The sequence below is a fragment of the Spinacia oleracea genome, chromosome 3, assembly GCF_020520425.1.
Source record: "Spinacia oleracea cultivar Varoflay chromosome 3, BTI_SOV_V1, whole genome shotgun sequence".
In the NCBI taxonomy this organism is placed as follows: domain Eukaryota; kingdom Viridiplantae; phylum Streptophyta; class Magnoliopsida; order Caryophyllales; family Amaranthaceae; genus Spinacia; species Spinacia oleracea.
The window spans coordinates 72551172-72621464 of record NC_079489.1 but is presented as its reverse complement, the minus strand read 5'-3'; the positions used below and the strand labels follow the sequence as shown (position 1 = coordinate 72621464).

General features: G+C 34.5%; 9 protein-coding genes across 11 annotated transcripts; 3 read left to right on the top strand and 6 right to left on the bottom strand.

Annotated features, from left to right (window-relative positions):
• The first annotated feature begins 8028 nt into the window (after window positions 1-8028).
• Window positions 8029-8891, top strand: LOC130469772 (protein FAR1-RELATED SEQUENCE 1-like). Its single transcript, XM_056839238.1, has 3 exons — window positions 8029-8065; window positions 8152-8413; window positions 8501-8891. The coding sequence occupies exons 2-3, from the start codon at window positions 8178-8180 to the stop codon at window positions 8889-8891; spliced, it is 627 nt and encodes a 208-aa protein (XP_056695216.1). The 5' UTR covers window positions 8029-8065; window positions 8152-8177.
• Window positions 8892-9981: 1090 nt separating this feature from the next.
• LOC130469110 (uncharacterized) lies at window positions 9982-10794 on the bottom strand. Its single transcript, XM_056838086.1, has 2 exons — window positions 10603-10794; window positions 9982-10480 (listed from the first exon to the last, which is right to left on the bottom strand). Exons 1-2 carry the CDS (start codon window positions 10783-10785, stop codon window positions 10121-10123), a joined length of 543 nt encoding a protein of 180 aa, XP_056694064.1. The 5' UTR covers window positions 10786-10794; the 3' UTR covers window positions 9982-10120.
• A 10345-nt stretch (window positions 10795-21139) lies between these two features.
• Window positions 21140-22002, top strand: LOC130469771 (protein FAR1-RELATED SEQUENCE 1-like). The gene is made up of 3 exons (XM_056839237.1): window positions 21140-21176; window positions 21263-21524; window positions 21612-22002. Exons 2-3 carry the CDS (start codon window positions 21289-21291, stop codon window positions 22000-22002), a joined length of 627 nt encoding a protein of 208 aa, XP_056695215.1. The 5' UTR covers window positions 21140-21176; window positions 21263-21288.
• Window positions 22003-23092: 1090 nt separating this feature from the next.
• LOC130469109 (uncharacterized) lies at window positions 23093-25007 on the bottom strand. Its single transcript, XM_056838085.1, has 5 exons — window positions 24836-25007; window positions 24625-24747; window positions 24388-24531; window positions 23714-23926; window positions 23093-23591 (listed from the first exon to the last, which is right to left on the bottom strand). The coding sequence occupies exons 1-5, from the start codon at window positions 24962-24964 to the stop codon at window positions 23232-23234; spliced, it is 969 nt and encodes a 322-aa protein (XP_056694063.1). The 5' UTR covers window positions 24965-25007; the 3' UTR covers window positions 23093-23231.
• A 440-nt stretch (window positions 25008-25447) lies between these two features.
• On the bottom strand, window positions 25448-30040 carry LOC130470395 (uncharacterized). Its single transcript, XM_056840479.1, has 5 exons — window positions 29772-30040; window positions 29495-29587; window positions 28458-28683; window positions 26601-27633; window positions 25448-26065 (listed from the first exon to the last, which is right to left on the bottom strand). Exons 1-4 carry the CDS (start codon window positions 29899-29901, stop codon window positions 26748-26750), a joined length of 1335 nt encoding a protein of 444 aa, XP_056696457.1. The 5' UTR covers window positions 29902-30040; the 3' UTR covers window positions 25448-26065; window positions 26601-26747.
• Window positions 30041-30216: 176 nt separating this feature from the next.
• On the top strand, window positions 30217-34423 carry LOC130470396 (uncharacterized). Of its 3 annotated transcripts, none has more exons than XR_008930616.1 (7): window positions 30217-30447; window positions 31013-31193; window positions 31362-31395; window positions 31497-31585; window positions 33439-33516; window positions 33712-33762; window positions 33847-34422. XR_008930616.1 is itself a non-coding variant. In XM_056840480.1 (4 exons), exons 1-4 carry the CDS (start codon window positions 33190-33192, stop codon window positions 34018-34020), a joined length of 318 nt encoding a protein of 105 aa, XP_056696458.1. In that variant the 5' UTR covers window positions 33086-33189; the 3' UTR covers window positions 34021-34423. The 3 variants fall into 3 exon arrangements, 1 of the variants encoding a protein (XP_056696458.1); XR_008930615.1 differs by having other exon boundaries at window positions 30221-30447; window positions 33606-33762; XM_056840480.1 differs by lacking the exons at window positions 30217-30447; window positions 31013-31193; window positions 31362-31395; window positions 31497-31585 and adding an exon at window positions 33086-33204 and having other exon boundaries at window positions 33847-34423.
• Window positions 34424-36133: 1710 nt separating this feature from the next.
• LOC130470394 (uncharacterized) lies at window positions 36134-39009 on the bottom strand. Its single transcript, XM_056840478.1, has 2 exons — window positions 38334-39009; window positions 36134-37873 (listed from the first exon to the last, which is right to left on the bottom strand). Exons 1-2 carry the CDS (start codon window positions 38382-38384, stop codon window positions 37430-37432), a joined length of 495 nt encoding a protein of 164 aa, XP_056696456.1. The 5' UTR covers window positions 38385-39009; the 3' UTR covers window positions 36134-37429.
• A 104-nt stretch (window positions 39010-39113) lies between these two features.
• Window positions 39114-49592, bottom strand: LOC110775155 (uncharacterized protein At2g33490). The gene is made up of 11 exons (XM_021979758.2): window positions 49224-49592; window positions 48763-48835; window positions 47165-47239; window positions 46231-46292; window positions 46079-46147; window positions 43092-43120; window positions 42787-42994; window positions 42463-42696; window positions 41568-41621; window positions 40438-41459; window positions 39114-39402 (listed from the first exon to the last, which is right to left on the bottom strand). The coding sequence occupies exons 1-10, from the start codon at window positions 49338-49340 to the stop codon at window positions 40440-40442; spliced, it is 1941 nt and encodes a 646-aa protein (XP_021835450.1). The 5' UTR covers window positions 49341-49592; the 3' UTR covers window positions 39114-39402; window positions 40438-40439.
• Window positions 49593-59939: 10347 nt separating this feature from the next.
• LOC110775160 (glycerophosphodiester phosphodiesterase GDPD1, chloroplastic) lies at window positions 59940-62667 on the bottom strand. The gene is made up of 6 exons (XM_056840477.1): window positions 62389-62667; window positions 62054-62238; window positions 61446-61505; window positions 61063-61344; window positions 60671-60963; window positions 59940-60550 (listed from the first exon to the last, which is right to left on the bottom strand). Exons 1-6 carry the CDS (start codon window positions 62627-62629, stop codon window positions 60328-60330), a joined length of 1284 nt encoding a protein of 427 aa, XP_056696455.1. The 5' UTR covers window positions 62630-62667; the 3' UTR covers window positions 59940-60327.
• Between the last annotated feature and the right edge of the window lie 7626 nt (window positions 62668-70293).

The window sequence follows — 70293 nt, the reverse complement described above, 5'->3', positions numbered from 1 at the left end:
TCCCTATATAGCGACAAACACGATTTCAGCCGCAATGCGTTAGTCACAAAACAAGGACTAGCTAATTTTCTGTCACTTATTAGTTACAGTTAATGTTCTGTCACAAATTTCAGTCGCAATTTTATTACCAACTAAATTTCAGTCACTAATTAAACACTGATTAAATTATGGTCCCTATTCCACTACGAATATAATATTGACTATAAATTTTCGAGTAAAATAAGACATGAGTGTTCTTGTACTTACGTATAAAACCAATACAAACACGAATTTAACCAAACGATATATTCACGTACGACACGACAAGTTAAATATATGTAATCTTGTACTTCCTTTGTTCTTGAAAGTTTTCCATTTCTTTGGGCACGTACACTTATCAATGCACATTTTGTAGCGTTAATATCTCTAATTTCATGTTAGGAAAAAATATAAATTTTTGATATTTTTAAAATACTGGCCGAGACGAAATAAACAATACGTACCCACATGATTACATTTTTTCTTACATATCCTATATAATAATAAAAAAAGTCATTGGCTTATGTGAGGCCTCCAAATCACCAATGAAGCAATTCTATACACTCCCGCCAAAAGTACTTAAATCTCTCCTAAACAACCATCACAAAATTCAAAAATTGAATAGACAAACTCCCATTTAATAACTTCCCAAATAAAACTTACGTAAAAACAAAAGCCACCTAAATTTATGCTACACTTTCTCTCTCTCTCTCTCTCCTCAATTTGTAAAAGATTTATTTTCCCCTTTGTACCACGGTTCACGGCAACACAAGAAGAATGCACATTCAAAATTTCCAAAAGGGGCAAGCTGCACTTTCTATTGTTTTGATTTCAGAATGTTTAAAACCATATATGTTCTCTATCAATCGAATTGCTTTTTTTATTTAAGATGAAATTTTGTTGTTTGGGGAGTACTCGTCTATGCCCATGTCGTTGATTGCTACTATATGGGATTGATCGGATTGGGCCACCGATGGAGGCCTGTATAAGATCAACCACGAATATGACCCGTTTGTGGCCGAATTTTCCGGCGTTGTGACCCATGGGTGTGCATTCGACCCAATACAAATTCCAACAGGATGCGGTGAAACAGGTTGCGGTGAAATAAAACTTGAAGGATTACGAGACTATGAGGATCGAGTTTAGGAGGCAATAACTGACATACTCCTATTGCAGTGATAAGAAGAGGTATACCACACCTTTGCCTGAGTGTTTGGTTGGTCCAACAGGTGGACTTGTGTATTATTAGGCCAAATAAGTTTCTATATGGTTTTTAATATTTTCAACTAAGTTATTCATTTGGAGGATTATAATTCATTCTCCATTCATTTGATTCATATTCATGTTATTGAAAAATGGTTGTAAAAGAGGGACGGATCCAGGAATCCAGTAAAGGGGTCCATTTTTTATTTTATTTTTTGTACCTACTATCTCACTTTCATCTTACTTTAATAAATTCAACTCGCTCTCCGAGCTATAACTACGTGTCGGTCAAACTGTATCTTTTAATTAAATACGGAGGGAGTAATTTTCAAACATCTATATATACTCTCTCTCTCTCTCTCTCTCTCTCTCTCTCTATATATATATATATATATATATATATATATATATATATATTAAATTCTTTAAAGTAGTTTTTCTATAAGATCCCTTGTGCATAAGATTACTAATTATATTATCATTAAGAAACATGACTATATATTGATAAAATGTAACCTCCATTCCATAATATAATGTTTCTCATGTTTAATTATTATTAGTTAATATATGGTCAAATTAACTTTTTAATGTTTAATTATTAGTATAAATAATAGAAAATTAATTCGTGGGATCTCATTGGAATTATTTCAATGTAAATTTTCTAAATTTTCAATATTTTTTTATAATTTTTAGTAGTGTCAAATTAAAACTATCAATATTCAAAGTAGTGCATTGGAGACCACATATTATAAAAAAGTGTGGAACCTTATGGAATGTAGAGATTATTTGATTAGAAAGTATAACTAGTTGTTTGATTATGATTATTGAACATAACTATTTAATCTGTATGTGTAATTAATTTGAAAATATTACTTGGTAAGAAGTTGATTTATATATAAAACCATCGGAATATATAGGTTAATTTCTTTTTAAATTCTTTAATATGTAAGTATTCACAAGTAATTCCTCCATTCGATAAACTCTTTGTTTAATATCTAAGACCAAGATAATATTTTTATACTTAAGGAAGATATCTTAAACTAATACTTCATCTGTTCATAAATACTCGCAACGTTTGATATTTTTACACTATTCGTATATTTCACTTTGACTAATATTGATAATTTATATGTCAAATGAAACATAGAATATTAGTATATTACTATAAAGTACTCCCTTCGTCCCGGAATACTTGACCTGTTTTCCTTATCGGGTCGTCCCTTAATACTTGACCTGTTTCTAAAAATGGAAATATTCTAACAATATTATATTATTTCCCACTCCACCTCTATTAACCCACCTACCCCCTACTCCATACAAAAAACAATTAAAAATTCAACCCCTACTCTCCCCCAACCCCATCCCTTTACACATTTCCCACTAACTACATTAAAATAATACCCCACTATCAACTACTACCTATTAAATTAAATAAGTCAATTCAAGTCCCTTAAACTCTGTGCCGGTCAAACCGAGTCGAGTATTCCGGGACGGAGGGAGTATAAAGGAACAATAACAAATAACTACTTCAAAATTCACAAGTCAAACCCCTTTAAAAATTGCATACTCCAACATATTCTAACCAAAATGGGTAAGCATGTGATTTCATTAAAAAAAGAAAAAAAAAGAAAAAAGGAAAACAACTCAAAGTTCATGGAACTCGTCGGAAATAAACAAAAACGCTAACCCACCACTTCCTGCTCAAAGTTCATCATCTACCTTTCTTTGGCACTACTGCTCAAGCAAACAAGTACCCGTATTCTTCTCCAATTCCGCTTGCATGGACCCAGTCTACCATAAGCTTCACATGGACCAGGGTAATTAAGTAAATTTGCAGCGCTGATTAGGATGAAATCACGTGATCCAAAATAACAGAATCCGCGAAACCCTAAAATTGAAATCTCTCTCATCCAGCAGCAGTTTCTCTCTCCTCCAACACCTTCTCTCTTCGAACTTCAAGCCTTCAACAATGGACGACGAATTAATCGATTTGAATATCGATTTAAATCGCGCAATAGAAGAGAAATTGTATAATTATGACGGTAATATTCGAATCCTAATAACTACGAAGAATTATAGTAACTTTCATTCTCATTGAGTAATTATTATTATTTTAGAAAATTTAGAGAATCATACAGAAGTATACGACGTTGAAGATGAAGTTGAAAGCACATCTCAGCAAGTTATGGTTGCAAATCATTGTATTGAAGAAGGTATGATATAGTATCTCTTAATTAATATATAGTAACTGTTATGTTGATATAGTTGACATATTATAATTGCAATAGTGTAACTAACATATAAAGAGGAATTATATTTAACTTAGAGTAACTATAACATTCAAAAAGAAACTATGTTTAATGTAGAGTAACTATCTCATATAGACAGAACTTATAGTAACTGTAGAGTAACTATAAAATATAGAGACTAACTATATACAATGAAGAGTAACTATCACATATTAAGAGGAACTATATACTGTAGAGTAACTATCACTTATAAACAGGAGTTATATTAACTGTGGGTAACTACAATATATAAACAGTAACTATATAAAATGAAGAGTAACTATCACATATAATGATAACTATATTTTTAGTAAAGTAACTATAATTTATAAAAGGTAACTATATTAATTATAGAGTAACTTCACATAAGGAAATAATCTATATAAGAAATAAAATACATTTAACTTATAGTAACTATAACATATAAAGAGTAACTATATTAACTGTAGAGTAACTATAACAATCAATAGATCTTAAGTTACTAATGTTAAATATAGAGTAACTATAACATATAAAGAGTAACTATATTAACTGTAGAGTAACTATAACAATCAATAGATCCTAAGTAATTATGTTAAATATAGAGTAACTATAACATATAAAGAGTAACTATACATATTAAGAGTAACTATATTAACTGTAGAGTAACTATAACAATCAATAGATCCTGAGGAACTTTATTAATTGTAGAGTAAATATAACATATAAAGCAGAACTTTATTTAAAATCAATAGGTCCTGAGTAACAATATTAAATGTAAAGTAACTATAACATATAAAGAGTAAGTTTATTAAAGGTAGAGTAACTATAACATATAAAGAGTAACTTTAGTGACAATCAATAGATCCTGAGGAACTTTATTAATTGTAGAGCAACTGTAACATAGAAAGAGTAACTATATTAACTGTAGAGTAACTATAAAATATAAAAAGTAACTATCACATAAAGGAAACAACTATTTTTGAAAGAAACTATAACATATAAAGAATAACTGTATAAAATGAGGAGTAACTATTATATACGAACAAAAACTATATTTATAGTACAATAACTATAACTTATAAAGAATTACTAAGTTAATATTTGTATTTGTACAGGTTCAATAATACATTCAACTGATACAAACCGCAGCATCTTTGAAAATTCAAATAATGAGCAGGAACAAAACATTGATAAAGAATTAGATGGCAGTTTAATTGGAGAAGCAAGGAAAACAACCGATGAGATTTATGATCTATATTGCAAACATGCTGCTATTATTGGTTTTAGTGTACGAAAAGGGAAGAATAGATATAAAGAAGGAACCACAATTGTTAATGGAAAATACTTCTACTGCTCTGCTGCTGGAATAAGAGACCCTCCTAAACACAAACAACTCAAAAATGAAGATGATCAATCAGATGCAAAGAAGAAAGAAAGGAGAAAGAGGGTTATGATAACAAGAACAAAATGTGAAGCTCAAATATTTGCAAAGAAGAATGAAAATGGAGATTTTGAAATAGAAAAGCATATAGTGGTACATAATCACCCATTGACAAGAGAAATAAGTAATTATCTCCACCGATCAGAACGACAAATGACAGAACCTAAAAAGAAGCTATTGAGGCAATGTCAGAATGTGGTCTAAGACCAATGGAGTCTTATAGATATATGTCAACAGAAACTGGTGGAGACGACTGTGTAGGTCATACGATGATTGATCATCTAAACTACTGCTACAAGTTAAAAATGAAGCAAATTGATGGCAAGGATTCACAAACACTAGTGAACAAACTGTATGACATACAATCAATAGATCCCGAGTTCTTTTTCAGAGTAAGACTCAATGCTGAAGGAAAAGTTGAGTGTCTATTTTGGAGGGATTCTATGATGAGAGAAGATTACAAAATATATGGAGATGTTCTAGTTTTTGATACTACATTCAGAACCAATAAGTACAATCTCATATGTGCTCCATTTGTTGGTATCAATAACCATTGGAAAAACACAATGTTTGCTTGTGCTTTCATTGGGGATGAAACCACAGAATCTTTCGTTTGGGTGTTTGAAACTTTTCTGAAGGCTATGGGAGGAAAGCACCCTATATCAATTTTCACTGATCAAGATGCAGCTATTGCTGCTGGAATAGAATAGGTACCTCTTCATATATTATAGTTACTATTTTGACAATATAGTAACTCTTTATAAAATATAGTTACTATTTTAACAATATAGTATCTCTTTATAAAATATAGTTACTATTTTGACAATATAGTAACTCTTAATTCAATATAGTTACTATTCTAAAAATATAGTAACACTTTATAAAGTATAGTTACTATTTTGACAATATAGTAACTATTTATTAAATATAGTTACTATTTTGAAAATATAGAAACTCTTATTAAAATATAGTTAATATTTTGACAATATAGTAATTCTTTATAAAGTATAGTAACTCTTTATAAAATATAGTTACTATTTTGTGGAACTATATATATTCATTATTGTTTTTCAGGTTTTTCCTTCTTCAAGACACAGGTTATGCTTGTGGCACTTGAGTAAAAATGCAAACAGTAGGTTTGGTTTATTGAAGTCTGATAAAAACTTCAAAAACGCATTCTACAAGTGTTTAAGTGGGTGTATAACACCAAATGATTTTGAAGAAACTTGGAAATCTATGATCAACACTTTTAAGCTGGAAAAAGATGACTGGTTCAACAGATTGTATGGTCTTAAAGAAAAATGGTGTACAGCTTTAAGTAAAGATTTTTTTTCTGCCGGTATACTTTCTTCACAAAGAAGTGAAAGTACAAACCATGCTGTTGGTTTTAAAGCAAATAAAAGTACAACATTAACAGAGTTCTATAGTATTTTTCAAGCTACAATAAATCGATGGAGAAAAACCGAAGAAAAAGACGACTTTGACTGTACAAGGGGAATACCAACTTCAGAGCTAAGTATGAGTGCTATATTAAAACAGGCAGCAAATGTATACACGATAACACTTTTTCGTGATTTTGAAGAAGAGTTCAAGCTTTCTGTGGCAAGTAGTACAATGTTCAAGGGAAGTGTAGGAAGTGTTAGGTTATGATACATATGACAATTCATAAATCATGCGGAAAAACCATAAACCCAGGAAAACATATTATTTACACATAATCATTTAGCATAGATTAGATGCATACTCTTTGTTGCGTGCCTTCCCTAGCTGCGCCCGAACCGAACAAGAACAAGTCTTTAGGACTCCAAGTGTCGTCCCTCCGTAGATAGTCCACAGCACGTCCGGATCCGCCTTAAGATTGACCAACTAGAATCGCCCTTAAGGTACTATTATTTTCGGCACTTTATAGGCAAATGTGTGACTGAATTTTTCTCTCAAAAACTCACTTTGAATACTTTGAAACTTGTGTTATAAATTGTGAGCCCTAGCCTCATATTTATAGCGGTATGGAAAGGGAATCGAAATCCTATTCAGATACAAATTAATTAAACCTAGAATCCTATAAGAACTCTAATTTAATTAATTTATCAAATAGAATTAGGAATTTAATCATTAACCGAACTCTGCATGTTTTAGGAAACGTGCACGAACACAAACACTTGCACACACACGCACGGCAGCCACGATGGGCCCCCATGCGTGCGCGCGAGCAGCAGCCCACTCAGCGCCCGCGCGCGCTGCGCGCTGCGCGTGCTGTGCGCGCTATGCGCGCTGTGCGCTGCGCGTGCTGTGCGCGCTGTGCGCGCTGCGCGCTGCGCGCAGCCTGCTGGGCCTGGCCTTGCGCTGGGCCTGGCGTGGCTGTTTGTGCGGCGCGCTTGGCTTGCTGGGCGATGGCCTGGCTTCGTGCTGGGCCTCGTCCGGCAGGCCTCGTCCGATGCTTATTCGTACGATGCGCTTCCGATTAAATTTTCCGATTCCGGAATTCATTTCCGATACGAACAATATTTAATATTTCCGATTCCGGAATTAATTTCCGTTTCGAACAAATATTTAATATTTCCGTTTCCGGAATTATTTTCCGATTCCGGTAATATTTCCGATTCTGACAATATTTCCGTTTCCGGCAATATTTCCGATTCTGGCAATATTTCCATTTCCGATAATATTTTCCGACACGTACCATGTTTCCGTTTCCGGCAACATCTACGACTTGGATAATATTTATATTTCCGATACGATCCATATTTCCGTTTCCGGCAATATCATCGTTTCCGGAGTATTCATTCCTTGCCTGTGACGATCTTAGCTCCCACTGAAACCAAGATCCGTCGGTTCCGAATATTCATAGATGGAGTATTTAATGCTATTAAATACTTGATCCGTTTACGTACTATTTGTGTGACCCTACGGGTTCAGTCAAGAGTAAGCTGTGGATTAATATCATTAATTCCACTTGAACTAAAGCGGCCTCTAGCTAGGCATTCAGCTCACTTGATCTCACTGAATTATTAACTTGTTAATTAATACTGAACCGCATTTATTAGACTTAACATAGAATGCATACTTGGACCAAGGGCATTATTTCCTTCAGGAAGAACAGTGTTTTTTGAAGTGTGGATAGAAGGAATAACAGGTAAAAAAAAACTATAAATCTTTATTTAATATTTAGAGTAGATGTTCTTTTGAATAATATTACATTATATGTAAATAATCTAACAGGATCAAGGCAAGAAGTTCAATACAAAATGGAAGATTCAACCGTCACTTGCACATGCAAAAACTTTGAAGAATCTGGATGGTTGTGCTTCCATTGTTTAAGAATATTGCATTTACATTCAATCAATACAATTCCAGATCGTTACATAACAACAAGATGGACTAGATATGCAAAGAAACAGATATGGGAAAGGGTTGATACAATAAAAAGGGAGAAAGGTGAAATCAACAATTTTACTGGTTGGAGATTACATATGATCAGAAGGTAATTTTTTCAATATACATTAGTTCATTTTCATATATTTACAATTACAGTTGATATTTTACTTAACACTTAAACTCTATACCACAGATACTATAACTTAATTTTGAAAGGGCATAAGATAGCAAAGGCCAGAAAATTTATCGAGGAGAAGTTTAAAATGGATAATAAAGCAGTTGATGAAATCATAAAAAAGGAAGAAGAAAGGAAGGCAAAAGAAGAAGCTGCAAAGATAGCAGAACAAGAAAAGGCAAAAGCTGAAGCACAACGAGAAACACAAGACGGGGAATCAACTAATTCTGAAATAACAATTGTGCTTGATCCTGATCGTGCTAATACTAAAGGAAAGAGTAAGAAGAGAATAAAGGGTCAATATGACAATTACAAGCAGCCATCAAAGAAAGGAAAAAAGAAACACAAAGAATTTGGATCCAAGACACCCAATATTCAATTATTTACACCTAAAGAACAATTATTTTAGTGATGTTCTTGTTTTATTATCATATACAGTTACTTCAACATTTTTAAACAAATTTATTGAGTGTTTATACTATAGTTCTCCTTTACAATACATAGTTACTATACATTCAGTATAGTAACTCTTTATAAACACACAATTTTTATTTATAGTAACTCGTTATAAAATAGTTACTATTTTGACAATATAGTATCTCTTAATACAATATAGTTACTCTTCTGATAATATAGTAACTCTTTATAAAATATACTTACTTTTTTTACAATATAGTAACTTTTTATAAACTATAGTTACTATTTAAAAAATATAGTAACTCTTAGAACAATATAGTTACTATTCTAAAAAAATATAGTAACGTTTTTTATGCAATCAAAATGACTTATAGTAACTATATGTTACTCAAAAATAAAAGGAAAATTTTGTAATATTAATCCAACCTTTGGCTGGTTTTCTTTTATTAATCCCACCTACGACATATTTTTTAATAATCCCACCTTTACTACCCAACGACTTTTATTGGGCTTAAGTGACCGATAACCGGTGAAAAAAATCATCGAGATGGTGATGATTTGATGATGATGACTGAATATATCGAGGGAGAGTACTTCCACGTAGGGACATATTATCGCCTACAATAGGTTTATGACGTTTTAGGCCCAATAAAAGTCGTTGGGTGGTATAGGTGGGATTATTAAAAAATATGTCGTAGGTGGGATTTATAAAAGAAAATCGGTCAAAGGTTGGATTAATATTACCAAATTTTCCAAAATAAAATACCATAAAAAAGAGAGTAATTGTATCTTATTAAAGATAACTATATCTGTAAGATAGTAACTATTTGAATTTATACACAAAATTATTCACTTTTTATATATACCAATTCTTCACATTTAGTGGTCACCCTTCTTTACATATAGTAACTCTATATACAATATAGTTACTATTTTGATAATATAGTAACTTTCGTTATGCAATCATATGACTTACAAATTTATAAGAGTAACTATATTTGAAGAAAGGTAACTATTTCATTCAAATAGAAACTATATTTAAAATAAGTAAATTGAACAATATGACACAAATACTGCAAAAGTTATAATTACTCTCATATATCAAACAATTAAAAATCATTGAGAGTAACTATATCAAACTTAGAATTAATTTTACATTCTAAGTAGTAATTCGACTACATACAAACACAAAAAATTAAATTGTTTTTTCAGCAATAATTATTAACCACGTGAAGCACCTCGTCCACGTGCCTTCCCGCGTCTGCCTCCTCGGGTGCGTCTCCCGCCTTTGCCACGTCCTTTCCCTTCAACATTGACATCTGTCTCAGCTTCATCTTTTGTTTCAACATGTTTGGATTTCCTTGCTGAACTATTTCTTGCAACAATTTCAATTTTTGAAGCATCATTGATGTATTTCTGCGTCAACTCTTCCCTTTGTTTAATTAGGGCATCCAAAACATCTTGTTTCCTGTATTTCCTGAATGCAACCATTCGTTTCAGATATTCATCTCTGTAACAATTCAAATCTGACAACACAATGGTGCCACAAATACAAGCCCTGAGAAACTTCCTGAAATCTTCCTGCAAATATTTGAACAGTAACTATTAGAATAAAAACAGTAACTATGATAACAAAACAATAACTATAAAGAATGAAAAGAAAAATATGAATAACATTAATTATTTTTAACACAAAAACTTACATCTGCCAAGGGATCAAAGTCAAAAATCCCAACACCATCTTGTACCGTTTCAACACCATGAAAAACCATCATTAACATCATCAAATAGACACAACAGTCTTTGTCATAAGCACCTCGCTTCCAATTACCACCGACCGGGATAAATTTGAAGCTTTTAATATCTTCATGATGAATGTTATCCATATTTTTCAGTAGTTTTTCCAATGAAGAACACTGTACAAAACATATAGTAGGTATTATCAACATATAGTAACCTTTGAAATCATATAGTAACTATTACCAACATATAGTAAGAATTAAAATCATATAGTAACTATTAAAATCATATAGTAACTATTACCAGTTGGTTAAAAATCATATAGTAACTATTAAAATCATATAGTAACCATTAAAATCATATAGTAACTATTAAAATCATATAGTAACTATTAGAATCATATAGGAACCATTAAAATCATATAGTAACCATTACCAACATATAGTAACCTTTGGAATCATATAGTAACTATTTTATAACGATAGTAACTATTTTAAAAACATAGTTACTGTTTTAAACAAATAGTAACCTTGTCAAAAATATAGTTCCTCTAAAAAAGAAAGACTAATATAAAGGTAACTATAACATTTATAGAGTAACTACAACAACAAAAAAGGTAACTATAAAAAAAACTTACCAAGACAGCCTGCTGGGCCTGGCCTTGCGCTGGGCCTGGCGTGGCTGTTTGTGCGGCGCGCTTGGCTTGCTGGGCGATGGCCTGGCTTCGTGCTGGGCCTCGTCCGGCAGGCCTCGTCCGATGCTTATTCGTACGATGCGCTTCCGATTAAATTTTCCGATTCCGGAATTCATTTCCGATACGAACAATATTTAATATTTCCGATTCCGGAATTAATTTCCGTTTCGAACAAATATTTAATATTTCCGTTTCCGGAATTATTTTCCGATTCCGGTAATATTTCCGATTCTGACAATATTTCCGTTTCCGGCAATATTTCCGATTCTGGCAATATTTCCATTTCCGATAATATTTTCCGACACGTACCATGTTTCCGTTTCCGGCAACATCTACGACTTGGATAATATTTATATTTCCGATACGATCCATATTTCCGTTTCCGGCAATATCATCGTTTCCGGAGTATTCATTCCTTGCCTGTGACGATCTTAGCTCCCACTGAAACCAAGATCCGTCGGTTCCGAATATTCATAGATGGAGTATTTAATGCTATTAAATACTTGATCCGTTTACGTACTATTTGTGTGACCCTACGGGTTCAGTCAAGAGTAAGCTGTGGATTAATATCATTAATTCCACTTGAACTAAAGCGGCCTCTAGCTAGGCATTCAGCTCACTTGATCTCACTGAATTATTAACTTGTTAATTAATACTGAACCGCATTTATTAGACTTAACATAGAATGCATACTTGGACCAAGGGCATTATTTCCTTCAGTCTCCCACTTGTCCTTAGGGACAAGTGTGCATTTCCTAATTCCTTTGTCGCTCGATGCTTGCTCTTGAACATAAGGTAAGAGTTGTCATCCTTATTATGTCCAGAGGTGTTCCTCGGTTTCAGAGTTCAACTGATCAAATAAACAGATAATCATAGCCTATGATTCATCCGAGCACGGCCATGCATTTCACAGTTTCTAGCTCTCCGAGTGGCCTTGTACAACTTTTAAGCATCTCATCCCGATTTATGGGAGGACAATCCCAATCTTGCGATCTTGAGATTAGACTTCGTTTGATAGGTGATTACCTGAGCGTTGCCTTTATAGCCTCCTTTTACGGTGCGACGGTTGGTCAACGTCAAAGCAACCAGTTCTCAAACAAGTAATCTTCAAATCACTCAGGTATTGAGGATTTAGTGTCTAATAATTTAATGAAATTTACTTATGACAGACTTTCATCTCTTAGAGTAAAGTTTCATAGGTCTCGTCCGATACTAGTCTTCCCAAAGTAAGTATCTATGCAAATGATTATGACATTGCCATGTCCACATAGTTCAAGAAACAGAACTACTAGTCATCTTGCATTCTAATCGTCTAACGTTTTCTATGCGTCCAATTTTATAGAAAACTCCGATTAGGGACCATTTTCAACCTTTGACATTCAAGTTCACTTGATAGACATTTCTTAGTCACAGGACTGGTCCTGACAGTCTATCTTGAATATATCGTCAAATTGAAGGGACTCATCATTTAATAAACCACAAATTAAATGGAAAAATGAATTCTTTTCATTTATTGTGAATGATTAACCAATAATGTTTTACAAAGATTTAAACTCTAAAACTTTAAAACATTAAACAGAGACATCAAAGCCATTCTCCAATATGCTTGATTCCCATAGCTGCAGTGTGCGAGTTGTGCTTCGCCTGCGGCAGAGGTTTAGTTAATGGATCTGATATGTTGTCATCAGTTCCAATTTTGCTTATCTCGACTTCTTTTCTTTCAACGAACTCTCGTAGAAGGTGAAATCTACGAAGTACATGCTTGACTCTCTGGTGGTGTCTAGGCTCTTTTGCCTGTGCAATAGCTCCGTTATTATCACAATACAGGGCTATTGGTCCTTTAATGGAGGGGACTACACCAAGTTCTCCTATGAACTTCCTTAGCCATATAGCTTCCTTTGCTGCTTCATGTGCAGCAATGTACTCCGCTTCAGTTGTAGAATCCGCAATGGTGCTTTGCTTAGCACTTTTCCAGCTTACTGCTCCTCCGTTGAGGCAGAAGACAAACCCAGACTGTGATCTGAAATCATCTTTGTCGGTTTGGAAACTTGCGTCCGTATAGCCTTTAACAATTAATTCATCATCTCCACCATAGACCAGGAAGTCATCTTTGCGCCTTTTCAGGTACTTCAGAATATTCTTGGCAGCAGTCCAATGCGCCTCTCCTGGGTCTGACTGGTATCTGCTCGTAGCACTGAGTGCGTACGCAACATCCGGGCGTGTACATATCATAGCATACATTATTGAACCAATCAATGATGCATATGGAATCCCATTCATTCGTCTACGCTCATCAAGTGTTTTTGGGCACTGAGTCTTGCTTAGAGTCATTCCATGAGACATGGGTAGGTAGCCTCGCTTGGAGTCCGCCATCTTGAACCTATCAAGCACCTTATTGATATAAGTGCTTTGACTAAGTCCAATCATCTTTTTAGATCTATCTCTGTAAATCTTGATGCCCAATATGTACTGTGCTTCTCCTAGATCCTTCATCGAAAAACATTTCCCAAGCCAAATCTTGACAGAGTTCAACATAGGAATGTCATTTCCGATAAGCAATATGTCGTCGACATATAATACTAGGAAAGCAATTTTGCTCCCACTGACCTTCTTGTATACACAAGATTCGTCCGCGTTCTTGATGAAACCAAAGTCACTGACTGCTTCATCAAAACGTATATTCCAGCTCCTGGATGCCTGCTTCAATCCGTAGATTGACTTCTTTAGCTTGCATACCTTTTTAGCATTCTTTGGATCCTCAAAACCTTCAGGCTGTGTCATAAACACAGTTTCTGTTAAAACGCCGTTTAAGAAAGCAGTTTTGACATCCATCTGCCATATTTCGTAATCGTAATATGCAGCGATTGCTAACATTATTCGAATAGACTTTAGCATTGCAACTGGTGAAAAGGTTTCATCGTAATCCACACCGTGGACTTGCCTGTAACCTTTTGCAACCAATCTAGCTTTGAAAACTTCAAGTTTCCCATCCTTGTCCTTTTTCAGTTTGAAAACCCATTTGCTTCCAATGGCTTGGTAGCCATCTGGAAAATCGACCAAATTCCATACTTGGTTTTCAGACATGGAGTCTAATTCAGATTGCATGGCTTCTTGCCATTGCTTGGAGCTAGGGCTCGTCATAGCTTGCTTGTAAGTCGCAGGTTCATCACTTTCAAGTAATACAACGTCATAGCTCTCGTTCGTCAAAATACCTAAGTACCTTTCCGGTTGAGATCTATATCTTTGCGATCTACGCGGGGTAACATTTCTAGATTGACCATGATTCTCACCAGATTCTTCTAAAGATCTCTGAGTTTCATCCTGAATGTCATCTTGAGCATTCTCTAGAGTTTGTTGTTCGACTCGAATTTCTTCGAGGTCTACTTTTCTCCCACTTGTCATTTTGGAAATGTGATCCTTCTCCAAAAAGACACCATCTCGAGCAACAAACACTTTGTTCTCAGATGTATTGTAGAAGTAATACCCCTTTGTTTCCTTTGGATAGCCCACAAGGATACATTTGTCAGATTTTGGATGAAGTTTGTCTGAAATTAATCGTTTGACGTATACTTCACATTCCCAAATCTTAAGAAAAGACACATTTGGAGGCTTTCCAAACCATAATTCGTATGGAGTCTTTTCGACAGCTTTAGACGGAGCTCTATTTATAGTGAGTGCAGCTGTATTTAGTGCATGTCCCCAAAATTCTAATGGAAGTTCGGCCTGACCCATCATTGACCTGACCATGTCTAGCAAGGTTCTGTTCCTCCGTTCTGACACACCGTTCCATTGTGGTGTTCCAGGAGGAGTCAATTCTGATAGAATTCCACATTCTTTCAGATGGTCATCAAATTCATAGCTCAGATATTCACCGCCTCTATCAGACCGCAGTGCCTTAATCTTCTTGCCTAATTGATTCTCTACTTCACTCTGAAATTCCTTGAATTTGTCAAAGGATTCAGACTTATGCTTCATTAGGTAGACATAACCATACCTACTGAAGTCATCAGTGAAAGTGATAAAGTAGCTGAAACCACCTCTAGCATTTGTACTCATTGGTCCACATACATCTGTATGGATTAAACCCAATAGTTCATTTGCTCTTTCTCCAACTTTAGAGAAAGGTTGCTTTGTCATTTTGCCAAGTAAACATGATTCGCATTTACCATAATCCTCTAAGTCAAATGGTTCTAGAATTCCTTCTCTTTGAAGTCTTTCTAAGCGTTTCAAGTTTATATGGCCTAATCGACAATGCCACAGATAGGTGAGATCTGAATCATCCTTTTTGGTCTTTTTGGTATTTATGTTATATACTTGTTTGTCGTGATCTAATAAATAAAGTCCATTGACTAATCTAGCAGATCCATAAAACATCTCTTTAAAATAAAACGAACAACTATTGTCTTTTATTAAAAAGGAAAATCCCTTAGCATCTAAGCAAGAAACTGAAATGATGTTTTTAGTGAGACTTGGAACATGGAAACATTCTTCCAGTTTCAAAACTAGCCCGGAGGGCAACGACAAATAGTAAGTTCCTACAGCTAATGCAGCAATCCGTGCTCCATTTCCCACTCGTAGGTCGACTTCACCCTTGCTTAACTTTCTACTTCTTCTTAGTCCCTGTGGATTGGAACATAAGTGTGAGCCACAACCTGTATCTAATACCCAAGAAGTTGAATTAGCAAGTATACAGTCTATAACGAAAATACCTGAAGATGGAACGACTGTTCCGTTCTTCTGATCTTCCTTTAGCTTCAAGCAATCTCTCTTCCAATGCCCCTTCTTCTTGCAGTAGAAGCATTCGGATTCAGAAGTGGGTTGACTGACCTTTCTCTTTGCAGATTTGGCGCCAGTTTGCTTAGTTGGGCTGGCTTTGTTGCCACCTTTCTTAGCATTCCTCTTCTTTCCAGATTTCTTGAACTTGCCCCCACGCACCATAAGGACATCCTGCTTATCACTTTTGAGCGTCTTTTCAGCGGTCTTCAGCATACCGTGAAGCTCAGTGAGCGTTTTGTCCAGACTATTCATACTGTAGTTCAGTTTGAACTGATCATACCCGCTATGAAGAGAATGGAGGATGGTGTCTATAGCCATTTCCTGAGAAAATTGCTGATCCAGCCGACTCATATTCTCAATGAGTCCAATCATTTTGAGAACATGTGGACTTACGGGCTCGCCTTTCTTAAGCTTGGTCTCAAGAATTTGCCTATGAGTCTCGAATCTTTCGACTCGAGCCAGATCTTGGAACATGTTCTTCAACTCACTGATGATTGTGAAAGCATCTGAGTTGATGAACGTTTTCTGCAGATCCGCACTCATGGTGGCGAGCATTAGACATTTCACATCCTTGTTGGCATCAATCCAACGATTGAGGGCTGCCTAAATGACCCCGTCGCCTGCAGCTTCGGGCATCGCCTCATCTAGGACATACTCCTTTTCTTCCTGCATAAGAACTATTTGCAAGTTCCTTTGCCAGTCAAGGAAGTTTTTCCCGTTCAACTTCTCCTTTTCGAGAATTGATCGAATGTTGAATGAATTGTTGTTTGCCATATTAAAAACCACAATTGAAAAGAATAAACAAATAAATAACCATTCACAGTTTCTCTTAATAAACTTAAATTCTAGCATACATGCATAATTCAATGTTTATTAAGCATTTTATTCAAATTATGTGTTCCGGCAGGTGTGAATAAAATGATTCCAAGATCCTAAAATCATTGAAGAACTAAGCACAGTTTGTCGACTTAATCCTAGAACATCTTAGGTAAGCAAAAGCCTTTTGCTAATAGTCTAGAAACTATTCTTGGTTGATAGGTACGTCTAAGAACTTATTAGGTAAACCTATCGAATTTGCCACGACATAAAAGGACTCCTTACTTATATCGTTGAGTTTCACCAAAACTAACATGTACTCACAATTATTTGTGTACCTTGCCCCTTTAGGACCAATAAGTAACACCTCGCTGAGCGAAAACTATTACTAGATTGATGTAAAGGATATCCAAGCAAGTGTTTATTTTGGCATGGCACCTTTTAACTCAATTTTTAAGTTTGGAACTTAAGGCTCTTACTATGTTGGTTAGATTTTAAGTGAACTAAAATCCTTAATCATGCAACATAATCAAGCTTTTGATCTCATGTATTTTAAGACATATTTAAAACAATAAATAACTTAAAACATGCATAAGATATTTGTGATCTAGTATGGCCCGACTTCATCTTGAAGCTTTGACTTCAAAGTCCGTCTTGAAAATCTCCGTGGGAGGCACCATTTTCTTCAAATAGGATAAGCTATAACTAATTACAACTATTTGATGGTTCGCAGACCATATTTGAATTGAAAAATAACTTTGGTACTTTAGACCAATTACATTCAAATTAATGGTACGCAGACCATATTTTCTATCCTATTTGGGCCATACTAGTCACTACATAACCTGCAAAACAGTACATATACAATATATACCATTCACCCATTCATTATCATGAATGGGCCACATAGCTGGTTAGTAAAACACATTATGCATCACGTAAACATTTGCATCAATTAATCAAGGGCACCAATAATCTACCAATTATTCAGTCCTTATTAATTCTAATCAAGTTGTTTTAACCTTAAGGATTTGTAGACCTAATCAAGAGTTTATGACTAAAAAGCGCTCCCACTTAAACCAATAAATTCATATGCTTTACCAATTTTAAACATAAAAATGTATTTCTAGTCTAACCGGAAACATACAAATTTAATTAAAATTTAAAGCTCATATAAATTTATAATTGAATCCAAAAAGTTTAATTTAATTTCAGTCGCATTTAAATTAATTCATGATTTTAATTTTAGTAAAATAATTAGAATAAATAACATTTATTATAATTATAATATTCAAAATTAAAATCCAAGAAAATAATTTAAATTATTAATTTTAAAATTAATTAAAATTACGTGAACTGAAATTTTCAAATTAAACATTCAAAACGATCTAATCGTAACGCAAACACCCTACGCGTAGCACGCCCATGGGCCGCACGCACACAGCCATTGCCGGCCATGTGCGCGCAGCCCATGCGCTCGTCGCATAGCTGCTGCATCCCTATCGCAAGCCTCCGCACGCATTGGTGCTCGCTGCGCGCGCCAGCGCTCATCGCACGCGGGCTATCGCTCGCAGTGCGCGCGCGACATCGCTCGCTGGGCGCGCGACATCGCTCGCTGGGCGCGCGAGCCATCGCTCGCTGGGCGCGCGACATCGCTCGCTGGGCGGGCGACATCGCTCGCTGTGCGCGCGAGCAATGCTAGGCGCAGCGCTCGTGGCACGCGAGCTTGCGCTCGCTGCGCGCGAGGCTGCGCGCTCTTGTGCGAGGCAGCGCGCGTTGTGGCGCAGCTCGCTTGCTGCCCACACGCGACTGCCTTGGCTCGCCCTACGCCCATGCCCATTCGTCCATTGGTCGTGGCACACGACACAAGGCAGGGCTGCTGCCTTGTGCTCGTGCACTACGCCCTTGCTCATTGCATTCGTGCCGCATGGGCGACGAGCTCCCTTGCTCGTCGTCGCATGCCCGCATTATACAACACCCCTTAAGGGTAACACGAAGCGTCCATTGCTTCGTGCGTGCAAGTTATATGAACGAATCGCATAAAATTTTTAAAATTTATATTTAAAATTAATGACAAATTAATAAATAATATTAATTTCATAATTTTAGGGCGAAAAATCGAAAATTTATTATCCAATTGATTTCCGATTGTTATGGATTCAAGTCTAGGTCATAAAAATTTAAAATTTATCGTAAATTTACAATTTTTATGGTGGTTTTTAATCATAGGTTTCTAATTAAATTACAATTAATTATGAAAATCAAATTAATTCTAAATTATTCTAATTTTCAACAAATTAATCATAATTACAAATTAGATTGCATAATTAACAAGACTAGGCATTCAAACTTGTTAAACATATGCAGTAGGTCAATCAAAAATTCAAGATTTATCAACAAGAATCACAAATATTTAATTTAACATCTTAAATTTACGAAATTTTGCATTCGAAAAACTAAAACCTTCGAAAAGTCATAGTTAGGCTTCGAATTTGAGAATTCTGGGTTCGGCAGAAAAATACTAATTTTGTCAAAATTTTAGAATGCCTTTTACATGCGGAATTGACACAAAAATCACTCAATTCGGATGAGTAACGAAGAAACTGCCGAAAAACTGCGTACGTATAATTAAATAAACGCAATTTGCAATTAATTAACAATTACGAAAATTAATCACCCCTTTTAATTCTTGCAAATTTGTAATATTTAACCATGTTCATGCAATTTAGATTATGAAAATAATAAGGGGCTCGTGATACCACTGTTAGGTTATGATACATATGACAATTCATAAATCATGCGGAAAAACCATAAACCCAGGAAAACATATTATTTACACATAATCATTTAGCATAGATTAGATGCATACTCTTTGTTGCGTGCCTTCCCTAGCTGCGCCCGAACCGAACAAGAACAAGTCTTTAGGACTCCAAGTGTCGTCCCTCCGTAGATAGTCCACAGCACGTCCGGATCCGCCTTAAGATTGACCAACTAGAATCGCCCTTAAGGTACTATTATTTTCGGCACTTTATAGGCAAATGTGTGACTGAATTTTTCTCTCAAAAACTCACTTTGAATACTTTGAAACTTGTGTTATAAATTGTGAGCCCTAGCCTCATATTTATAGCGGTATGGAAAGGGAATCGAAATCCTATTCAGATACAAATTAATTAAACCTAGAATCCTATAAGAACTCTAATTTAATTAATTTATCAAATAGAATTAGGAATTTAATCATTAACCGAACTCTGCATGTTTTAGGAAACGTGCACGAACACAAACACTTGCACACACACGCACGGCAGCCACGATGGGCCCCCATGCGTGCGCGCGAGCAGCAGCCCACTCAGCGCCCGAGCGCGCTGCGCGCTGCGCGTGCTGTGCGCGCTGTGCGCGCTGTGCGCTGCGCGTGCTGTGCGCGCTGTGCGCGCTGCGCGCAGCCTGCTGGGCCTGGCCTTGCGCTGGGCCTGGCGTGGCTGTTTGTGCGGCGCGCTTGGCTTGCTGGGCGATGGCCTGGCTTCGTGCTGGGCCTCGTCCGGCAGGCCTCGTCCGATGCTTATTCGTACGATGCGCTTCCGATTAAATTTTCCGATTCCGGAATTCATTTCCGATACGAACAATATTTAATATTTCCGATTCCGGAATTAATTTCCGTTTCGAACAAATATTTAATATTTCCGTTTCCGGAATTATTTTCCGATTCCGGTAATATTTCCGATTCTGACAATATTTCCGTTTCCGGCAATATTTCCGATTCTGGCAATATTTCCATTTCCGATAATATTTTCCGACACGTACCATGTTTCCGTTTCCGGCAACATCTACGACTTGGATAATATTTATATTTCCGATACGATCCATATTTCCGTTTCCGGCAATATCATCGTTTCCGGAGTATTCATTCCTTGCCTGTGACGATCTTAGCTCCCACTGAAACCAAGATCCGTCGGTTCCGAATATTCATAGATGGAGTATTTAATGCTATTAAATACTTGATCCGTTTACGTACTATTTGTGTGACCCTACGGGTTCAGTCAAGAGTAAGCTGTGGATTAATATCATTAATTCCACTTGAACTAAAGCGGCCTCTAGCTAGGCATTCAGCTCACTTGATCTCACTGAATTATTAACTTGTTAATTAATACTGAACCGCATTTATTAGACTTAACATAGAATGCATACTTGGACCAAGGGCATTATTTCCTTCAGGAAGAACAGTGTTTTTTGAAGTGTGGATAGAAGGAATAACAGGTAAAAAAAAACTATAAATCTTTATTTAATATTTAGAGTAGATGTTCTTTTGAATAATATTACATTATATGTAAATAATCTAACAGGATCAAGGCAAGAAGTTCAATACAAAATGGAAGATTCAACCGTCACTTGCACATGCAAAAACTTTGAAGAATCTGGATGGTTGTGCTTCCATTGTTTAAGAATATTGCATTTACATTCAATCAATACAATTCCAGATCGTTACATAACAACAAGATGGACTAGATATGCAAAGAAACAGATATGGGAAAGGGTTGATACAATAAAAAGGGAGAAAGGTGAAATCAACAATTTTACTGGTTGGAGATTACATATGATCAGAAGGTAATTTTTTCAATATACATTAGTTCATTTTCATATATTTACAATTACAGTTGATATTTTACTTAACACTTAAACTCTATACCACAGATACTATAACTTAATTTTGAAAGGGCATAAGATAGCAAAGGCCAGAAAATTTATCGAGGAGAAGTTTAAAATGGATAATAAAGCAGTTGATGAAATCATAAAAAAGGAAGAAGAAAGGAAGGCAAAAGAAGAAGCTGCAAAGATAGCAGAACAAGAAAAGGCAAAAGCTGAAGCACAACGAGAAACACAAGACGGGGAATCAACTAATTCTGAAATAACAATTGTGCTTGATCCTGATCGTGCTAATACTAAAGGAAAGAGTAAGAAGAGAATAAAGGGTCAATATGACAATTACAAGCAGCCATCAAAGAAAGGAAAAAAGAAACACAAAGAATTTGGATCCAAGACACCCAATATTCAATTATTTACACCTAAAGAACAATTATTTTAGTGATGTTCTTGTTTTATTATCATATACAGTTACTTCAACATTTTTAAACAAATTTATTGAGTGTTTATACTATAGTTCTCCTTTACAATACATAGTTACTATACATTCAGTATAGTAACTCTTTATAAACACACAATTTTTATTTATAGTAACTCGTTATAAAATAGTTACTATTTTGACAATATAGTATCTCTTAATACAATATAGTTACTCTTCTGATAATATAGTAACTCTTTATAAAATATACTTACTTTTTTTACAATATAGTAACTTTTTATAAACTATAGTTACTATTTAAAAAATATAGTAACTCTTAGAACAATATAGTTACTATTCTAAAAAAATATAGTAACGTTTTTTATGCAATCAAAATGACTTATAGTAACTATATGTTACTCAAAAATAAAAGGAAAATTTTGTAATATTAATCCAACCTTTGGCTGGTTTTCTTTTATTAATCCCACCTACGACATATTTTTTAATAATCCCACCTTTACTACCCAACGACTTTTATTGGGCTTAAGTGACCGATAACCGGTGAAAAAAATCATCGAGATGGTGATGATTTGATGATGATGACTGAATATATCGAGGGAGAGTACTTCCACGTAGGGACATATTATCGCCTACAATAGGTTTATGACGTTTTAGGCCCAATAAAAGTCGTTGGGTGGTATAGGTGGGATTATTAAAAAATATGTCGTAGGTGGGATTTATAAAAGAAAATCGGTCAAAGGTTGGATTAATATTACCAAATTTTCCAAAATAAAATACCATAAAAAAGAGAGTAATTGTATCTTATTAAAGATAACTATATCTGTAAGATAGTAACTATTTGAATTTATACACAAAATTATTCACTTTTTATATATACCAATTCTTCACATTTAGTGGTCACCCTTCTTTACATATAGTAACTCTATATACAATATAGTTACTATTTTGATAATATAGTAACTTTCGTTATGCAATCATATGACTTACAAATTTATAAGAGTAACTATATTTGAAGAAAGGTAACTATTTCATTCAAATAGAAACTATATTTAAAATAAGTAAATTGAACAATATGACACAAATACTGCAAAAGTTATAATTACTCTCATATATCAAACAATTAAAAATCATTGAGAGTAACTATATCAAACTTAGAATTAATTTTACATTCTAAGTAGTAATTCGACTACATACAAACACAAAAAATTAAATTGTTTTTTCAGCAATAATTATTAACCACGTGAAGCACCTCGTCCACGTGCCTTCCCGCGTCTGCCTCCTCGGGTGCGTCTCCCGCCTTTGCCACGTCCTTTCCCTTCAACATTGACATCTGTCTCAGCTTCATCTTTTGTTTCAACATGTTTGGATTTCCTTGCTGAACTATTTCTTGCAACAATTTCAATTTTTGAAGCATCATTGATGTATTTCTGCGTCAACTCTTCCCTTTGTTTAATTAGGGCATCCAAAACATCTTGTTTCCTGTATTTCCTGAATGCAACCATTCGTTTCAGATATTCATCTCTGTAACAATTCAAATCTGACAACACAATGGTGCCACAAATACAAGCCCTGAGAAACTTCCTGAAATCTTCCTGCAAATATTTGAACAGTAACTATTAGAATAAAAACAGTAACTATGATAACAAAACAATAACTATAAAGAATGAAAAGAAAAATATGAATAACATTAATTATTTTTAACACAAAAACTTACATCTGCCAAGGGATCAAAGTCAAAAATCCCAACACCATCTTGTACCGTTTCAACACCATGAAAAACCATCATTAACATCATCAAATAGACACAACAGTCTTTGTCATAAGCACCTCGCTTCCAATTACCACCGACCGGGATAAATTTGAAGCTTTTAATATCTTCATGATGAATGTTATCCATATTTTTCAGTAGTTTTTCCAATGAAGAACACTGTACAAAACATATAGTAGGTATTATCAACATATAGTAACCTTTGAAATCATATAGTAACTATTACCAACATATAGTAAGAATTAAAATCATATAGTAACTATTAAAATCATATAGTAACTATTACCAGTTGGTTAAAAATCATATAGTAACTATTAAAATCATATAGTAACCATTAAAATCATATAGTAACTATTAAAATCATATAGTAACTATTAGAATCATATAGGAACCATTAAAATCATATAGTAACCATTACCAACATATAGTAACCTTTGGAATCATATAGTAACTATTTTATAACGATAGTAACTATTTTAAAAACATAGTTACTGTTTTAAACAAATAGTAACCTTGTCAAAAATATAGTTCCTCTAAAAAAGAAAGACTAATATAAAGGTAACTATAACATTTATAGAGTAACTACAACAACAAAAAAGGTAACTATAAAAAAAACTTACCAAGACAGAATAAGATTTCTTCCTTTGTTCCATCTCTTTTGGTTCCAGAAGCATATTATCAAAGAAATAGACACTTTTGTCTTTCATACTAATGACAAACAGGTAATAAGGCTTCGGGTCTTCAATCAGAACAGGAGCAAAAATCTATATAAAAAAGAAAAACAACAGATTACAACTACAAGAAAGGAGACAAAAAAAAAAGATAATATGGTTATATAAAGAAAATATAAATCATACCATATTACAATCTTTCAACGATTGAACTCCATTTACATCTTTCACACCATAATTAAGACAAACACACAATTCAGACAAGATTTTTTCATTGCCTGGTTTCTCAATCAAATCAGCAACATATTTCTGCAAATCAATATTAAAAGAAAAATTAAACAAAGGCCAAAAAAATTTAAAATAATTAACATTTTATATTATTAAAAATATAACTTACACAATATGTGCCACCTAAAAACAGCTTCTGAGGAGAACCAGCAGGATTCCTTTCATTTTCATTCAATAAAAAAGCCCAAGCTTCAATATGAATCAAAAGAATATCAAATGTGGAAGGAAGGGTCCACATGTCATCTCTTCCTACCGCAATAAAATGATTGTATTCTATAACTTTATCACTGAAAAACATAAAAAAGAAACAATAAATATGTCAGAAGAATTATAAAGGTTACTATAATAAATAAAAGGTAACAATAGAATATAAAAGGTAAATATAGTAAACAAAAGGATACTATAGTATACAAATAGTAACTATATTATATGAAATGTTACTATAAAGTTAGGGCAACAACTTCACTTTTAAGAAAGGTAACTATATTATATGAAAGGTAACTATATTATATGAAGGGTTACTATAAATAATAAAAAGTAACTATATTATATGAAAGGTAACTACATTATATGAAAGGTAACTATATTATATGAAAGGTAACTATAATATATGAAAGGTAACTATAATATATGAATGGTAACTATATTATTTGAAAGGTAACTATAAATTATTAAATGAGAAAACTTCTACTTACTCAGTCAAAATACCCTCTCCATCAGTCAGAGCAGCAAAGTCCACGGCTTCTTGAACAAATGCTGGAAGATGCCTCATTAAATCTTCAAATGCTATCATAAACGGAGACATAAACATCACATTTTCCTCTATGCCATAGACACTGACATTCACTCTTGATACAGCATGGTTGTTGATGATGCATTTTTGAAATCCAACCCACACGCGCTCATATTCTTCTATTTCTTCATCATCATCCTCCGTAATTTCTTTATCTTTGCTTTTCAAAGAATCAAGAACTGCATTTATTTGAGTGTCAGGATCAACTTCTCGAATAATTGCTTCGGTAGATGTTGTTGCATCAACAACAACAGCTGTAACAACTGCAGGCTCAGTTGGAACAACGGCAGAAGGTTGAGGGGCAGCAGTAACAACTGGATTGTTACTTGAACCAAAAATGTCATCCCAACCATTTGGTAGATTCTTCACCAACTGATGAATCTCCACCAACTCATCAACCATCTTTTGATAAGTGGAATTTTCCAAAATATCATCGCCATGGTTCTGCGAAGGCATTGAAGCCTTTAATTTGAACAGCTCTTCAGCATGGATGGCTGAAACTACATCCAAATCTCTCTTCATCAACAACCACTGACCATGAAAATCCTAATAACAAAATACATAAATTTAAATATGGAACATAATATGAAAATTTAACTAAAAATACAAAAAATATTATAAGAAAAGGTATCTATAGTATATAAAGATAACTGTATAAAAGTTAACTATAGTATATGAAAAGTGACTATAGAATATAAAAGATAACTATAGAAAATAAAAGATAACTATAGTAAATAAAAGGTAACTATAGTATATAAAAGATATCTATAGTATACACAAGATAACTATAGTACATAAAACATATAGTAACTATTTATACCATATAGTAACTGTTTAAAACATATAGTTACTATTTGTTAAAACAAAGTAATGGTAACATAGTGTATGAAAGATAACTATAGTACATAAAAGATAACTATAGAATATAATAGATAACTATAGAATATAAAAGATAATTATATATACCTACATTTACTAAACCAAAGATAATGATAACAATAGTGTATAAAAGATAACTATAGCATATAAAAAATAACTATACTATATATTGACAAATATATCAATAATAAAATAAACTTACATCAGTGGCTTTAGAGAAAATTTCTTCATCTGTAGGATGAGAATTAGGGATTTCAAACTGAAGAATCCTAGGACGCCGACTTGGAATTCGACGCCCAACATAGGGCTGTTCAGCTCTTCCCCCACTGCTGCCTGCTTCATTTTCTTTCTAAATAGATTTGATTTGGGTCAAATCTATTTGACCATCAACAAAAACAAACTTTTTGGAAATTGGATACTTCCCCTTCTCCAATATACCAGAACCATATAATGCACTCATATTTGCATTTTCAGCATGAATCCGATCGGTTACCATCTTCGATGTCCAATGCTGAATAAGAGGCAATTGGTCAGGAATACCACTGGAATTCCTAAACTTAATCCTCTGAAAATACACAAGTTGCAAAAACACAACACAGCCTCCAAATGTCTTCTGATCTTTGCCTTTCAATAAAGAATTTTTGAATTTAACAGTTTCCTCACATAATACGTCAAGAACGTATTTACACCAATTGTATTTGGGAATCATTTTAGGATCCTCCAAAGCCTTAGCCAATCGTAAATCTACAGTCCTATTGGCTGTAGGACTAAAAAAAGTAGAGAAAGAAACAAAAACAAATAATTGTTTAAACAGATCACCACCGTCTGTCAACAATTTGATCCTGTCCTCAAGCAGCCTCACAGGAATTTGAGCATTGACCTCTTCAAAACCAAATTCTTTCCTCCACTTGATCTTCAAATCCAAATCAGGATTAGTAGAATTGCGTCCTCGTTTAACCCCTTCAACCTCCAGCTCAGAAAGGGGGAGCATAAACAAGTCGTACACATCATAATCAGTGATTTCAAATTGCTTGGAATCACTGATAGAGAACAAGGAACTCACTCCATCAAAACATTTGATGCACCAGTACATCATCTGAGTGTTTTTTCGACTTAATTGAAGGCTTAACAATCCTCCAAAGCCAATCTCTTCAACAGCTGCCGTTTGTTCAGGAGAGAATTCTTTAATTAATTTACACAATGATCCTCCTGAACATTGTGTATCAAAATTAAACCTGAAAATAATGAATAATGAAAGTAAGTCAGGTATTTAAAACACAAAGTAACTATTTTAAACATATAGTAACTATTAAGAACATATAGTAACTATTTAGAACATATAGCAGCTATTTAGAACATATAGTAACTATTACCAACATATTGTAACTATTTAGAACAGATAGTAACTCTTTAAAACATATAATAACTATTTAGAAGATATAGTAACTGTTTAGAACATAATGACTATTACCAACATATAGTGACCTTTGGAAACATATATAGTAACTGTTTAAAACATATAGTAACTATTTAAAACATACAGTAACTATTTAAAACATATATTAACTATTACCAACATATAGTAACCTTTGGAATCATATAGTAACTCTTTAAAACATATAGTAACTATTTAGAAGATATAGTAACTGTTTAGAACATAATGACTATTACCAACATATAGTGACCTTTGGAAACATATATAGTAACTGTTTAAAACATATAGTAACTATTTAAAACATACAGTAACTATTTAAAACATATATTAACTATTACCAACATATAGTAACCTTTGGAATCATATAGTAACTCTTTAAAACATATAGTAACTATTTATAACATATAGTAAACATATATTAACTATTACCAACATATAGTGACCTTTGGAATCATATAGTAACTCTTTAATACATATAGTAACTATTTATAACATAACTGTTAAAGACATACAGTACCCGTTTAAAACATATAGTAACTATTTAAAACATATAGTAACTATTTAAAAAATATAGTAACTATTTAGAACATATAGTAACTATATATAAATTAAATTAACACTTACACAATTGGCAGGCCATCAGCGCCAACTTCTTTCAAAACTTGTGCATGGAGTTGATGAGATTCAGGCTGTGGAACGTCAACCAAAGAAGCATTTTGTAAAGCTAGTTGTTGACTTGGTTCTTCTCCTTCAATTGGTTCTATTTCAGGTTCAGGTACAAGCTGAATATCTTTGGTTTTCGGATTGCCAGCCTTTTTGTTCTTTTTTATAGGCACAGATTCCTTAGCAACTGAAACAAAACAATTATAAGACAAAATATTACTATATAGTAACCATTACAATCATATAGTAACCAATACAATCATATAGCAACCATAATAGAATATAGAAACCATTAGAATCATATAGTAACTATTACAAACATATAGTAACCTTTGAAATCATATAGTAACTAATGTACAACATAATAGTAACCTTTCAAATAATATAGTAAATACAGTAAACATAGAGTATACATTAAATCAGATAGTAACTATTTATTAGACATAGTAACTGTTTAAATTTATAATAACATTTAAGAAAGATAGTAACTATTTATAACACATAGTTACTGTTTTAAAGCTATATTTACTTTCTAAAAAAGATATTAACTATTTAAAACACATAGTTACTGTTTTAAAGTTATATTTACTTTCTAAAAAAGATAGTAACTATTTATCACACATAGTTACTGTTTTAAAGTTTATTTACTTTCTAAAAAAAAAACCAGTAACTATTTATAACACATAGTAACTATTTATCACACATAGTAACTATTTAAAGTTTATTTACTTTCTAAAAAAGATAGTAACTATTATAAAAACATAGTTACTGTTTTAAACATATAGTAACCTTTTAAAAAATATATTACTCTGAAAAACTACTAGCACTACGAACATACCAGTCACTAATAAAAACACTTAAAAACTTCGTAAAATAAAATAAAAGGTAACTATATATTTGAAACAGTAACTGCATGAAACACTAAACCTAATTTCAACAAAAACCACAAACATTTCAATAATTCAAAATCAAAAACACATAAATAAATTCAAATATACCAGGAATTGATTCAGAAGATAGATTTGACCGTCGTCCTCGCTTTCGCGGAACTTCAACCGCCATTTCAACCGCGACATCATCGATTTTAGGAGCTTCAACAAAAAATAAGTTCAAATTACCAGGAATTAGTTCACAAACAGGATTTGTGTAAAATAAAATAAAAGGTAACTATATCTTTGAAACAGTAACTTCATGAAACACTAACCCTAATTTCAACAAAACCACAAACATTTCAATAATTATAAATAAAAAACACATAAATAAGTTCAAATATACCAGGAATTGATTCAAAAGGTAGATTTGGCCGTCGCCCTCGCTTTCGCGGAACTTCAACCGCCATTTCAACCACGACATCATCGATTTTAGGAGCTTCAACCGCTTTCTTCGCTGCCGCTTTCTTCACCATTGGAACAGATCGAAGCCTCGAAGAGTAATTTTATGAAAATTGATCGATTCTACGCTGAAATTGAATTTGAAATGGAAAGAGAAATTCAGAGAAAAGTTCAGTGAGAAGTTTAGAGAGAGAGAGAGTGGGAAGTTCAAAAACCTGGAAAATAAAAAAAAAATTAAAAAAATACGTATATATATGGAAAGTAACCGCACGTGGCAGTTACCCAACTTCAAACACGCAAAGACTATAATACCCTGGTCCATAGCATGGACCAGGTTTATTATAGTGTAAATGATTCTTCTCCACGTTCAGTTGGAGATCTCCCACATTCTTCTCCACGATTCTGAGAGGGAAATCCCCAATTTTTTCCCTTCAAAAACTCCCCCAATATTTGCACTTATCAGGTTATGGAAACTGCAATTGGGTTTAATTTTTTTCCCTCAATCAGTCTGTCTCTCTCCTTCTACGTTACTCATTTATTCCCAAAATTATTCAAAGAAAGCACGAAAATTCACTCCGAGCAGGCGGCGCCGATAGATCAACTCACGCATTGAAATTCAGGTACTATCATCTTTCTTATAAGTTTGCTGTAGTTATTTGTAAACTGGTCAATTGGATGTTAGGATTAATTTCTCTGTGATTTTGACCATGTTCTTGTTGTTCTTGTTGGTTGTTATTCGCACTGATTTAATATGGGTAAGGATATTCATTGATTTTTTGGGTTTATTCAACTGGGAGAATTAATCAAAATTCGGGAGTATAATGCTGCATAATTAAAATTGAAAATCGGCATTCAAGAGGCATTGAAAATTCGGGAGTATAAGGCTGCATAATCGGCATTCAAGATTCTTTAAATTTTTGGCTGCATAATTAAAATTGAAAATTGTATAGAGTAGGAATGCAGGGTTTTTAACTAGTATTAATTTCACTAATCTTAACTAATCGGATAGAATAGGAATATAGGATTTTCAACTAGTTTTGTTTTCAGTAGCAATCAGACCCAAATGCCAGAGTCTAATTTCCTTTAACCAGACAAACTGAACATATAGTTATGCCTTGGCTTAGTTGGTTTTGATGTTTTTCTTTTTTCTTTTGCTCTGTTTTGTTGTATGCCTTGGATTAGCAGGGGCATGGCAAAGCGATTGAGGCCCTGTGCAATTAGCAGAGGCCCTGTGAGTCAGGGTGAAGAGCTTCATGGTGAATTCAGTCAGGGTGAAGAGCTTCATGGTGAATTCAGTCAGGATCCTCGCCTAGAAGTATCCGCTGTTTTGGCAGAACCGATGCTGCAACTTGAAAGCCACAGGCTGGTAAGCACAAGGCCAGGAAACTTGATCAACCTTCATCTATTGATACTTCATCTAATGGACACAATCTTATTATCGTACAGCTTTTGATGTTAATTGATTTCATTGTAAGCATTTTATGTGGATGTTATTTGTGTCTAAATCTTTTTTTTTTCCGATGTCTTTTGCCAGATTCTTCAAAAGGTAATGGAAGGACCAAAGCAAAGTAAGTGCACCAATTTCAGCTACGTTTTTTAGTTTCATCTATTCCTATATTTAAGACAGAATATTCATCCACCCAGCTACGTCCTGATTTTCTTATTTCAGGTATTCAGGAATAAGTTGGGAGTTTTTTGCTGCCGGAAAAGTTTCTTCATCGTCTCCCACACCTGATCTTCCGGAGATTGCATTTGCTGGTAATTGATTTCTTTCCTGGTTTTCTGTGCCTTTTCATATTTCTTAACTTGGCTAGCAAGATTAGGGATTCATGTACACATGGACCACGAAAGCTTCTTGAGTTCTCAAAACATTGACTCCCAAGTTCCTCCTTCTTTAGCCATTTTGTGTATTGAGCTAATAAAAGACAAATTAATCAGCTAATTCACTTACTTTTCTTGTGCTTAATTTTTCTAAAGCCTCATTTGGGAAATGCCGTGTATTCTTTGCTAAATTTGGACATGACAGAAGAGGTCGTCCTGCAGCTATATTCTAGCTGGCTGGAAATGTTCCTTTTATTTCTTGGTGATCAGCATATATATGATATGCAAATTGAAATGATACTAATCCATAATCTTTGATCAGCCTGTCCGTTTCTGCACTAGTTTATCGTTAGTTAGCAAAAACTGCAAAATTTATGAGCCTTTTGATTGTCAGATAGATTTAGAGCATATTTCCGGTGTTTAGATTGTTGTGGCTTTATATAGAGTAAGAGCTAGTAGGTTGCTGGACAAAGGTAAAGGCTTAAGACAAAGGTAATGTTGGTTTCCATGGACCATGGTTCAGATATCATTCCAGGATTTCCAGCTTCAAGCTTAATATGGAAATACCTTAATTATACCAGTACCCTCATCTATGGTGTATCCTTGGTGGTTATTACTAGGTTACTGATGAACTGCTGTTGTCTGTACTGTTGCAGATGCTGCTACAGTTGTTGTGTCGTACGTCGTTGGTTCTTCAGATAAATCTCTACAAGTCTCAAATTCTGTTCTTCTCCATTTGTGCTCAGTTAGCTAGGAGTCAAGATGCAATAGAGATTGTAAAGCCATTCATTTTGTTGCTTTCAACTCAGATTAGCTCATTTTTATTTAGTTTACCACCCTACAATTCCTTCAAATTTCTCCTTCATTGTCTGTGAGAGTATCAATCTGACCCATCCTCACCATAGCATCAGCAAACTTCATTCCCCAGAAGTAAGGATTTCGGGCATAATGGTATACTAGGTTCGCAGTAGCAGTGTCTGACAAGAGAGTCTGATCAGATGTGAACAAGCCACGGTTGTTGAGGATGTCCCTGTAGTAGTCAGTGTCAGAAATCGTGGGACTAATAGGGTCCATTGGAACCACAATGTTAGCACCGGCATCCCCTAATGGGCACTGCTGCTGCCGTTGAGATGCATTCGCAGAGCTCATACTGGGGTCTCATGCTGTTGATGGGGTGAAATTATACAGCCTTTTGCTGAAGGACGTGCAGTGAGCGCGACCTATGGCATGAGGTCCTGCACACCGCATAATTTTAGTTTTCAGGGGCAATAATGAACATAAACTCCCTAATTCATCTGTTCTATTGCATGAAGTTATTGGTGATTCTACACAAACGGACATATATAAGCTATGTTTTTAAGGCACCAATTTATTTAGTCATTACCAGAGAGAATGACCATCTGTTCTTGTGTTAATCAACTATTTAGTCATTGCCAGAGAAAATGTTGATAGGCGCAAATGGGAACCGGCAGGTCTCTAGCACCACTCCCTGGACACTTTACTAGATAAGTAGGCTCCCACTCTTATGACAAAAAAATGTTATGAGGAATATACTTGTAAGTTCTACCATTTATTTTATTGCAAGTATCTTCCATTATCTTTCTATATGCATCTTCATATTATGGGCAGCTATTGCATAATACACTCTAAGGCTCATGGGTTAAAAGCTTACGGTCTGTAGGTGTTCTTAATTACATAACAGCAGTAGTGACACAAGTGCATAGTTCAGTCTTGGCCCTACGCATCATGATTTGAGGTTAATTCAATGGGTTTTTTTGGTGCATTTGCAGGTCTGTGCTATTCTCTTTGCAGGAGGTGATACAGTTGCTAATATGTACCCTTTAGTCTGTTCGGTGCTAATACAGTTGGTATACTTTCAGTTACCATGCAATTTTTTTAACTGGTGACTTTTCACAGTTACTCCGATGAATTTGAGAGCACACAAATTTTTTATCAGGACCAAATGCCGAGTTCAGAACATGAGGGTTAAAACAATGACAAACTCTAAAGATCCGCCCAAAGCTCTCAGTTCCAACAGTGCACAATATCTCTTTTTTTTTCAGGAAGTCCAGCTTCTCGATCTGTGGAGTTTCTCAAAATTTTCTTTGCAGATGGTAAGGCCTCTTCAAGTTGTAAAATTTTTGAACTGTTCTTATCTCTCAATCAGTATGTTATAGTTAATTTCTGTTGTACTTTAGGAAAACAGTGAAACTCTGAAGGATAAGGATGGGGATTTCAGCCTTATACACTCCATTCACACTACTACAACACTATACTGGTTGTTAGCTTTGCACTTTGCAGCTGAAAAAAGAAGGCAACTGGTGGCGGAAGAAACAACACCCAAGAGTGGGCAATTTACTTTCCTGGATTGATTCAATCTAAGCACAAGTACATTAGCATGCCCTGTTAAGGAGAGTGTGAAGCTCTATGCTAACAGCTTTTAATTTGCTCAGCTAGCCAGGAGCCGAGATGCAATTCCATAGAGATTGTAAGCCAAATTAAAGCTGCAGGGAAGTAAGGAATTCATAGTAGCTGTTGAAGACTTCGATCATATGTTTTCATAGCAATTGAAGACCTTAGTTGAAGACCTTATCTGTTCTGTTTGAGCTCAGGCACTTTTTTACCATAATTGACTATGGTTAACTTTGCTAAGAGTTGTATTACCTTTATGGCTTTCAAATTGTTGTTCACTAGGTGTTTATTTGTTTTCACTTGTACAAACTCCATTTTCTTTGAGTTTAATACAATTTCACAACAAAAAATAGAACTCATTGGGTTATATAGAGTAATATATATTGCAAATATTATTATTTTAAAAAAATTTCGTCACCAATAAATTAAGAAAGTGGCTAATTTGCAACCGACTTTTTTAGTTGCCACATAGGAAGTAACACATTTAGTACCAATTTAGCGACTAAAATCACTTAGTCACTAAACTACGACGGAATTAGCCAGTACCAATTAGTACCAATTTAGCGACTGCTTAAACGTTTGTTGTTAATTTGTCACCATATGATACAGTTACTAAATTGTCACGAGATCGTTGGTTGTTAATTTGTGACCACATGATACCGTCACTAAATTGCCACCAAAATTGTTGGTCGTTAATCTGGGACTGCGTAATACGGTCACTACATTGTCACGAAATAACCATCACAAATTAGGCACTAATAAAGTGTCGGTCGCTACATAGTAACTAGAAAATCCGGTCACAAAATAGCGATGATTACTAATCAGTCATCAAATAAACACAAATTTAGTGGTTACCATATGGTGACTGATAATATTGTTGGTCGCAAAACTGAGACAGTTAAAACTTTGCGACCAGGTCTTTAGCGACGGATCAAATCAGTCACAAATCCGTCGCTAAATACGTTTTGCGACTGAATTTTGATGTTTAGCGACTGATTTTTCCGTCACTAAATGCATCTTTTCTTGTAGTGCAAGTGGGACCTTTGGTGGGGAAAGAGTGCGGGTATCTTCACCAAAACTATTTGGGGGTTTGTTAACCGACCCAGGAGTTGCAGGTCCATCACTGCTCTTTCTGTTGCCAACAGAAGCAGGTCTGCCCCCTTCATTACGCCCACTACTGTTGTAAGTACATCTCTCTCATCCAAACGTAGCACAAGATTCTGAATCATCTCAAGAACAATGTCTAATTTTTTCTCTGTGAGGGAACTACGTAGAGCAACAGGTTCTACAACATTCATAATTTTGTCACAGCGCATAATTTCCTCGGTTTTATCGGGATCATGATAAGCAACCTTCACAAGGGTGTGCTTACGTTAGATATCTTTCCTCCGTCGATTAACAATGTAAGTTGCAGGTATTGTTTCCACATTCTCCACGTCAACTACCTTTATTATATGTACATACAATGCCATGGCACTCAAGGTGTTTGCAATCACACTTCGCGACTGAGGTATGCTTTCGGCATGACAAGGATATTTCCAATACCACATATGTATGCTTTCGGCATGACAAGGATATTTCCTTTTTCAGAAACTTTGACCAAACCCACACTTTGTCTAATACTGTGTGCTCCACCTCCAAATTAGATATAACTTTAGAACTAATGGGGGAAACATAACATAATCGCATGCACTGGAGCTGAACTTCAACAAACTTCGCATCTACGTATAATTTCTAAAATTTCCTTTCTACAGCAAACTCCCCCCACTAACAGCCTTGTGAAACGACTACAGTTCACATCCACAGCTCTTTCATCATTCGCCCTACTTTCCATTGCCTTGCAATATCTAGGAGCAAACTAATACAACCTCGTGCTCTTCTTCATGTAGCCGTCGAAATAACTATTTATGTTTTCCACCCCCTGGGTCGTCTGCATACCTGCCCAAGATATATGTTTCACATAATCCGTTATCCACATTTCTTTATGGTTTACAAACTTTCCATGAGTAATCAATTGGAGATGAATAAGTATGGACAACATTCCCTGTTTTGATGTACCAAATACATAAAGACCATGGGTAAACTACACAACTTTATGTGTAATGTATACAACACAAATAACGTAGTATGGAACAAGTTTAACAAAGACCATGGGTAACGTAGTCAAACTTATATGTACTAAACGAGACAAATAATGTAGTTTGGTACATGTTAAAGAAAATGATACAAGAAATTTAATATGTTTGCAACTATAAAAACATACCTTCTAGCCACTTATAGCATTTCTTTGTCTCCTGCTTTGTGTTCAATTTAAATGTTTTTATGACACGAGCTCATTCCTCCTCAAATTTTTCAGGAGTTAAACTATTATATATCACATTCTGTAAGGCCACTTTAATTTGGGGATATTCAGTCAACGACCCAAGTTTCTGGCTAAACTTCTGCATTATGTGCCACATACACCAACGATGTCGGGTTTGTGGCATTGGCATTGCTATTCGAATCGTTTTCCTCATTGCAGCATCTTAGTCAGTCATCATTGCTGTTGGCGCTTTTCCTCCCTACAAGACAACCACGACCGTTTACACAAATGTCTCTGCATTTTCATGGGACAATAATGCACATCCTAACAATATGGTCTGCCCATGGTGATTTACCCCTACAAAGTTCGAAAACGGCAACTCGTACTTATTTGTCAGGTAGGTCGAGTCAAAACAAACCACATCTCCAAAATACTGAAACGTAGCTCTACTTCAAGCGTCAGCCCACATGACGTCCTACAACTTCCATGTTTTATCTAAGCGGTGCAGATGAAAAAAAATTGGTTGTTCTTGGTCATTTTATCTAAGTAGTTTATGATCGCTACAGCATCTCCGTCTCTAAGCCTCAATCGCATCCTCTTATTCAGAATATTATGCATATCTTTCTTCGTAAAACCAATATTCTCCACCCCATTCCGTCTACCAGTGCCTCTAAATCATGATCGTTTTCCATCTGTTTTAGGATTGTAAATGGTTAGACTTGGTAGGGTAGGATTATGGTTCAAGTGTTCCTTAACTACGTTCTTCATCACCCAACTATTATCCATGGCACGAGCACCATACAACATAACAGGCAAATTACACTTTTCGACTTATTCTTAACAATTGGATCCTCAGCCAGAGTGACTTTTTTTCCATTTACCAAACGTCGGTAATTGGTTCTTCCGTAACACTCACATATCTACACATAGCTCTTTAGGGAATTAGATTTCCCACTTTCTTCTATTTCTATAGGACAAGTTTCCCCCCCCCCCCCCCCCCTACACAGACTCAACCAAATCCTTGTTGCTCCCTGTACGAACGGTAATAGTTATTCAAATTTTCCCAATTAGAAAAACTCATTCCAACAACAGGGGTGGCTATAACAGGACCTTCTGTCCTCCTTGCGCGTAGGGGTCGTATACACTCCAGAAATGTTTCCTTTTAAACCACTTCCTATACCAATACCATTTCCTACATCCTCTCCTCCAGATGTGTACACTTCCTCGCCACGTGCATCTTCTCCAACAAACTCATCATCCAAATCAGCACCAACAATTTCATCATTACCCTCATTAAGGGCACCGTCATTACCTATGAAAATTTCCTCGTCCAAATCATCTCCTGCATCCAGTTCCTCATCATAATCATCAACAATTTCATACTCATAACCACATTCATCGTCAACATCTTCTTCATCCACATCTTTATATTCATCTTCATCTACATCTTCATCATTACATAAATCACATTGTTCACCCAACACATCTTCATCCAGTTCATTATCAACAACCTTCAAAACCATATAAGTTTAAGTTACCAAACGCATACACTAGATGATTATTCTAGGCTAGTACACATCTACTATACCAAATACCTTTAACATTTTTTGAAATTATTTTGTTTGGTACAACTACTAATACTATATTCACCTTATTAACAACGTATAAATCTCATCACTATTCAACATTAATATCAAGATCATTAACTCTAAACATCCCAACATCGTATTAATTAATGTTTCAACATTCCAATATAGTATTAACATTACTTATTGCAGTTACAACAATATAAACAATTCATTCCAGGCTATTCATTGGAAAATATACTTCCAGCCTACATTAATTAATAAGATTAATCATTGATAATTTTAATATTGATACATTATTACAAGAAATTATCAAATTCCGAGGGCATTATATTAAATTATGTTATGTATGAAAAAATTGGGATTATAATTTTTGAATATTCACCTGGTCTAATTGTAATCTTCTCCTGCTACCCTCCGCTGCGTCTTTATCCATTGACAATACTGACGAAACTACAATTGCCTGAGATCCGTACTAATTGTATCCGACAAGATTTATTCAAGTCAAGAAGACGATATAGAAAATAATACGTCACATAACTTATAGATTCAGTTTTTAGGTCGGATAAAAAAATCAGAAACGAAGAAAAAAATATTCAAGCGGATGAGAATGGGAAGAACAAATAAATGAAGCACATAGATGAAGAAGGAGAAGATGATTTTGTAAGTTCAATAATTATTTTAATTGTTTCATGGAATATTTACTTTCTAGTTTTTGCCGCCTCAAAATTCCCAAATGAAGTTTGGCGCAATTGCCAAAATTTTACTTTCTCTACATTTCATTTGGCGTCAGCACTCCCTTTTTCCGGTACAATTGCTCCACTTTTGAAGATAATAATTTTTTATTGTAGTTATAGCATTGAATGGTATAGTAGTTATAGCCCAAAACATTCTCTGAGATAATACTTCCTCCGTTTTTTTTTAAATGACAAAATTTCTTAGGCACATTTACCAATGCACGATTTCCAACATTAATATCTCTAATTGTGGATCGGAAAAAATTATAAAAATTTGATATTTAAATAATATTTACTGATATGAATCTAATAAGACCGCACACAACTATGTTTTTTCTTATGTATAAACCACAAAAGGAAGTCAAAGGTGTTTGTGTGAATAGTGTCTAAAACCCCATTGTGTCATATAAATAAGAATAGAGGAAGTATAAGATAACATTAAGGCCAATAGGATAAGATATTAAGAGTATAAGATAAGTACAAAGGTTACATTTTATAACTTTTAATAAGGGCCAGTAATATTAGATAGGATAAAACAAAATTGCCCAAACGCGAATTTCCAAAAGGGCTACAGCTGATAAACAAAATTGCAAATTATATGCCTACACAAGACAGGGAACCTAATATATACATAGCTGCGACGGTGCGCCCATCAAAGGAGGCAGATAAATTTGTACCTTCTGTCATTGAAACAAAACTACATAAAACTTCTTCCACCTGAAACAAATACAACCATTACACTTAGAATGTGACAACAGTCGACAAATAAAATTAAAAAAAGTCAACAAATGATTGTTCTTTTCCTCTGATGCTTCAAATCAGAAGTATAGATGAGATTATGAGAATGCATGCAATTATGCAAGTACTTAATACGAAGTACATGAGAACAGACGCCAGATTTGCTAAAAAGACAAATGTCTCTTTATTCTGGATAGGGGAAAAGCTTAGATTTGCAATCAGTTTGTAAAATATCAGAATTCAGAAGTCCAAAAGGTTTATAACCTTATAGAAATGGAAAAGAGGAATGGTTGAAAGGTAAATCAGCCACCCAAGACTACGTGGAAAGTATCTGGCTTCTCTTTAACTTTTTGGACCAACAATTGCAGGAGATACCTATAAACGGTTAGATGAGGGCAGTTCAAACACAGATGGTCTTGAGCAAATTGAAAACGGGGTTCAGGTAGGGTTTTGGGAAATGAGGGATAAAAAAGAAATAGTGAATTAGAGAGACAATGTAGAACAGTTAATACATTTCTTGTAAGGTAAGACAATGTGGTCCAAGTTCTTCGATATTCTTAGAAAAGTTTTTTCTCATCCCAAAACATTTTCGGCCAATGTGGTTGGTGGTAAGGGAAGTGAATTTGTATGTAAATTTGTAAGCGAAATCATATGCCAAGGCCTAGGGTAATACTAGTTCACCTCAAAGTATCATGTTTTCTTCATAAGTTTTCACAACCATCCATTATCACTTGAGAGAGAGGTGTTGGGTGGTAATAGAATTCATGAAGAAAAACACATGTTTGGGGGGATGGGGTTGCATTAACATGGAACATTAGCATGATACATTCCTTGCAAAATTAAATTCAAATTCACTCCATTACCACCATTAAATACCACATTCCAAACAGGCCATTTGAGTATTCAAGGTCCAAATAAGATACCACAGATCACTTCATATTCTAGAAGGTCTAGAGGCATTATCATCAGGAATCTACCAAAAGAAAAGTGAAAGTTATACGTTATATAAGTTACCTTTATGTTCCACTAGGCTGAGTCCCAACTCGAGATGTTAAAACTGCATTAGCATTTGCTAAGGAGATAGGTGTCAGCGGAGGAGAAGCAATATCCCTTTCGTGAAGTTGAGGAGACTCCAGAAGCTTTGCGACATTTGCTTTCGTTCTATAGTGGCTAGAAGGTATGGAGAAACTTCGTGGAACAGTCAACGGAGGAGTTGGCAAAGGAGATGCTGTATTGGAGGCAGCAGTTGTGCTTTTATTTTCTACTGAAAATTCCGGGTTCTTCAACCCTAAAGGACCTGAAAGACCACTTGAAGCAGCAGAAGTTGTAGGTTTGCTGGATACAATACCTGGAGGCCTAGGAAGTTCATGCAGTTCACTTATCTTGGGAGGTGATACAGATGGAGGAGATTGACGTGAGGATGTTTTTGGAGATGAAGGCTGAGGTAGCATGGGGCCAGAGGCTCGCAGGGGGGGAAGCTTTGAAGCAGAAATGGGGCCACTTGCAGAAAAAACAGGTTTTCCTGATCGGGAATTACTGCTTAAAGGACCGGAGAAAGACTGTCTTTTTAGTTTCTTATGATCAGATGTATCAACTGAGTCACTCTGTTGAAATAAAAGTCCATCAGCCAAAGAAGGGGGCAGAAGCGTAGAGGCTTGGTTTTCTTGGCTGGTATCTCTTTCATCCATCAATGGGTGTGCTTTAAAGAAAGACAATGACGGGTTATACTCTTTTGAATCTCTCTTATTCATTTTGGTGTCCAACGGAGATGAATGCCAAATGTTGTGTGTTGAGACGGTTGTCGGCCTAGTACGTGGAGCTGAACTTGTTCTTGAAGAATTAGAACTCTTTGCATCAGAAGGGGTAGGCAGTACATAAGCGTGAAATTTTTGTGTGAGGGATGGACGCATTTGCCTTGCTCTCTCAGCTGGATCAAATTTTTTCTCTGGAATAATAGGTGCAGAGTGGCTGTAGCTGCTTGCCCTAGGTTCACTTTCTAGCATTTGAGAATCTCCATGGACTTTCTCCAAGCTGAACTGCAGCCGGAGAGAATAGCCTTAAATTCCAGACTAAATTAAGTAATAGTTCCATCAACTATGCACCAGATGTTGTGAATAAAATCAAAAATATAAATCTAGAGGTACCTCTGCACTGTCCACAGTTGAGGCTTTGGGAAATAATTGGTCTTCCTGATCCAACTGAAATGAGATCCAAACAATTATAAAAAATATACAAGATGGTGCAAGCCATAGACCTTCATTAGGGGCAAATGACAGAAGGTTGGTACTTTTGAAAGTACAATCCAGATAACAGATACAACTAGATTTGCGTAGTTAGTAACAGGAAGCCAGGAAGTTAACCCCTTTTGATATAAACTTAAGCAAAATGAAGCCTAAGCATTTTCACATGAAACAGCAGAAAATATTGTGTCGTTTGACCTAATCCAATTAATCACGGAATAAAGAACAACCGAGGCAGGTAGTCATACTTATTTATAAACTTTTCTTCTTTTTGAATGAAAAAGTACCGCGCAATAAAAAGAAAATCAGGTCTTCCAGACTGCCACCAGAAAGAAACAAAGGCAATAAAAGTATTCATACATATGAGACTCAAGACACGAGGCAATATGTCTTTAACATACCATAAACCACCAAAAATATTTTGATCAAAGTTGTCAAAACACAAACAAAGACCATTCATTTAACCAGAATGAGAACTACCAACCCTAACATAGAGTTGGCACTAAATATCAGACACATGCATCAGAAGGTTGACAAAAGGATAACAAATAGAACATATTCGATCTACACAATCATTGCATGTAAAAAATCCAGCAGTAAATACTAAAGGATCTAGAGGAGCTAATCATGTAGCATGTGAATTATATTAAGACAGAAAAGATATTACTCGAGGAATTCCTGACTACTGAATACGAGGAATATACAAATGCACGGACACAGCTCAACAGTAGACAGTACACCTGGTAAAAATATGTTCCCTGCTGTTAGATGTAAGGGTATCATTTCAGCAGATGCTCACCTCCATTGAGTTCCTTGATGTTGCAGCAGCTTCAGTTCCCACCTTATGTGGCCGATAATCAAAGCTTAATTCCCCATTATCATTTGAATCATAACTGTTTTCTCCTTCATCCTCCCCATCACCACCCTCATCAAGCCCACTTAGTTGGTAATCTATATGTTGCTTCTCCGTAATCAGCTTCACAAGTGGGTCAACGGCCTCAAGTGACTTAAGTCCCTTTCTAAAGAAATTCAACTGTCACGCAAGTAAATGCTTAATTAGAATGAAATCAACAACACCAATGCAGTTTCATAAAGTATGATAGTCCAATTCATATAGGCCAACCTGAGATGTATGGTGACGAGCTGCTTGTGTTAAGAGACTCCGAGACTGTCCTTGCTTCAGAGACTTCAACCGGAAAACACACAGTGTTGCCTCCTCTTCATATTCAGTATGAGCTTGTTGCATCTGTTCCAGAGAAAAAAATTCTCCTTTTCCACCTTTTGACCGTCCTTTTTCCCGATGTTGGGCTATCATGTATTCATATACACTTCTGAAGATGATATAACAAATTAACAAAAAATGTAAAATGTAAAAGAAAACCAAAAAAGTAAAATACGCTACATAGTCAAGTTTCATAGTCTTCATACCTCTTCTCGTCACACTGTTGTTTCATCTCCTATGTAAGCAGAAGAAAAAATACATCCAGTTAATTTCTTTTATTCAATAATGTTCACACTTCAAATACAAAAGAATGATCAGTCCTTTGACCATTTTTTGCTAATTTGTTAATAAAGGTCCATTCATATTCACATGAAAAATCATACAGGAAATAAGAACATAGTGGATCATACGTCAATATGCTAGAATAAATGAAGTCTGCTGACCCTGCTCAAGCTAAATGTTTACTGATGAAGCACATTTCATCAACGATAAGAAGGGACACAATTGGCTGTGTTGATTACTAGATAAGCATCACCACTTACTACATTCACTTAACGATATTAACTCACCTATCATCATCTTGGGCCACAAATGTCCTGTACTCTTGGTCCAGCCACCACTGCCCTAACTGCCCATGCTATCACCAACCATTTTGGGATTATGAGTGTCGCAAGTCGCAACAGGACGTATTATGACAGTATGTAGGGAAGAAAAAGATGACAATGGAGATCTGATAATGAGCTGTTTAGAGGGCTTGATTATGAAATACCAAAGTAGAGGATACGGTGATGTAAAACTTGCGACCTAATGGAGCTCCCAGATTCCCAGAACAACACTAATCTAATTCAATATAAAACAACTTTTTTAAGAATCTGTTATGATTCTTACGATTTCTTATGAACACGTCTGATCTCCATGCACCAACTACATAAGCACTCGCCAACTATGTTACTTCAACTCTTCATTTTGTCTTCCGTACCCGTGTCAGACACTAGACACTCTGACAAAGGTATGTAATCCTTACCCAACACTTCAATGCTCACCCAGACATTTCAATTGTCTTGAATTTCATAACCGTGGAAGAAAATGTAAAGATAGAAGGAAAGATAATAAGAATATGTGCGATCAAATATGCTTCAAATAAGCATTTCAACAAGAAATGAAAATCAAGTCAGCCTAAAATGTCAGTATATGTATTTGTACATAAGAGCTCATGTTAAACAGTCTTCTGAAAACGATGTTTAATTTATGTAGTGCCCTGCACCCGTGGCTACTTTTGGGACGGTGTCTCTATGTCTAAAATAATCAGCCTTGTCACGGTGTCAATCACTTGAATATGTACCCAAACTCGACACAAAAACCCGTGCAAGCATCATGCATTAATTTTAAACTATTATGAATTTCTTTGTTTTATCTAGATACATGTACATCAAAGTATGCTACAATCTTAAGTTTTATACATCTACTTCATGAATCTAAAATCAAGTACTGCCTTTACTATTCTCACTTTGCACTCCTATAGTCCAGCTGACAACCTTAGCTAGGGATAACAACCATCAGCAATCACAATTAAATTCTTATTATCAGCCTCGTTATAACTATTATTTAATGCAATAATGATTGGTTCACATCAATAAGTAGGTTCTTCGGCCAAACAAATATTCGAACAGAACTCAATCATATTCTTAAATCAAACCCCAAGCACAAACAATGATCCACATGTGCAAGCCCCCAAAGCAGTTTCCAGGTCAAAAAAAGCCTAGAAGAGGCCACAAACTGCCTTGGCATCATATTACCATCTTAGTTTTAAAAAGCGTGAAGCACACTGAAGCGCAAAAGGGCCCTGAGCTTAAGCGCAAAGCGAAAGCGCACGCTTTTCGTAGGCGAAGCGCACCCGGAAAGAAATAATAAATTTTCAAAAGTTCATAAAATATAGAGAAAATATGGAAAAAAAGATGAGATTAAAAGAGAAATCAAAACGATGAAAGAAAAATTCAGAATCCGATAGCAGAAATCCGACGAGAAAGCTAGAGAAATCCGGCTACGGGAGAAAATTGCACTAGGGTTTTCAAAAACTTCCCAAATATTCGCTTTTCAAAAAAAAAGGAAATCACGTGATACTATAAAAAGAAGATTAGAGTCACGTGGCTTTATTTTTTATAAAAAAGAAGGGTCTGATGTGCCCAGACTACAAGAAGCGCAAAAGCGCTAGGAAGCGCAGAAGCACCGAAGCGCTAGGAAGCGCGCGCTTCTTGTATGTCGCTAGGCTTCGGCTTGCAGAAGCGTTTTGCTGTGAGCTTCTGAGCTTCCGAGCTTTAAGCGCAAAAAAGCGCGCTTTATAAAACTAAGATTACCATCCTTTTACCTAGTTTGTATTCATTCAACTCTTACCAGAAACCCCAAACTGTACTTCGTATACAGAACTGTAAGGATTTTGAAACTCACCTTTTGACACTTTATACTCTGCAGTCCACAGGCACAGGAGCCTCCCCTCTTCCATGATGAAGCAGTAAGAACACGAAGATAAATTATGAAGCGAGTAGAATTTTTCTAGAACAGAGATTGCCGAAAATAAGGCAACCTAGTTCAGGTCAGTGGAAATTAGTCATCATGAGTGTTACCTATTCCAATAATCCTCCTTACAAACCATGATCTGAAACGTGCGAATTGCATTTGCTTCATGGTTCACTTGTAAACATTGGCACTGGTTTTTAAAAACTAGGTATCGAATTAAATAACCCTACCCTTTCCATAACATAATGTACTGTTTTGCAGAAAACACGGCCACATCGGTCATCACCACAACACCTAAAGTACTAAACACACACACAACAGAGAAAATGCAATTTAGTGTGATCCTGCATCATATAACTCCAACTCGCATTTGTCTTCTAAACATATTACGCTTCGCTGATGTCGGTCATTTTTAGGACTAGATTCTTGCAAACGGATGTATACTCCAAGATATTCTAGCAGAGAGCTATAAGAAACAGACCCCAAGCAGTACAGAACTGTTGCTCATTCGATGCATATTCACGAGTTTATGCTTACATAAATTGGACTCCAACAAAAGTCTGTGTCACAATGCATTTTGGTGTAAGATTTGAACCATCAAAAATGCAAAACAGGTGAATAAACACAAATTCAGCTTGTTTGCATACTAAACAAAGGTATAAAGGCCATGATGGCAAACCTGCACGGTTTGAAGTTCATCAAGAAGAGAATCTGATGGCTTAGTAATCGTCAAGAAAATATGGGAGCGCTGCAAATATATAAGCAGAAGTTTGAGAAACTTGTTTAGAACAAAATAATTTCTATATTTAAGTAGCTGCAACTACTACTTACATAGTGGTCAACAAGTTTCTGAAGTTCGAACTGAACCTTTCCCAGCATCGTGAAAACCTTTTCTGCAAAGATGTAAAAACAGAGCATTACCTACGAAATTCACAATACAAATCACCATTTTATGATCGTCGAAGAATCCTCCAGTTCACAACTATGCCACAGATTGAAGCAAAATATCCAACACAAGAAACTCTAAAGAAATTAATGATTGTGTATCATGCAAAGTTTTGTCCAATATCCCCTCTAATATGCTCAGAAGAGCACACGTACAGGCGTACAGCCCATAGGTTAAAAAAAATGAACTATACAAATATTCTCAGCGCATGCTGGGAACACGAGCTCAAAATAAGTGACTCTAAAGAAACTTAGAAACGCATGACTGTGTATCATGCACAGTTTTGTTTAATATCTCTTCTAAACCAACCATTTTGCAGGCATCTTGTCTAAAATTGACATGATTGAAGCACCATGAATAATGAGAACAACTTAACAAGCAATTAATATTGAAAACAACTTAACGAGCGACAAGCCAACAAGTTAATCACTATTATACAAGTTGACTCTCGAGGATCTGGTGTCACCCTGAAATTCCTAATGTACCCTTACTAAGGTGTCAATTTTATTTAAATGAAAAAGAAGTTCATCTATCTTTGGAAAGTATCATTTCAAACCAAAAAAAACGTCCATTAACCTACGCAATTACTCATTTTTCCAGTACTTAGTAAAAAATGGCATGCACGCAACGCATGCATAAACACTAGTTATAAATCTCAGTCTCAACGCCTAAAAGAAAGTCACCAATTCACAAGAGTATGTGACAACAAAAATGTTTAGACTGTTGACAAGTGAAAAGAATAAGCACGCACAAAAGCAGCAAGAAAACACATATGTCAAGCTACAATTTGCATTTCGCAAGTTAAGATGTGTTACATACTGCTCTCATCATCCTTGTACAGTTCTGCTTTCTCCAGTAGACAGCCACCCATTTCACGTAGGGACTCTGAAAACTCTGCAAGAGCATTAGAAGTTAGAAGGTCCATAACTTTTTTATAATAATATTCAGGTGCAAGGTATGTCATTTAGTCAATAAACAGATTGCCAGTTTACAACAGAAAAGAAGCACCACTAGTTTCCCAATTTTCCACCAACACCACCCCGAGACCCAAACCCTTCCAATGATAGTTACACTACCCCATTGCCTCTAAAAAGACTCCTGGGTCAGGCGGGGTAAGAATGGTTTCTTCATCCTAAAGATTCCTAAATCCTTCTCAACCGATAAAAAATATTTTAAACATCATCTACAACTAGAACATTAATAGAACCGCCAATCAATATCATTACTCAAGAATCAAGATAAAGCATCTGAAATCATTTTCATCTCTACCAAATTATGAGTACTAACCGGAAGCTCAACATATTAGCTACTTCTTAAAGACCAAAGAGAATGTCCAAATATCCAACAGCCAATATAGTAAGTTAGTAACTCACCAGCAACATAATGTTTTGTGAGCGACTGAGCGTATAAAAGGAAAAAGCTATGTGTGAATTGGACATAATCAATTATCTTTTGTGCTAAGGTAGTCTTTTAGAAAGCTATTCATCATCATCAATGTCTGATGGAGTAAGGAGTAATGGGATACTATAAAGTGAGGCACATGGTTTTTAGTTAGAAAATACTACATGGAGGTGTCTAGAGACCATAGGCCCACAGGGTACCTATTTTCACTTACGACACCTAAGGGTGAACAAAGGATACCTATTTTCACTTATGTTTTTACTAGGTAATATTATATTACTCCATATATCAAGTGGAGAAAAACAATTTGATGTCCATATAAGCCTTGTGAAAACGGTTTGGTTGGGGACTTTGAAATATGGACCTCTCTAGACTTTACCAACAATGAGATCCATACTACAATCATGCATTCTTATATTAAAAGTGCAATCCCAATAAACTGAAAACAGTGAAGTTATACAATTAAGAGCTTTCGGTGTATAGCAATGATGGTGAATTGGTGAGCCATATTTGATTTTTAAATTTTCAATTATTAGGATCCAAGTTTGACGTTCATATCATTCCACAATTGTTCGTTGCAGATATTCCAAAGTTATGCAAGAATTTGAAAACTTCAAACAATTTTATCATAAAAGAGTGAATACAATTTCCCTAATAAACTCCAAATGATCTTAAATTGGATTTCAACTTCTTTTTTTTCCACAGAAGCCGGAGTCAGCAAGCTTCGATTCGAACTTGAATCAGATTTCATAAATTTTGAATGACTAAAGCCACCATACCATCCATCAGATAATGTAAAAAGATAGTGGAGTGGGTTTCAATAGGCAGTTAGTTTATCATTCATCTTAGTTCATAACATATGCTTCTCTATGAGTAGTCACGGGAATTCTCTCATGTTAGCAGTAGTTACTGAGCACGATTCAATTCCTTATTTTTCTTACTTTCTATTTCCCTAAAACAATGAAGTTATTACAAACAGCTACAATTGACATGCATATCGATTTTTTGATACATACCATATGCCGAATTCGCAGTAGCAGCAGCAGCTGAAAGCAAACTATCATAACAATTTCTCATATCTTGCATCTCCTGCAAACGGAAGCCACAAATGAAAAAGGAACATAAATCCTGTTTCCCACTCATGCGTCTTGAGACACTTTTGGTAAAGGTAAAATGAGAGTAAGATTGCTCAACCAGCCCTAATTCATCAAATACTTCAAACTTTTCGTGATTTGACAAATGGATGATCGTTTAGGTTAGAATTGTAGAAATTGCAGAAAATTGGGGAAATGCAGATGTCAAAACAGTCAAACACACTGATTTTTTCAGTTTATAATTTCAATTTGACTTCATGAACAATAAATTGAACTCTCCCCAAAATTCAGAACTTCAAATTGAAACTCGAACATCGCAAACTTCATGTAACAACATTGCAAAACATTCTTTAATTTTAAAAAAAATATTAAAAAAAAATGACCTCGGAAGCAAGGGCAAGATGATCGAGCTTGGGAGGAGGAGGATGAAAGTCTTTCCTTTCCTTTCCATCGTTTTTATGGAATGCAAATCGCTTCAGCTTCCCCAACGACGACTTCATTTTTTCCGATTCTTTTTTTAATATAATAATAATAATAAAGAGGATTTAGTTGAGTTGAGCAAAGTGCAGAAATGGAAGAGATACTAAGGAGAGTGATGGAGGAGAGAGAAAGGAAAGGGGAGGAATCACATGATCTATTGAAGTTTGCAGTAGAAAGGAAGACAGAGAGAGATAGGAGAAGGGAGGAGAGAGAAAGAGACAAAGAGTCAAAAAAGGGGTACGCAGTAAGTACGAGCAGCAGAGCCGGAGGAAAAGGAAGGAGATGAATGATCAACCCATTTTGGCTTTTGGGCCCATCTCACTCTTCTTCAGGTGTCTCGTGTTAAACGTACAATTAACTGAATTACATCTTACAACAACCCAGTTTTTTATCTGGACATTTGCCCGAATTCTTTCACCACCCCAATTCTCCTACTGCCTACTGGCCCAAGATTTTGACGTGTGTTAGAGCTAAAGAAGTCAATAAATGACCCGATTCGAGAAATCGACCAAAATCAACCGACATCTGAATCAAATATATTCGAGAAATAGTAATCTCAAAATCGATCCATTGTTGACCCGAAATTTAATTTAATCCATGAATTCAAGACCCGAACTGCTAGCCGACCCGATAAGACTCGTAACCCGATTTGCGTTCGAGAACATTTTACCGAATCGAACCCACATCCGATCCGATAGCAATCTGAAAGATGATTTTACACGATAAAAAATGCAATCAGCCTGGCCCGATAAAACCTGATATTTGATTTAACTAGACCCGCGTCTATCTAAATCCAAATTCAACCGAATTGTTGCCAACTTACCTAATTTAATCCGATATCCGAAAATTATTCGATTCCGAGCTAACCCGGTAAACGAAAGTCATCAATACCCGATTTAACCCGAATTTCATTCAATTTACTCGTTATAAATCTGACTCAAGTTAACCAATTTGATATATGAAGTATTGAAATGTATTCTATGTTCTTTTCATTCTTTCTCGGGGTTTTTTTGCTTGCACCATTTTCCTTTTATGGAATTTCTATATTAGTTGCACCATTTCCTTTTATGGTATATTTTCACGTGCTTTTTGGAGCGTTCAAACACTAAATAACCACTTTACCATTACTCGCATTTCATATTTACCCTTGTTACCTAACATTTTCTCTCTCTTTTGTTTGTTATCATATAGGCAGTTTTGGTACTTACAATTTTTCTTAATTTTTGTTCCCAAATCAATTGGTCCAAGTAAAAAAATTGGGGAAATACAGAGTATTAAATAATTTGGAGACAAAGTAATAAAAGTCTTAAAATATTTATTTGACATGAAATCTTAGAGTAATAAAGTCCTTTGTGTTTATCGTGAACTCGAGAGTTACTCGATTAATGGAACACAAGAATACAAGCTTAACTCGATCTAAACTTGAACCGCAAACTCAATCCGTAATTGACCGTACGTCTGATCGAACCCGAGACTCAACGATCCATACTTGTCTTGAATCCAAGACTTAGTCGATCCGGACATGACCGTACCCAAAGTAACCGGTCAAAAATTGTACCCGAATCCGAAATACACCCAAACCAAACTCAATCTGAACCAAATCACACCGATACAAAACCGTTTTAAATCCGAACCAGTTCCAACCGAACCAGATATTGACCCGAGCCGAAGTTAGCCAAACCAAAATCGAGTTCAATTCAAAACAATTTATGACCTGACTTCATCTGAAAACAAAGTTATTTGAATCGATCATAACTAATCCAAATATAAACATTGACCAGACATTAACCGATTTTGACGTGACTCAACTCGTTTATAACCCAACCTAAACCAATCTAAGTACTCGATTAGACAACCCTTAGAGCATCTTAACAATGAACTTATAAAAGTTATTTGAACAAACGCTAAGTATGAGCAATTGGATGAAGGATCATCATTTTATTTACCAATCTACAATTGCCACATGCACATGGTTGGATGATACAAAACATAAAAAATAAAAATAAAATAAAAGTCAAGTTTGTATAGTTAAAAAATGCAACTCAAAAAATAGAAATAAAAACACAAAAATATTTATTATTTCAAACTCTACAAATAGAAACCCAAAATAATATAATTTTGAAAAATATTTATTTTAAGTGAAATAGGAAAAGGCAAGAAAAATATGATAAATTTTAATTTGAATTTCATGATTAAGGAAAAATATGGTAAATTGCTCATGGAGATGATACGAAAGAGTGAGAAAGTTAGAGAGAGAGAGAGAGTGTTTTAAAGATTTATGTTAATCAAATTAACAAAGCAAAGAACAATCCAGAATCCAGAATCACATGTAAAAGTACAAATTAAATGAAACATACATTCGATGCATGTACTCCCACTTGCCTCGGGAGTACGAAAAGAACTATATATGTAGTTCCTCTATAATAGTCCACTGACACATTCATATCTGCCTTGATTCCGTTAGCTTAGAAATTCCACAAAGCATTTTGACTTTTTGGGAAAATCTCACTTTTAGAGGCACACAAAGAATTAGGGTTCTTGTGTATACTCTAGGGTTAGATAATATGAATTAGGTGTGTGGGAAAATGACTTAGGTTAATGAATTAAACCTACGGAACTATTATAAGTTAACCGACCAATTGCGCAAGGCAATGGCCGGTCAACAAGGTGCATCCCACACACACAGTCAGCCGCGTGCGGGCCTGCAGGCCATGGGCCTTATGTGGCCTCACTGATGCTGCTACTGTGTAGCGCGCGCCCCCATGGCCATAGACTGGTGTTGCTTTGCGCAGCGCTGCACCGCCCATAGGCCTTGCGCTTTTGCGGGCTCGTGGGCCACAACATTGTCCATTCCCTTTTCGTGTTGTGTCTAATGCCTTAGGGCTATTATTTATCATATAGTACTTGACGATCCAATGTCGTACGATACGATTATTCATTCGGCCAAACCTACGAATATACGCAATACGATATACGATTATGATCCAACGTCTTATCGTGTATTTACGTTTTTCGAACTAAATTCCCGAATAGCCATTAAATGAATTTCCGATTCATTTAATCCGGCGATCTGTTTTATGCCATTAGTGTGACCTTGTAGGTTCAGTCAAGAGTAAGTCGTGAGCCTAATAAGGATTTTAACTCACTAATCGGAAGCATTGCTCCAACCAGGTGTTCCAATCACTTGATCTCACTTAATTAATTATTCCGTAATCAATCTGAACCTTAGTATTGGACCAATGCACTATGGGTGAATGACACGTTTCCTTCAAGAGTGATGAACAATTTATTAATTGTTCATGAGTAATAATGCTCTTAGGCTCGGTACCAGGGTTTGGATCAACTTATTTTGATGGAAATAATTTCATCCAAAATTATTTATCTAAACTTTTATTCGGAACTTAGACTTGGACTTGCTATTGTGGTTGTTCACTTTGTCTATTCACCAATTGATTTTGGTCCAAATTCCACCTTTAATTTGGAATATACACATAAAAAAGAAAAAAGACCCTCACTTGCATGTATTTAGGTGTGTTGATGTTTGAAAAAACGTATTCTGTGTCAAAAAATATGTTTGCTAAACTTATTTGAACATATTTTTCGGAAATTATATAAACGTATGAACTATTTATACATGTACTTATATAAACGTATTTAAACGTATCTGGACTTATTTTTTGAAATAATCAAAACAAGTTAAAATAAGTTGAGTGTTAAGTCTGTTTCAACTTACTTTAACTTATTTGGCTTATTTTAGAAAAAAAATAATTAAATTCTGGTAAATTCAGCAAAAATATATAAAATTTTCCAAACAATCTAAAACACAAATACTCCTTCCATTTTTATTAAATGCATTGCTTGGAAGAACACACAGTTTTAGGAGGATAATGCCAAATTAATTATTACTAAACGGTGAAAGTTATCAAATATATAATTTATTTGTTCTAGTAAAAAAAATAATAGGAACATGATAGAGATAACATGTGCGAGATGGTGAATTTTTTTACTTATTTAATTGAAGACCATGAGAGAGAAAAATAACAAAACATTTTGAATGGAGATTAATGAAAGAGAGAGAAATAATTCCCTCAAAGAAAAAACATAGAAATAATAAAATATGGTAGAAACTTACGAAATATAGAACTGATACTTTAGAAAATCACTCATGAAAAGTAAATGATTCAATTAAAATAAAAACATATAAATTCTTTTGAGCAGAATTAAGTTCATGAAAAATAACTTTAGATAAGTTAATTTCAGTCAAATTCAGATAAACCAAATAGAGCGTTAGATTATACTCCGTAGTTATGGAATGGGAATACATTAACAAGTGTACATGTCTTCTGTCACACTACCCGTCAAGATATAATGGTCGGACCATTTAGCATTTTATATCATCATCTAGTTTATCTAATACAAAGTACCTGATTTGACTAATAATTAAACATTCGTTAGACTAGTAAATAATTTGTCTTCCCGAGAGAAGTTTTAACTTGGTTGATCTTTGCATTTTCTCAATCTAGATTTGAACTCAGAAGAATCCCATCCTTCTGAAAGAATTTATACTCACATTTACCATACAAAGTGAAAGGGATAATCCAGTTAAGAACCTGATTCATTGAAATTAATAGATACTGAGTAATATTCAAAGGATCCTAGCTAGACAGATTATTTAGTTCATACTAGGAATTCTCTTGCAAAGACTACAAATATTGACAAATAGGAACACCCCAGACTAAAGGGAATGGCACACTTATATTTAGTGTCAAAGCTAGGTTAAAATTCCAGCTTTTGCCATGTTATAGTAACTTTATGTATAGAAAAATAAATTAGTTTCATTCTTCGATGTAACTTTTAGACAATATCAATTGAAATTGTGTTATTGTCATAAGATTAAAGTTCCAATCTTTGTCAACTTGTGTCATTCACAGACTTCTTATTGTTGACATCAGATCGAGGGGAAACACGACCGTTATTGTAACAACCGACCGTTGCTCCATACATAGTCTTCATAGCTACAGTTTTGCCTTTTGGTATGATTTTTCGCAACTTGCTCCATAATTTTTCTTTATTGTTGGGTGAACTCCTTGTTGATTCTCCCTGAAAAATTAAACACACAACTAAAGGTTAGAGATCATAATTCACAGGGTAATTATTTCCTTCTCTCAAATTCCTACTATCTAAAACTACTCATGTTTTCTACTTTTGTAGATTGAAAAAAAAGTATCACCAATATTTAACTACCGCTAAAACATCATGTTTACAAGAACCGAAGTGAAATTTCATACTACCTCCGTTTCTGAAAGTTCTTTATGCTTTGGAAAATGTGTCCAAAGTATAAAAACTTTGACCGTAAATTCTCACTATTATATACATCAAAACGTTACGTATAAGATCTTGTCAGATTGGTCTCGGTATGTATTTTCAGAATATCAAATTTTTATAATTTTTTTACATACGAAATTTGATATATTAGTAGTTAAATATTGCATTGGAGTTCATGCAAATAGTAACTGTAAAGATCTTTTTGAAACGGAGGAAGTATATTTTTAAAATGGTACTTTAACAAATGTTTATTGTCACACCACTACGCGTAAACGTGTTTTTGATAGTCAAAATAGGCAATGCTATAATTATATAAACGAGTTTTGGTATAAGTTACTTAAGCAATTGACATCAACTTTATGCCTAAACAAATTGCATTTTACATGATCAATATGTTTTCTATATGCATGTTCTCTAAGTTTTAAATGGTTGATAGATTGATTTGAAGTTGGTGAACTTAAGGCTTAATTGAAGTCACCTGGTTTGCGCCGGTGGATGTTGATAGCTCTTCATTTTGAAATTCTCCAAAATCGGCATTATCTTCTTTAGAGTTCGAACATGATATTCTATCTGCAAAAGTGCGGAAGGATTAGTTTCCAAACTTAATATATACAACAATATGAGAAGGGGCATGAAATTTTTTCAGATCTTAAATACTTCAAAGAAAAAACATACTCACGTAGGAGTCTTTATTTATCTCAAATGTATAATTTCGAAATACCAATTTTTATTTTAATCTTTTTAATAATGCATAATTAAAGATGTCAATGTTTAAAATGTGCAAGAAGACAGCTAGAACATCCCTTTAAAAACAGAGGAAACATTGAAATAAGACAAGTTGAATATTTTCCTTTTGTTAAGGGGATATGTGTCAATAACATAATTTTTTGGTAGGTACTAATTGCATGTTGGTTTAGTGGTGAATGGAGCTGAAATTTGTAGGGAGAACTCGTGTTCGATCCCCCGCAGTAACAATTGGGAGGGGATTGAAATCTATCCACCCAGAACTCAACCCGAATCCGAATTAGTCCTAAGGGTGAACCGGGTGCTAACACAAAAAAAAAAAAAAAAAATTGGTAGGTAAAAGAAAAAATACCATCAATTATGGGGTCGATATCGAGTTGGGTAACATACACCTTAAAGCTAGGTGAACGAGAAACCCTTGTATGTTCCTCATCTTCCTCATCTTGATCTTCTTCCCAATCTATATAACCAATAATATCACGACTAATGGGAGTTTGTTGTTCTTCTTTCTCACATCCTACATTATTCTTTTCTTCTACTTGTAGGAAATCATCATTAAGCAATGAGCTAGTTTCAGATGAGGCACTATTAACCGGTTCATTATTAGAGCCAGAGCTAAGCAAACCTTGTCGTGAACGGGTCGACTCTTGACTCTTCACCGTCATGGCCTTATCACCATCACCATCTATTTTACGACGATTCCAAAACTTGTAGTAATTCCTTTTATTGGTGGGTGAACTTTTCCTAAACTCCATCTTTGATGTTGTAAACCCCATGTAAATATCCCCAAAATCAAACAATTATGGTTTTTATGTTTTGATCATGCATTAATTAAACTGGTTGTACCTTGTACACGGTATATCAATTAATTAATGTAATGAACTGGTAATAAGAAGATATAGATTACTCAAATTGAATTTGGCTAGGGAAATGGTTGCTAAAGACTTAAGAGAGATTATTTTACTAATTACTGATTAATTTTGAAAATAATACTTGGTAATAGACAGAATAACGAGGTTTCTACCTAACAAGATTTTACATATATTGATTTTAGTTTGCCAATATTAGGTGTATATATCTAACCTCTGCTGGATTAGTAATGTCAGTTACGTGCCTTCTCGATGTCATTCAACTATATATATTTTATTTTGACAGATATATATGATACAACTAATTTAATTGAGATTTGACTAGTTATTTGTTGGCTATACAGTATACACCATCTAATATTGGGTGTAGTGGAGATATAAATAGAAATAAAATTAATTAAGATACATGCATGCAGATATATATGTATTAATTAGTTAGCTACTTGATCAAGTATTCTAACAATGGTGGTTTGTCCTATTAATTAATAACTAGCTTTTGAGCCCGTTTACAGAACGGGCGGTTGTATAGTGGTTGTTCAGATGTCTTTTGAAGTTTTAATTAGTGTGTATTTCTGATTTTTGGTAATATATGAATTAAAAAGAGGTGTAATTTGAAGGTTGGAAAAATATAAACTTTTGAAGTTTTAATGAGTGAGTACTTCTGATTTTTGGTAATATATGAATTAAATAGAGATGTAATTTGAAGGTTGGAAAAAAAAAAATTATATGTTGAATAAATATTTGATGTTAAAGGGGTGGAGTGGAAGAGACTAACGAGAATATTATACTATTAATAACTTGATGTTGAATAAGGAAAATGGAGTGGAAGAGACATTAAAAGTTGTAAATCATAGAAACAATAAAGAAAAAATGAAAAAAAAAAAAAACAAAATGATGGATGAAAGGAGAGATGACACATGACTTTTAATAATCTACGGTGTTCCTTTTTAAATACTAGGTATAGATTTCATATCCGTTCATCTTAGATGTCAATTATCAAATTTAATCTGCTTAATATATTACTTGATCGAAACTTTTGTTAGAATACTTGAATCGATTAGTCCCTTTTCGAACAACCCAATACGTATGGGTACTATATCTCATATCGGTTATTCACGGCTAGCGTTATCTATATTGATCTATTTTTTGGGTATTTTTCGCATTTTTTAGAGAGTATTATATAAACTTTATAGGTTATAACCTACTTGTATTACACAATTTCTACTCCTCAAGATCAATAAAAGTTTTATCTCATTTGCTTGTGGACGTAGATAACATATTGTAGAGTGACACGTATAGAGAAGGGTTAGAAGTTACAACTCATGCCAATTACGCGCATACATGATCACTATTCTTACATGTGCGAAAATATATAAAAAATAAAAAGTATATTATGTACAAAAAGTTATTTGTAAAGTTTCTGAAAAAGAGTAGACACCAAAATAATTTGGGGATGAATTTTTTACGGAGTACGTTTGTTTGATTGGATTTTGTTTAAAAATTTTAAATTAAGATATGAAGTATGATTTATTTGTGACAATATCAAAATGTGGCATAATAAAGTATTTAAAAGAAAAAGTAAATTATGTGATTAATTAGGAGCATACTTGGTTGTGATTAAGTATTTGAATGTGTCTTTCTTTTTTGTTTTTGAGTTTTTATCGGCTGTCATTACATTAGTATTAAATTTGATTGACTGCTTTCCTTTTATGTAGATTTTAGACTATAGGAGACACTAAAGGTGATTTATGATAATGCCCTATGGCGTTCCCTTAAACAATAGAGATAACATTTGGCCTAGGTGATCATACAACCCCGAAAATCAGCCCAAACCTTAAATTTCTTTTCTTTAAAGACATTTGTATGTAGATGCATCAATTTTAATCCCCTCCGGAAGGTACTTCATGTTGGAAGTCCTAGTGAAAGAGAAAAATAAAATGAGTGGAAAAATTGGGAAATGTGAAAAGTCCCACATGGGAAAAACACCAACTACATTAATTGTTTATAGTGGGGACTTGAGGGAAACATTTGTTTAAGAAAGCATGAGAGTGACATGGGTGGACATACAACACGCGAGCGCGGGCTGGGCCTTGGGCCTTGGAGAATGCGGTTCGCGAGCGTGGGGTGGGTTTTGTTGGCCGGGTTATTCTTTTTGGGCAGAAGTGGTTCTAATAAATTCTAACGGTTAGAAGAATTAATCAACCCATTAAATACTGTAACTAGAGGTGTTAATGAGCCGAGCCGAGACGAGCCTTTATAGGCTCGGCTCGAGCTCGAAACTCGTGAGCACAGGCTCGGCTCGAGCTCGAAACTCATGAGCACAGGCTCGGCTCGAGCTCGAAGCTCGTCGAGCCTGGGAAATTGGGCTCGAGCTCGAATTATGAAAACCGAACTCGGTTCGGCTCGAAGCTCGATAGGCTCGTTGAGGCTCGATAGGTTCGCTCGAGATTGATCATCAAATGTTTAATTAAGTAACATGTTTATCAATTTTTTCATGTTTTATATGTTAAAAATAAATATTTATTAAAGTTAATTTATGCAAAAACTTATTTTATACAAAATACATATATTAAAAATAACTCGAGTTTGTTCACGAGCTTTCAAGTCGAGCCATTGATAGCTCATGCTTGGCTCGTTAAGTACTCGAGCCGAACCCGAGCTTGAGTCGAGCCTGCCCGAGCCGAGCTTTGACCGAGTTTTGTCGAGCCGAGCATCGATTAGTTCGCGAGCAGGCTCAGCTCATTAACACCCCTAATTGTAACTGCCTACTTATTCCACCCACTAATCGTGTAACTACCCATTACTTCCATTGTTTATTTTCTAGCCATTTTATGGCGGTTACGGTTTCCAGAAACTCTCAATATATATTTTCCACTTCCGTTCTTCAAAAAAAACATACAAAACTGTTAACTAAATTCTCTCTCAAATTGTTTTCTGTTCTGGGCAAATTTCTGGTCTCCAATCGAATCTTGTGAGTGCACACAAGTCTTGATGTTGTGTTAACCCGGGAGGACAACCGTAAGCGTTCTACTGCACCGGGGTAGCACGGAATTGTCTTTTAGAGCAGTGGTTCGGCCACGACGCGACAATCATTCTAAATCAGTCACCTCGTTCATCACGATATTGAGATAAGTTTATTCTAATTATATTCCAATTAAATTATTGTGGCAACATTATTCTTTTATCGTATTAAATCGCAACACTTTATACAATCATAATTGTACAATTGTTAGTCATTTCTGCTATACAATCATGTCCCGTAATTTAGATGGTGAACAATCAATTTTTACTAACACCCCTTACGTTATTTCCAATTATTTTGGGGGGAAAAAAATTCAAATAATTAAGTTGAGAAAAAAAATTAAGGTCAGCCAAATTCAATTTACCGCTAAAATAAGTTTTTTAGGACCATATGCGTAGGTTAGTGGCTTTAGAATGTGAGATCGATTTTTTTTTTTTTGGGTTAACACCCGGTTTACGCTTATGGCTAATCCGGATTCGGGACGAGTTATGGGTGGATAGGTTTCAGTCCCCTCCCAAGGTCCTTCCTACCAAGTTCAGCTCCAATCACCACTAAATCAACAGACAATTGGTATGTGAGATCGACTTTGGGGCTTTAGAATACACCCATTACTCCTGAGTAGGTATATGATAGCCACAGATGATATGCTAATAATCAAGTTGTAACTGCAAAAATAGTGTGTTTAACATTAAAATTTCTTACGTACTCATACATTTAATTTGATACAGTAGTTAAAAGTAGCAGTACAAATCTCATACTCTTACATGTTGAATGTTGATACAACAATTAATGGAGGCTAACCTTCTATAAAGGAGCTGAGGCTATGTACAAAGTTAAATAATAATGATACAAATACAATGGCTACCTCCAAAGTCCAAAGTCCAAAGTCAATTATCTATCTAGCTAATAAATAAGTGATGAAGTCCCTAGTAATTAGTAATTAGTAATTACTAATTAGAAAGGGAAAATGTGGAAAAATGAATAAAGAGAATGGATAGAGATGAGCTCCAACAACCCCTTAGTAAGTTAGTATGAATGAGTCATTTGTTAGTGCTGTATCAACTGAGGAATAAGCTTAAGCAAAAACGAAAGCTCAGTCTGAGTGAATTGTGGCTTTGCACCGAATAGCAACTGTCCATCTTCAACTTGTTCCTCTGTGTTCACTGGCTTGATTAGATTATTTACTGCTTCTGTTATGTCTTGAACAAAATCAACAATCACCCCATCGATTCCCATTAAATGTTGCAGGTACACTGACTCCGGCACATTACTGATGACACAAATTAAACACAAGAGATCGATTAGGCATGTTTCTAATACAGTATTAAAACTCGAGAATTGTAACAGTTATTCGAACAAACTAGTTTAAAATGGCATGGTGTGTGCTTACTTTAGAGTTCCATATGTGAGGAGGGAGAGTTTGGAGTCCTTGATCTTACTTACAGCACCAGGGTTTTGGAAAACTCCTTTAACCTCAGAAACAATGCCTTGTAAACTCCCTTCTAAACATAACTTAATGGCTTCTTCTAACGAGTTTCGTCGAACATCATAGTATGCCTCAGTGCCTCCGTTAGTCAAGAAGAATACAGGGTATGTTCCCTGTAGTTTCCTCACTAAAAGGGCTGCATCTGGCTGGAATGTGGAGAATATTACAGGTCTATCCTTGCCATTCTCATACACCACCTGTACACCAAAACATGTCCATATTATTACTACCAGTCACTAAGTAATAAGCCATATTTCATTTGATTAGTCCTTTTTCAAAAGTGTATATATAAGTACCTGCAACACTGATTGGAGAGTATTGACAAGGTGATCTTCTTGGTAAACAATGTGATCGTCGAATTTTAACTCAACGTTGAAACCTAATTTGGGATTAACCTTGTCGAAGGCTTCCTTCAATGTGCAAAGGGTGTCATCAGAGTTGACATCCCACTTAATGATTTTGCCATCCTTGTTTTTCCTCAACAGTGGTTTAGAGACCTTTCCAGCTTCCTTTTGTGGGCCGTAGGCAAGAAACTCGTTTAGAGTAAGGTCTGTCACTCTCTTTTCATATACTATGCCCTGTTTTAAATCATAAAGAAAAATAACCATGCTAGTTAGCAAGCTGGTCCTAAAGTAAGCACTATTTAGTCTACTTTGTTGAGGAAGTTAAATTAGCTTACATTTTCTTCTGTGAAAATGTGATCATCGTGGAAAATTATTGGGCATCCGTCTTTTGTTACCTGAAACAATTGCAACAAATATTTGTTTATTTCGGAGTATAACCAATTTCATTGATCCTTTTAAATTGCGGAAGTTTAAAGCCATTGTATAATTCTCGTAGTCATAAGTCTCATAATTATCACGGATCAAGTTGAGGAAGAAAAGAAAGAAGATGGAATCATTGTGCAGTCGTATTATGTGATTTGTGAATCGCAAAAACAGGGGATGTCACGTGATGACAGTTAATACCACGTGATCGACGTCATGGACCGCATGTGTCCAATTGTCCATATCTCCCCGGGAAGCTGCATTTGTTTGACAATGAAATTACCGAAAAAACCCTCCTTAAAAATACTCTATCGACCAATAAAATTCCAGAGCTAACAGATTCCGTTGGAATATTCCCAATTACAAACTCCCAACGGCTACGTTCACGGGCCGACGCCGTTTCTATACGCTATACGCGGCGAATTTCCGCCGCAGATCCCCTCCCCCGGCCAAAATATATAAAAATAAAATCCAATAACTCCACCGGAAAGTTAATAAAGATGGATGAAAATAAAAATACCTGTACGTCGAATTCGACGAAATCGAGGTTGAAGGAAGCGGCGGTGTTGAATGAAAGAATAGAATTCTCTTTGATTGATTTCATTCTAGGATCAGACGACTGTAATTTATTCATGCCATTCCCACGATGTCCAATCACCAAAAATTTCTCCGCCTTGCTCTTATTACATACCTCCACCTGCAACCCTGCGTTGTTGTATTTCATATTCAAAAATATAATCAGCAATCGGTTCATAGCTGGTTTATTATTATTATTTTTTAAGACTTGGGTCATTGCATGTTTATACTAATAAAAGAATAATAATAATAATAATAATAAAAAAAAAAGGTAAGTACCTCTAGGGGAGAAGCGGGAGGAGAAGAGAGAGACGGAGGCATTTTCCTGAACCTGATCAAGATTAGGGACGTCGGAGACGTGAACAGCCTTTAAAGCAGCCATTAACCTAAACTTAATAAAAGAAGAAAAAGAAGAAGAGGGTTTAAAAAAAGAAGAATTATGGGTTAAGCCCAGGGGTTGTTGGGGGGTTATTAAGGATATTGATGAGATTGTACTGCTACTGAATGTGCAACAATGCATGATTTATGTGAGATTATATATGGGGGAGGGGGGAGGAGGGAGGAGAGAGAATAATGAACAATTAGATAATGGGGGAAAAAGGATAGAAACCAGGATTCAGCATCAACGCGAAAAACCCAAGAATATCCCAACGCATCTTTCTTTTTTATTCCTTCATTCTTCCGCTAGTCATATTCTTTTGGATATTCTTTTTCTTTTTCTTTTTCTTTTTCTTTTTGGGGAAATTAATGTTTTTAATTAATCGTAAGATTTGGTTGATAGTCAAGATTAGAATGTGAAAATGAGTAATGTTATTGTTGGGTATGAGACAGGTGGAAATTATGGTGTTGCCCAAGTTTGAATTGGGTGGTTGAGGAAATCAGGATCCTACTCTTTGTCATGTCCTACGAGGATACACCGGTATTGCCATATTGGATTTTAATCTTATACGGAGTACTAGCTAGGTTAAACTAATTTATTGAATGACCGCTTTATTTTTTTTTTTTTTTTTTTTTTTTGTAAATTACTCCATCCGTATTTATTTAAGAGATACACTTGGCCGGGCACGGGTATTAAGAAAAAGAATTAAATAAAATAAATTAATAAAACAAGTGGGGTTGAGTAGATATTTTAATAAAAAAAACAAGTAGGGACCATGTCATTTTAGGGAGTTGGGGTAGAGGTGGGGTGTAAATAGATTATTTATTTAGATGGTGGGGTTGATAAGTTACTAAAAATGACAAGTGTATCTCTCAAATAAATACGGCCGGAAAATGCAAGTGTATCTCTTAAATAAATACAGATGGAGTACTCTTCTATTTTACTGCGTATTCCCTTCGTATTTATTTAAGAGATACACTTGTCCGGTCACGGGTATTAAGAAAAAAAATTGAATGAAATAAAGTAATAAAACAAGTGGGGTTAGATAGATATTTTAATAAGTAAAACAAGTGGGGACCATGTCATTTTAGGGGGTAGGAGGTGGGGATGGGTGTAGATAGATTATTTAATTAGATGGTGGGATTGATAAGTTACTAAAAATAGCAAGTGTATCTCTTAAATAAATACAGCTGGAAAAGGCAAGTGTATCCCTTGCCCTGTTCGGCAAAATTAGCGGTAGCGGGTAGCTTTTAGCGGTTGAGTAGCGGGTAGTGGTTAAAGTAACGGGTAGCTGTCAACTAGTAGCGGGTAGAGGTTAGGGGCGTGTTCGGCGGTAGCGTTTGAGGTAGCGGGTAGCGTTTTGACCTAATCAAGACGCTACTTGTAAAATTTGTAAGTGTTTGGTAAAGTAGCGATTTAGGTAGCGGTTAGCGGTTGAGGTAGCGGTTGGGTAGCTTTTGTCAAACGTTAAAATTAGTAGCGTTTAAGGTAGCGGGTAGCGTTTGACAAATTTATAATAAAGTTTTAAATAATATTCTTGCGTTTATTTTTATTTTTATAATATCAACCGCTACTTTTACCGAACACTCATATTAGTTACCGCTACTTTGACAGCTAACCGTTACCCGCTACTATTCACCGCTACTCGCTACTTTAACCGCTACCCGCTACTCAACCGCTACCCGCTACCCGCTACCGCTAATTTTGCCGAACAGGGCCTAGCTGTTAAAGTAGCGGTCGCTAATATTAGTGTTCGGCAAAAGTAGTTGTTGGACTTGCAAAATACATTAAAAACTATTAATTAAATTAAAAATAATTACAATTGACTAATTAATAGTAATATTTAATACAAGTTTAGAGTTTATTTTACCAAAGAAACATATGTTAACTTGTAGTTATTGAAATAAAGCATAAAATTACGTAGAGTTCTATTACTTCAGTATCTAATTAAGTTTTTAATTTCCTTAAGTTTTTGCACGTAATTAATTTTCTATCTTTGCATGATGAGTTGAGTTGGTAACTTTAATTCTAGAAGAATGATGAACTGATGATGTATGTTAATGTCAAAAAAGTGTGGAGTTAAGAATAATATTATGCCCACCGCTAGTTAATAACTCAAACGTTTTGTAACGTTTCTCAAAAGCTTGTCAAACACTGCTTGTATCGCTACCCTCTACCTACACCGCTATCATGTCAAACACTCTTAATTTTTTTCAAGTAGTGTTTTGACCTATTCAAAACACTAACCACTACCTCAAACGCTATCGCCGAACACGCCCTAAATAAACACGGAGGGAGTAACTCTCACCTTTCACATCTCATCTCCTTCTTTCTCGCCTTAATATAATTTTTTATAGTGTAAAAATACACAAGTGTAAATATGTAATTGGTTAATTACGTTGCAACTAAAAGATAACATAGAAAGAACTCCGTAATAGAGATGAATTTTGATCTAGCTTAACTTTTAACGTAATTGTGACTGTGATAGTGTAAAGGGAAGTGATAAATCCAAGGAAAATTTTACTTCTTCCAAGGAAATCCACATTTTTTTAAAGGTGATTTCCTTGGAAGAAGTGAAATTCTTCCTTGGATTTATCATTTCCCTAGTGTAAAAGTAACTTTATAATTGTATTAATCATGTACCTTTTGTCATGTTTAAATTTTATAAAGAATAAGAGAGGCTATTATGAGGAATAATGATGACCTTTTACTTTTGATTTATTAAGTCACGCAGCACAATAATATTATACTCCCTCCGTTTCTTTTTGTTTGTTACGTTTGGACTTTTGCACGTTTATTAACGTATAATAAAGATTTTTTTTATTATTATTAAAAAAATAAACCCAAGTAAATCAATCTACTAATCCTTACAACAACCTATAAGATTGTTTTATTGATCAAAATGAACCAATAATGGAAAAGCACAAAGATTACCAACTTAACATACTTGGAAAATTGTAAAAAAATTTAATGAGTTGAAGAAATTGGATCAATTAAAATTAAAAGATGGCACAAAAAATGATAGTATAATAAGTTTATAAAAGGAAAGATTTGTTCATGTAACAAATATTGTGAAACACCCTAAAAAAAATAGGTAATAAACAAAAAGAAACGGAAGGAGTAGAAAAATTAGGGAATGCCAAAGCTTTTGGTCAATATGGATGATTTGTCAACTAATATTAATCAGTATTGTGCACAATGCATGCAATTATACAATGAGAATTTTAATATAAAGTATTTCAAGATTATGAATGGTTGTTACTACTTTAATAAAGAATAAGAGAGACAATGGTCATGGTTGTTATTTTAATTTTAATTTTAATTTTAATTTTAATTTTAATTTTAATTTTAATTTTAATTTTAATTTTAATTTTAATTTTAATTTTAATTTTAATTTTAATTTTAATTTTAGTTTTGAGAAAAAGGAAATGATGCATGCTGGGTTGGAGTAGTTGTTTGGGATAAAGAGGTGAGTCAGAGTACCTTATTCCATAATGCGTGGAGAACATGAGACTCTGACGTGTAACCACGCCGATCTTGCCTGTCCTCAATCCTCATCCCTCTCTTGTCTTGTTTTAATTTGGAGTCAATTAGTCAAAGGCTTGCTTTGTTTCTGTAGGACTACCCCGTATATTACTCCGTACTACTCCAGTATTTGCTCAATTATTTCTTATCCGATCCACCGGATGGGAAATCGGAAACGCTAAACATGTACAGGTTATCAAATAGAGTTTTAGATCGTTTATGATTGGGTATAATCAAATAAAGTTTTTTGCGCGATTATTGTGCTCATCTTGATTGAATGTGTGAATTTTTTTTCGAGTTAATTAGATTTTTGTCAGATGTTGGTTAAATCGGGTATGTTTTGGCAGCCCAACATGAGCAATTTATTCAGCTTTTTCGCATTAATTATTTTGTTCAATTGCTAACTGCTGTACCCGGGTACAGCCAGCTCTGGCTGTACCCCCAAAACGACGCGCTCATATTGTTTGTTCATTCTTGTCGACGGTTTGTTCTTTTTTATTGTACTGTTTGTTCATTCTTATTGTATTGTTTGTTCTTTCTTGTTGTACTGTTTGTTCTTTCTTGTTGTACTGTTTGTTCTTTCTTGTTGTATTGTTTGTTCTTTCATGTTGTTTTTTAAATTCATCATCAAATTTTCATAATTGTTGTATTTTTTGTTCTTTCTTCTGGAATTTTATGTTCTTTTTATATTGTTTGTTCTTTCTTGTTTATTTGTTTGTTTATAATAATCATATGGTTAATGTTCATAATTAAACTCTTCATTAATCTTTTATTATTTCTTTTTGTATTGTTTGTTCTTTCTTGTTGTACTATTTGTTCTTTCTTGTTGTTTTTTAAATTCATTCATCAAACTTATTGTTGTATTGTTTGTTCTTTCATGTTGGCTTTAAAATTCATCATAAAATTGTTCATAATTGTTATATTGTTTGTTCTTTTTTCTGGTATTTTATGTTCTTTTTTATATTGTTTGTTCTTTTTTGTTGAATTATTTGTTCTTTCTTGTTTATTTGTTTGTTCATGATAATTATCTGCTTTATTGTTTGTTTTTTCTTGTTGTATTGTTTGTTCTTTCATGTTGGCTTTAAAATTCATCATAAAATTGTTCATAATTGTTGTATTGTTTGTTCTTTTTCTGGAATTTTATGTTCTTTTTTATATTGTTTGTTCTTTTTTGTTGAATTATTTGTTCTTTTTTGTTTATTTGTTTGTTCACAATAAATATATGGTTAATGTTCATAATGAAATTGTTCACTTCATTGGTCTTTTATGTTTTTACAAGCGCCTATATTGTTTATTTCCAAATAAATAAATAAATGTACATTTTCAAAATAGTAAAAGTTCATTCCAAATAAATAAATAAATGTTCATTTCCGAAATAGTAAATGTTCTTTTTGTAGTTTATTTCCAAATAAATAAATAAATATTTATTTCTAAAATAGTAAATGTTCATTCCAAATAAATGAATAAATGTTCATTTCTGAAATAGTAAATGTTCATTTTTGTACTAGTATTTGTTCTTTCTTGTTGTATTGTTTGTTCTTTCATGTTGGCTTTAAAATTCATCATAAAATTGTTCATAATTGTTGTATTGTTTGTTCTTTTTTCTGGAATTTTTTGTTCTTTTTTATATTGTTTGTTCTTTTTTGTTGAATTATTTGTTCTTTCTTGTTTATTTGTTTGTTCACAATAAATATATGGTTAATGTTCATAATGAAATTGTTCACTTCATTGGTCTTTTATGTTTTTACAAGCGCCTATATTGTTTATTTCCAAATAAATAAATAAATGTTCATTTCCAAAATAATAAATGTTCATTCCAAATAAATAAATAAATGTTCATTTCCGAAATAGTAAATGTTCATTTTTGTAGTTTATTTCCAAATAAATAAATAAATGTTCATTTCCAAAATAGTAAATGTTCATTCCAAATAAATAAATAAATGTTCATTTCTGAAATAGTAAATGTTCATTTTTGTACCAGTATATTAATGTTCATTTTAAACAACACAAAACGACGTCGTTTTGGATGGGGGTACAGCCAGCTTTGGCTGTACCCGGGTATAGCCAAAAATTTGCGTTATTTTGTTGTTGCTAATATTTACTGTCAATGGGCCAATCCGTAACTCAATTATCTTCTTTGGCTCTGTTTGATACAGTAATTGTGAACTATGGTGCATACAAAAACTTTTCAGAAAGACCGATCTACGATAATATATTGTGTGACGGTCTAAAAGAGGAAGGTTATCCGCACCTATTATGTTCTTTTAGTTACCCTTATTTGTTACGGAGTATGAGTTACCCTTATTGATGTTAGGCAAATTTGTTAAAAATGACCTATTAACCCAAATTTTGCGAGAAAGGACCTTATATATTTTTTTTTGTAAAATCACACCTTAATGTAAATTTATTTGCGATAAAGGACCTTATATAATTTTCTTTTTTGTGAAATCACACCTTAATGTAATTTTTTTTGCGAAAGACAACCAAAAGTAAATTTCCGGCATTAACTGAGCTTTTTCGGCCATTGACTTGCACGCGAGAAGCACGTGTGACTTTATTTTGCTAATCACACCCAATTTTCCTCCAAAATTCTAAGCTTTAAAACCTAAAGTTGAAAAAAAAAATCGAAATAAAATCAAGTTTGAAAATTCAAGACTCGGGAAAATCAATGTCTTTAGCCAACGTAAGCCACACGTGCTGCTCACGTGCAAGTCAATGGCCGGAAAAGCTCAGTCAATGCCGGAAACTTCCCTTAGGTCCTTTCTCGCAAAAAAAATTACTTTAAGGTGTGTTTTCACAAAAAAAAATTATATAAGGTCCTTTCTCGCAACATTTGAGTTATAAAAGGTCCTTTTTGTCAAATTTGTCTTGATGTTATTAGTTTTTTTTATTGTAGTTATAAATTACCTTATTTCCAAGGGTATTAGCTCAAATGGTAAAGCAATGTACAATATTGTACATGATGTGGGCTCAAGCTCCACATAGCCGACTACCTATATTACACTTGTGTATTGGCGTATTCTCATTATTGGTGTTTTATTGGTCATAGTTATAAATTGTAACAAGCATATCACTCTAAGTTGACTTCATTGTTTATTGTTAGTCACATTTATCCTTGGGTAAGATAAATTTAGTCATCGATTAAGGTTACATATATCTTTTGTCGGTTTCACTTTTATCTTTGGTCTAGATCACTTTTTACCTTGAGTGAGTTCTATTTTTCACATTTTACGCGCTAGGTTGGATGTATAGTAAAATATTGTAGACTGGGGCACACAAAAGTTTTTGTGGTGCATATATATTTATGATTATATTAATTTCATAATTAAGCTTAGTCTGATAGATGGGCAACTGTCCAGAGTTTGTTACAACAAACTTCTTTAACTGTTAATAAACTTCATTACGTATTTATATATCTTCTTCCGGTAATAAACTTGTTTTATGAGAGTTTCTAAAATAAAATGAATTTGGGGATTTCTCATTTTCTCTGTGTTACTACCTTTGTTGTTCTCCTAAATTTGATTCAAATTTACTTGGAAAATTGATCATGTAAGATCAGTTTCACAATAACCTATTTCACAAATCTCAAATAAAATTAATAAGAGTGTTCGAAAAGAAGTATAAATAAAATGTAACGTAGTTTCATCGACTGGATAAAATTTTATTAATCGAAATATACTGTGTATCTTTACTCTTTTAAAAGTGGCACCTACACTACTTTTCTTATAAACAGTAATTATATGGAATACCCTTTTCATCTCCCTTTACAAATGTATTTTCAGTAATAATATACAAACCACACATCTCCTTTTACAAATTTAACCCCATTTTGAAGGAAGAGCTTAGCTTTCCACGTGCTTTCCTCTCTTTATTCTTCAGCCACCTTATTCAAGTTTTATATTTCTCTAATCAATGGAGCTTCAATACTTCATCCCAACCCAGAAAAAGCTTAACCCGGTGTTCCTTTCTTCTATTTGATTCTTTTTTTTTTAATTCAAATATATAATATTGAAAAACACCAATTTATTTCCTAGAACCATGATATTTTAGTTTCCCCTTCTCTACAAAAATTGAACTTGGATCATAAATCATAAAAGACGACAGGGAAAACGAAGAAGAGGCGCGGGTTGAAGATGAATAGAAGATTTTGTTGAACAAAGCTGTGTTTATCCACTTCAAGAAAGAAATTCAGATTCAGTTATCGAGGTCTTTAATCTCTTTTCTGAAACTTTCTCAAGATTCTGTTTCGATAGCGGTTAGAGATTGTGAAATTCTCACGA

What these genes read in the sequence shown, in the direction of transcription:
- LOC110775160 (XM_056840477.1), bottom strand. Translation starts at nt 62,629, where the DNA reads ATGCATTGTTGCACATTCAGTAGCAGTACAATCTCATCAATATCCTTA. An exon ending in ACATTTTCACAGAAGAAAAT is followed by an intron (nt 61,345 to 61,445) that starts GTAAGCTAATTT and finishes GATTTAAAACAG; the next exon opens with GGCATAGTATATGAAAAGAG. An exon ending in CTCTCCAATCAGTGTTGCAG is followed by an intron (nt 60,964 to 61,062) that starts GTACTTATATAT and finishes TTTGGTGTACAG; the next exon opens with GTGGTGTATGAGAATGGCAA.
- LOC130469772 (XM_056839238.1), top strand. Translation starts at nt 8,178, where the DNA reads ATGGAAGATTCAACCGTCACTTGCACATGCAAAAACTTTGAAGAATCT. An exon ending in AGATTACATATGATCAGAAG is followed by an intron (nt 8,414 to 8,500) that starts GTAATTTTTTCA and finishes TCTATACCACAG; the next exon opens with ATACTATAACTTAATTTTGA.
- LOC130470395 (XM_056840479.1), bottom strand. Translation starts at nt 29,901, where the DNA reads ATGGTGAAGAAAGCGGCAGCGAAGAAAGCGGTTGAAGCTCCTAAAATC. An exon ending in ATCTTCTGAATCAATTCCTG is followed by an intron (nt 28,684 to 29,494) that starts GTATATTTGAAT and finishes GTTTTGTTTCAG; the next exon opens with TTGCTAAGGAATCTGTGCCT. An exon ending in GCTGATGGCCTGCCAATTGT is followed by an intron (nt 27,634 to 28,457) that starts GTAAGTGTTAAT and finishes CATTATTTTCAG; the next exon opens with GTTTAATTTTGATACACAAT.
- LOC130470396 (XM_056840480.1), top strand. An exon ending in GTTCGGTGCTAATACAGTTG is followed by an intron (nt 33,517 to 33,711) that starts GTATACTTTCAG and finishes TTTTTTTTTCAG; the next exon opens with GAAGTCCAGCTTCTCGATCT. An exon ending in CAAAATTTTCTTTGCAGATG is followed by an intron (nt 33,763 to 33,846) that starts GTAAGGCCTCTT and finishes GTTGTACTTTAG; the next exon opens with GAAAACAGTGAAACTCTGAA.
- LOC110775155 (XM_021979758.2), bottom strand. Translation starts at nt 49,340, where the DNA reads ATGAAGTCGTCGTTGGGGAAGCTGAAGCGATTTGCATTCCATAAAAAC. An exon ending in TACTGCGAATTCGGCATATG is followed by an intron (nt 47,240 to 48,762) that starts GTATGTATCAAA and finishes ATGCTCTTGCAG; the next exon opens with AGTTTTCAGAGTCCCTACGT. An exon ending in CTCGTCACCATACATCTCAG is followed by an intron (nt 42,697 to 42,786) that starts GTTGGCCTATAT and finishes CTTGCGTGACAG; the next exon opens with TTGAATTTCTTTAGAAAGGG.
- LOC130470394 (XM_056840478.1), bottom strand. Translation starts at nt 38,384, where the DNA reads ATGGATAAAGACGCAGCGGAGGGTAGCAGGAGAAGATTACAATTAGAC. An exon ending in GAAGATTACAATTAGACCAG is followed by an intron (nt 37,874 to 38,333) that starts GTGAATATTCAA and finishes ATGGTTTTGAAG; the next exon opens with GTTGTTGATAATGAACTGGA.
- LOC130469771 (XM_056839237.1), top strand. Translation starts at nt 21,289, where the DNA reads ATGGAAGATTCAACCGTCACTTGCACATGCAAAAACTTTGAAGAATCT. An exon ending in AGATTACATATGATCAGAAG is followed by an intron (nt 21,525 to 21,611) that starts GTAATTTTTTCA and finishes TCTATACCACAG; the next exon opens with ATACTATAACTTAATTTTGA.
- LOC130469110 (XM_056838086.1), bottom strand. Translation starts at nt 10,785, where the DNA reads ATGGATAACATTCATCATGAAGATATTAAAAGCTTCAAATTTATCCCG. An exon ending in ACTTTGATCCCTTGGCAGAT is followed by an intron (nt 10,481 to 10,602) that starts GTAAGTTTTTGT and finishes AAATATTTGCAG; the next exon opens with GAAGATTTCAGGAAGTTTCT.
- LOC130469109 (XM_056838085.1), bottom strand. Translation starts at nt 24,964, where the DNA reads ATGTGGACCCTTCCTTCCACATTTGATATTCTTTTGATTCATATTGAA. An exon ending in TTTTAGGTGGCACATATTGT is followed by an intron (nt 24,748 to 24,835) that starts GTAAGTTATATT and finishes ATTGATTTGCAG; the next exon opens with AAATATGTTGCTGATTTGAT. An exon ending in AGAAATCTTATTCTGTCTTG is followed by an intron (nt 23,927 to 24,387) that starts GTAAGTTTTTTT and finishes TGTTTTGTACAG; the next exon opens with TGTTCTTCATTGGAAAAACT.